The 72089-nt window shown below is 34.3% G+C and overlaps 1 pseudogene; it reads right to left on the bottom strand.

Annotated features, from left to right (window-relative positions):
- Positions 1–25520: 25520 nt before the first annotated feature.
- LOC149529549 (mitochondrial arginine transporter BAC1-like) lies at positions 25521–68700 on the bottom strand (annotated as a pseudogene).
- Positions 68701–72089: the final 3389 nt, after the last annotated feature.

Below are 72089 nucleotides of genomic sequence, written 5' to 3'. Positions count from 1 at the left end.
TCCTTTTGGTATAAACTAATAAACAACTACCAATCAAGAGAACATAACTACTATGAACATGTATGGACAAAGACAAGAGAATGATGGCTTTATAGGCCATCCTAGGGACCACAACACTATGAACATAATTGATAGATTATCTATTGATTACAAACATGATTATAAAGATATTGACATATACATAAATGAAAAGGACTTCCATAATACAATGAGAATCCTCATGAAATAGTAGAAAGAGAAATATTTAATTAACCTTGCTATAGAAGGAGCTAAATTGCCTACTAATTTAACTTAAGCTATCATCACTAAAGAGGAAGAAATATCCTTATCACTTGTTATTAAATAATTGCAAGATTTACAAGCTCAAATACAATAAATAAAAAGGAAAAAGGAAAAATTTCTATGAAGTATTCCCATGACATGAATTGTCCATTTTGTTTTGACAAGAATTTATAGTTACTTCTATTTCCTTATAGTGTTAATATTCCTAAATTTGATAGATATACCAACAACTCTGATCCCCATGATCATATATGAGAGTTATGTTCTTTTGTATGGATTTTATGCATAATCAAACTTATCACATGTGTCTCTTTCCTTAAAATCTTTGTCATTAAGCTATCAAGTGGTTTTCTAAAGTACCTATCAAAATCAAGACTTTTGACAAATTTATCAAGTTATTCTAAAAATAGTACTTGTACAACATTCAACATCTAGTCACAATGACTGGTCTTTGCAATACTAAATAGAAAATAGGAGAACCATTTTCTCCCATTGACCTTAAACTAAAACCAACATTCCTTAATCTAACTAGCATTATCCAAGCCACCAAAGTTGTTGAAGCTATAGTACAAAAAAACTCCTAAGAATTCAAAAAATTCTTCAAAGATAAACCATTGATACCTAGACCTTGTAGGACCAGGAAATAGGATAATATCTAACATACTATGAGAAAATCACAAACTCAATAAATATACATTGATACTCTCTAGTCTACCCTGAAAGCCAAATAAAAAAAGACAACATAAAGTAAACACCCCGTCTTTCATTTGTAGCTCCAATGTCCTTCTTTCTTCTCCATATGATGTAGCTCAAAATGCCAATTAAAAAGAAAAAGCCTATTATATGAAATTATATGAGAATAATAGAAGAATTGATTTTAATCTTGAGAGACCAAAGACCAAGGGAATTGAAGGTTAAGAATCAAGGGAACAAAAATGGGAGAAAAGTGGCTCATTATATAGCCAACACACAAGAGGAGAGCACTGGATTATCACCTTAGATATGAAACTTTTCAATTGATTCCTTTTGGAAATCCATGACACATATGACACAAGATGCTAGATGTAAGATTGTATGATGCATGGAAGTCAACACACCTATAAATGGAAGGGGACCTATAGCACGTCATGTGACATGTCAATTCAACTTGTAGCCAAAGATCTATGATAATGGATGCCAAATATAGATATGCATAAGGAATAAGAATAGATGGATTATGAAAATTCTTAGCCAAGTGTAAGGATATAATACATGATGTAAGATGGCCATGTATCAAGATGACGTCAAGATTATGTGGAATATTTGAATTAAAAACTCATTATTCCACACAAATGAAAATTAGTAATTTGGAAATTAGAGGTGGAAAATGTGACTAAGGAAATTGAGAATTTCCATGGTTTGTGAAGAAAGATAAATTAATTAATTAATGAATATCAATTAATTGAGAATATTATCTAGGAAGAATGATTAGTAATATGAGATAAAAAATGATTGAAATGACATAGGATTAAATTATGTGTTATTTAATCCTATTGAGAAAATTAGTAGATGATTGGCCAAATTTGATTAGATAAATATAGGATGAAACATAATGATTATGCAGATCAACTAGGATGATGTAAGGACCACACTAGTGCCCTAAAATGGATCTTGATGAAATAAATATGATTAGGAGTTAATTAAGTTAGAATTAACATTTTTGTTACCAATTAGAGACTAAAGAGGATTTTGGTTATTATAAGTGTAATACTTGTTCAATAGCATCAAGGATGAATAGACAAGACCACATGAAAAATGAGACTCAATATGTTACAGCTAAGAACTTGGTCACGAGATTCTAGGTGTGACCCACCAAAAAATTAGGAAAAATAAATTAACATTCACTTTAGTAAGAACAAAAAAATCAATGTAGGTTATAATGCCAACAAGACATATGGTTACATTCAAAAATTGGTATGACATAATTATGGAACATTCCAATAGTCTAAGTAATTAACCCTAGAAAATTCACACACAAACCCCTCGTAATGTGATAAAGGGATATTGCTAGGAATGTCGCTATGTTTAACATGATTGAACAGATACTTGTTAAAAAGTTTGCATATTGGTGATTTTCATTTAAGACATATTTATACTGAGATCCATTTAAAACATTTTAATGATTTAGTAGATATGACTTCAGTGTTTCATGATTATAAGTATGGTGATAGAGTTTAGAATAGTAATTTAGTTATGATAAGAAAGGTAAATGTTGATACATATATATGATATTGCAATGTTTTGAATATTTTATGAAAATGATTAGATGAAAATTAATTGTATATGTTAATGAAAATTATGTGATATTGAATTATTTTGCACTTACTTGTATATATTTCTATATTATTTCATTGGACTATTGATGCTTAGGTTTAATGTGCAGGAAGTGGAACCATGGATATTTTTGAGGGGAACAAGTTCCAAACCTATGTGAACACAGTTTAACCAAGGTGAATCTTTGGAAGATTCAAAAGCCTCATTGTAAAAATGTTTTATTTGTAATGTAATGTTTAATCATAAGTTAGATGCATTAGGAGTATGTCATGGTAAGGTGAATTTGTTTTATGTGTCACTTGACATTTGTGAATTTTATGTCTGATTGACATGTCATTTTGGGTTGGATCAGGGTGGCAATTTATCCTAAAACTAATTACCCTATTAATAAGTAAATTAAACCTACTTGACAAGGGAAGGATGGGTCTCAATCATAAGAAATTCGAATTTGGACTTGACTAGGGTTTGGAGGGGTCATTAGGTGGTCCCAAGGTGTCCTATATGTTAAAATAAGTTAGCCATATGATAGTATATCAAGTTAGGAACCTAATTTTGATCATGTGAGTGCCTAGATAGCCTAGGGAGCTCCTTTACCCATGCATTCTTCCATCAATTCGAATTTGGAGTTGTCATATGTGTTTTTCCCATGTTCCCACTAAGTCCAAAATAGAAAAGTTAGAGGAAACAAGTTTGTAAGAGAATGTGGCTTAGTGTTTTTGCTAAAAATATTTAGTGTGAAGGCCTTATTAGAGGGTCTTGGAAAAATTAGGGGGGTGTTCACCCACTCTCTAAGTTTAGAGACAGTTAGACTTTGGAAGGAAAAAAAGAATAAGAAGAAGCTCTACTACAACTACCATTACCTTAGCTTGGACCAAAGTTAGTGTTCCAAACCATGCTTCATTCTCATTCTTGAGTATTGTAAAGTATATTTGCAAGTATGAGGAATGTGTCAATGGAGTATGCATTATAGTGGGAGTCTTTCATCTTGGATTGATACTGTGTTGTGGTATTGTGAGAATATTGACATAGGCAAGAGATGAATAACTAGGGCCAAAGGCTCACCCAACTATCCAAACCACCCTGCAAGAGTTAACACAATGGAAGCAAACACAAGTGGACAACAACCAAAGGAGGAGAAGAGGAAAATACTTCTATTGATTCATCAAAATATCTTCATACATGCCCAACTATGAGGCCTTCTAGGTTTCGGCCAATTACAATACATTCACATTCAAAGATCCAACAAAAAATTCACACTTTCAGTTCTGCTCCCTCAAAACTTTTCTCTTCTAAAACTTCTTCTCTACTAAAAACTTACCTAGCTCTAAGCCCAAACTCTCTATTTATACTTGCCAAAACGGCTTACAAAACATTCTAGAACAGTACATAAGAGGAGGGCTGACCCAAAAATGGTCTAGACTCATCCCAAGAAAAGATCTTAAATTAAATGTCACAAATGAAATAATTCCCACAAGTCAGCTCAAAAAAATCACGTCCAAATATTGGCACTTAGCATACACTGGGTAACTCAGCACTTGAAGGAATGCTACAATAACTCAACACCTGAAGAGTGCTACAATAACTTGGCACCTGAAGAGTGTGACAAGAACTCAACACCTGAAGAGTACAATAGGAACTCATCACTTGAAGAGTGTGATAGGAGCTTGACACTTGAAGAGTGCGATAGGAAATCGACACCTGAAGGGTGCGATAGGAGCTCAGCACTTGAAGAGTGCGATAGGAACTCGACACCTAAAGGGTGCGACAGGAGCTCGACACTTGAAGAGTATGGTAGGAACTCGGCACCTGTGTGACAGGAGCTCGACACTTGAAGAGTGTGACAGGAACTCAGCACCTGAAGGGTGTGATAGGAGCTCGGCACTTGAAGAGTGCGACAGGAGCTCAGCACTAACTACAAAAAGAACAAAAAAATGAGCAGAATAACAAGGCAACCCAGGATGCTCCTGCATCAGACAACTAGGGTTGGAAGAAATGATTCTCCTAAATCATTGAGATGTCCCAACCTGAGCTGAATCCAACTCAAATTGAGAAATCCATGAAGCATCTTCAATAGGTCTATTCTTCCACTTCACCAAATATTCATAGTAATCTTTTCCTCTTGTACTCTTGCCAACTCTCTGATCCAATATCTATTCAACTTCCTCAATCTGTTTCTTAGGATAATCATCTGGTATAACAACTTCATCCTCTGACTCATGATACTTATACAAATCAACAATGTTAAATATAGGAGATATGTCCATGTCATCAGGTAACTCAACTTCATAAGCATTACCACTGTCAAACTTCTTCAGGATCTTACAAGGTCCAAATTTCTTCATCTTCAACTTGCTATATGTTCCAACTGGGAATCTTCCTTTCTTTAGATGAACCATCACCTCATCACCAACCTGAAAATCATGGTGTCTTCTAGACTGATCATCATTCTCCTTATATTTCTGATTACTTTGATCCAACTTCAACTTCACTTCTTTATACAAGGACTCCATAAAGTCAGAATTTTTTTTTCCTGCAACACTTTTCTTTTCTTCACCAACAACATCTCTCAAATCTAATATACCTCTAGGATGCATTCCAGTAACAATCTCAAAAGGTGTCTTCCCTGTACTCCTATTCACAGAATTGTTATATGCAAATTTAGCTTGTGCCAATACCATCTCCCAATTACTTGGCTTATTCCCAACTAAACATCTTAGCAAATTACCCAAGCTTCTATTCACAACCTCTGTCTATCCATCTATTTGTGGATGTTATGTAGAACTAAACTTAAATTCAGTACCCATCTTCTTCCACAAAGTCTTCCAAAAATAACCAACAAACTTACTGTCTCTATCTAAAATAATGCTTCTTGGTAATCCATGCAATCTCACAATCTCTTTAAAGAAAAGTTCAGCAACATGCTCAGCATCTGATGTCTTCTTACATGGTATAAAATGAGCCATCTTAGAAAATCTATCCACTACAACAAATATGGAATCATACCCTTTCACTATTTTAGGCAATCCAAGAACAAAATCCATACTAATATCAGTCCATGGTTTCTCAGGAACAAATTTCTGAATATCCTTATACATTTGTGGCCAATAATATTTCTCTTTCAACAAACTCAATGTCTTATCAATTCCAAAATGTCCAGCTAATCCACCATACTATGCTTTTCCTTAATCAAATTCAACCTCATAGGACTTCTAGGAATACACAACTGAATGCCTTTGAACAACATACCTTCTTGAAGAAATACTCATCATACTTACTTATGTGATCTATTAGATTTGGTGCTCTGCACTCTCTCCACGCCTCAAAAAAATTAGGATCAGCATCATATAATTCTTTCATCTCATCAAAACCAAGAACTTCAACCTTCATTTTAGTTAACAATGAACGTCTTCTACTCAATGCATCAACAACTTTGTTGGTAACTCCACTCTTATGCTTGATCACAAATGTAAAACTTTGCAAATACTCAACCCACTTCATATGTCTTTGATTCAATTTATGTTGACTTCCCAAGTATTGTAAAGCTTTATGATCAGTATACAACACAAACTCCTTAGGCATCAAATAATGTCTCCATTTCTTCAATGCTTGAACAATGGCATAGAATTCTTGATCATACATAGAATATTTTCTTTTAGCATCATTCAATTTTTCACTAAAGAAAGCAATGGGATTACCTTCTTGACTTAATACAACTCCTATTGCATTACCACTTGCATCACATTCAACTTGAAATACTTTGGTGAAATTAGGTAAAGCCAATATAGGTAATTCAGCAACCCTTTGTTTCAAAGTCTCAAAACTCTTATCAGCTCCATGCATCCACTTGAATTCCTTTTTATCTCCCCTCATTGTTTCAGTCATAGCATTACAAACAACACTGAAATTCTTTATAAACTTTCTGTAAAAACTAGCCAAACCATGAAATGATCTTACCTCACTTACATTCTCAGGTGTAGGCCATTCCAAAATTGCTTTAACCTTTTTAGGATCCATCTTCAAACCATCAGCTAAAATCACAAATCCCAAATACACAATCTCTTCTTGCATAAAAGAACACTTTTTTAGATTAATCAATAACTTTTCCTCTTTCAACCTCTACAATGCTTGCCTAATATGCTCAAGATGTTCTTCCTTAGTCTTGCTGAATATCAAAATATCATCCAAATAAACAATCACAAATTTACCCAAAAATCTTTTCAGAACTTCATTCATCAACCTCATGAAAGTACTAGGTGCATTAGTTAGACCAAAAGGCATAACCAACCATTCATACAAACCATCTTTTGTCTTGAAAGCAGTCTTCCATTCATCGCCTTCTCTAATTCAGATCTGATGATAGCCACACTTCAAATCAATCTTGGTAAAATACTTTGCTCCACTCAAACAATCCATTATGTCATCCATTCTTGGCATAGGAAACCTATATTTCACTGCTATCTTGTTAATGGCTTTGGAATTAGTACACATTATCCATTCTCCATTCTTTTTAGGTGCTAATATAGCAGCTACAACACATGGACTTAAGCTTTCTCTGATCAAACCTTTCTGCAATAGTTCATGCACTTGTCTATTAAGTTCTTCATTCTTTGCAGGTGTCAATCTATATGGTGCTTTGTTTGGCAAACTAGCTCCAAGGATCAGGTCCATACAATGACTTATACTTCTTATTGGAGGTAAACCATCAGGAATATCTTCAACAATAATGCCTTTATACTCATTCAACAACTTTACAATTTCTCCTGGCACTTGGTCAATACTACCATCTGTCACTCGGTCAACACTGACTGGCACTCATTTAACATTGTTTTTTGGCACTCGATCTCCATTGACAAAACTTGGTTTTCTTGAAATTATAGCAAAACAAACTTGATTCTTTTTCACTTCTTTTTCAAATTGTTTCCCATTAACCACACAAATTTTTATAGCAGTACAATTAACCTCATCTGGAACTTCAATTAGAGGCAACAATGTTTGTTTCTTCCCATTTACCCAAAGAGTATATTGATTCAATCTTCCATCATGTACTTCATATCTATCATATTTCCAAGGTCTACCCAACAAAATATGACAACAATCCATGGGCATAATATCACACAAAACTTCATCAAAGTAATGTCCAATTTTGAACTTCACAAGGCATTTGTCACTTACCAATATCTTATGCTCATCTTTGATCCATGAAACATGATAAGGTTTGGGATGTTTCAGCCTTTGCAACTAAAACTTTGTAACCAGCTCTTCTGATGCCAAATTTGTAGAACTTCCACTGTCAATGATCACTTTATAGCATTTTCCAGCCATCTTACATCTTGTCTTGAAAAGACTTCTCCTTAAAATAGGTTCCTCATCACTTCCCTTATTGCGTAAGGTTCTTCTCACCATCAAATTTTCTCCAGCCTCAGGTCCACTTGGTGAACCCTCATTATCTTCTTGAATCATAGCATTTCTATTATTCTACCCACCTTCAGAAGATCTACATTCAAAGGATCGATGCCCTTCTTTGCCACATCTAAAACAATTACCATGAAATCCACCTCTAGAATAAGAATTACCTCTTCCTTGATAAGAATTAGTGCCTTCTTGGTAAGAATTACCACTTTTCCATTCAGTCTTTCCTTTGTCATCATTCTTCCATTTAGATCTACCTTTATCTAGCATAGAATTATCAAATCTGCCACTTTCTCCATAAGATCTACCTCTACCTCTCTGGAATCTACCTCCTCTACCTCTCTGTCTTTGTTCATGCTTCTTTGTCAAGATCTTCTAATCTTTCAAGGCATGTTGATATGCTTCTTCTACACTTTCCAACTTCACAAAAATTATTTCATCTTGTATTCCAGATCTCAATCCATTAATGTACCTTGCAATTTTCTCAACATCATCATCCACATGTCCAGATCTGATGTCCAATCTATAGAATTCCTTAGTATAATCTTTCACAGTCATGTCTTTTTGTTTTAGATTTTGCATCTTTCTCAACAAGATAACTTGGTAATCAGCAAGAACGAATTTTTTCTTTACCTTGTTCACCATCTTCGACCACGTTCTAATCTTCTCCTTTCCTCTTCTTTGTCTATCAGTTTGCAAGTGCTCCCACCATAGAGATGCATGACCTTTCAGCCTAGTGACTGCTATCTTCACCTTTCTATTATCAAGAGTGTTTTCATACTCAAAGAACTTCTTCATATCAGAGATCCAATCCAGCACAACATTGGTATCCAATTTTCCATCATAAGGAACAACTTCTATAGTAGGCTTTGAATTTGCTCTAGACAATATTCTCAACAATCTTGCTTCATCTTGGTCTTCTTCAGGTTCTAGATTATGGTTTGGTGCTACTACTTCATCATCACTTACATCATCAAGATGTGCTCCTCTCCTCTGGGTTGTCTCCACAACATCTAATCTGGCTGCAATTTGTCTCAAATGATCCAATATAACATTATCAACATTATTTCCTCTACCATAAACCATCTTTACAAATCAGGTTCCTGCAAGATCGTAACCCTCTTCAAGTTATAGGTCAAATCTGCAGATCTGCCACCCTAAAACCAAATCCAAATTAGAGTTCTACATGATCCAATCTCTACAAGGATGAACCTCAAGCTTTGATACCAACTGATGCAGGTAAGAGATGAATAACCAAGGCCAAAGGCTCACCCAGCTATCCAAACCACCCTGCAAGAGTAAACACAATGGAAGAAAACACAAGTGGACATAAACCAAAGGAGGAGAAGAGGAAAATACTTCTATTGATTCATCAAAATATCTTCATACATGCCTAGCTGTGAGGCTTTCTGGGTTTCAGCCAATTACAATACATTCGCATTCAAAGATCCAACAACAAATTCACACTTTCAGTTTTGCTCCCTCAAATCTTTTCTCTTCTAAAACTTCTTCTCTACTAAAAACATACATAGCTCTAAGCCTAAACTCTCTATTTATACTTGCCAAAATGGCTTACAAAACATCCTAGAACATTATATAAGAGGAGGGCCAACCCAATAATGGCCTGGACTCATCCCAAGAAAAGATCTTAAATTAAATGTCACAAACGAAATAATTCTCGCAAATTAGCTCACAAAAATCACGTCCAAATACTGGCACTCAACATACACTAGGTAACTTGGCACCTAAAGGAATGCTACAGTAACTCAGCACCTGAAGAATGCTACAGTAACTCGGCACTCGGTACTTGAAGAGTGCGATAGGAACTCGGCACCTAAAGGGTGCAATAGGATCTCGACACTTGAAGAGTGCGATAGGAACTTAGCACTTGAAGGGTGTGACAGGAGCTCGACACTTGAAGAGTGCGATAGGAACTCAACACCTATGCGAAAGGAGCTCGACACTTGAAGAGTGCGACAAGAACTCGACATTTGAAGGGTGCGATAGGAGCTTGGTACCTGAAGAGTGAGACATGAGCTTGAAACTAACTACAAAAAGAACAAAAAAATGAGCAGGATAAGAAGGAAACCCAGGATGCTCCTGCATCAAATATGTAGTGTTCTTGTTGCATTATGGATTTTGATATTGTGTTGTGGCATTCAGAGAATGTGATGTGATCTTGGAGATTTCTTCTTCATTTTTTCTTTTCTTGTTTCTTCTCTTTTATTTCTTGTTGAATGTAAGTGTTGAATGTGCTTATGGGTGTGAAGGCTTCACTCACCCTTGGGATGGAAGAGAAGCCTTGGGTTAAGGGCATAAGTTGGGCTTGACATTGTAGTTGAGAAAAATTAATTGTTAATATCATGGAGTATGGGCTCCATTAAGGCCATTAATCTTGTTCGTTTGGGAGGTACAAAAAGGTTTTGGTGAATGAGGAGGAGATGATTTGTTGAATGCCTTGAGAGGAAAATATAATGGCAATATGTTGTTTATGTTTATGGTGGCCTTGAGAGGCAAAATGCATTGGCAATATGTTATTATGTTCTCATAATATCTCCTCTTTCAAGAGCCCACCTTCACCCAACATTTTATGATTCCAATGGGGAATCATTGTACAAGCCATGGGAGGGTGTTGATTGTGTTTTGTGTTGTGTTTTCATGTAGAGTTTGGTGAAGTATGTGTGTAACCTGTTTGGTTCTTGTTTCCCCTACTCGGTGGGTGGCCTCCTTGAGGCCTAGGTTGGGAGGTGAGCCTCCATGGTTCTTGTTATTTGTTGTGTCATGTTGCAAGTTTTGTTCTCAAGGAAGTTATGAAAGGAATTCTTAGGATGACCATCTTGTAGATGTTGCTTGAATGAGAAACTTGTCAATGTGTATCTTAAATGTATTGGAGGATCTTTTTCCACCTTATTCCTATTGTAGCACTATATGATAGTGCAGAGGCAAGAACGAGTTATGTCATTATGTAATGCATTGGAAGGAGAGTTCTTCCTCTATGTCAGTTAGTGTTGTATTTGTAAGGGAAAATTTATCCATTGTTGTTCCTTCTTTGTAATGTTTTGAAAATGAGGGTCTACATTTAAGTATGTATATTATTGTGAATATGGTCTTGTGGTAGAAATGAAGGACTTGGGATAAAATCGTATATTTGCATTATAGTTTCAGTAGCAGGCAACTAGGTGGATAGAAATGGAAAGAATTTATGTATCATAATATTCTTAGGTGGGATGTATAAGAATCTCTCTCTTTAAGGATAATCTATTTGTTTGATTCTTAAGAAATGTACCATGCTTTGTTGGTATCATGTTCTTTCAAAGTTAAGAAACTATTAAGAGACTATATTTAAAATAGGATGTTCATAGCTATACATAAGAGGAATGAGAAATGTCATTCAAGTTTTATCATTAAACTAATAGAATTAGTTCAATTAGTTCATGTTTGACCCTCTTCTAGATACATTTCATGGGTTAAATTTATGCCTCAAGTGATTTTGAATGGATTTTTCATTAGACGTTTACATTGTAATATTGAAGAAGAAAAATAATATTAATAATGATACATCCTTTACCAAACCAATATCCTCAATCTCATAGTTAGAAAGAAACAAATAGATGAGTCTCCATAAGAGAACATGCCAGTACATGCACATTTAGTTGCTAGAATTTGTATGGAAGTAAAAGATGGGACTCTCAACACATACAGTCTAATATTATAATCAAATAATATTCCTAGCATCTGGAGTATAAAATAATAATAAGTGGAATCCCCTTATCTTTTAGAAAAAAGAAAACTCACAATCTAATATATAAAAGGTCTAGTCCTAAATTAATTACAAGAAAGAACCACCCTTAAAAGGACTAGATATAATTAAGTCTATGAGTACATGACCTAGACACCTACCCTATATTTCACCCACCTAGAAAAATTCCATGCAATCTCCCACCAAATAGAATAAAAATAAATAAAATTAAATCCTAACATATAAAACCTTTTTTTTCCTAGTGCCTACCTTACCTTGGGAGAAATCTAGGCACATATCATGAGGAGATTTGGGAAGAAACCACTTCTGACATTTTTGCAGCCCCAAACCCCAACACATCTTCACCTTGGCCAAGGCAACATGCTTCCCTAGGGGTCCTAGGTGCCAAGCAAGAGAGGGATCATAATTGGGTACGTGACATGCTCCCGCCACATGTTAGAAAACCCAAGCCAAAAATTGGTGCCCATGGGGGGAAGGATGTGATGGAAGTTGACTTGACACATAACACCCCCCCGACTAGGCGCCCATTCCTTGGAAGAAGGGAAAATTGTGCTTGGATAGAGGGAGGGGTGTGCATGTATTTAAAAGGTGGACACATGAACATATAATCATTCCTCCTTGGGATTATGGCAGCTACCATTTACCAAGCTAGATGGAACCCTTAACCCACCACTGGATAAAGGACTAAGTGGGCACGTGACCCGAGGTCTAGGAATTCATGCAAGATGAGCAAAAAATCAAGAAATCAACATCTTAAAAGGAGAAATTTAACAAGCACGTGATCCCATGCCTTGCAAGTTGAATTTGGGTAAGGGGAGGTTTAAAACCTATTTAAATAAGATGGGGATGAAGGAACACAAAAAATCCAAGCTTAGGAATTCGCATGGGGTTAAGGAAATAAAGTGCAGATTCAAATTTGTTAATAGTTGACTTAGCTATTAGGTGGTCATTGGGTAGAGGATCTTTAAGTAAATTTATTTAATTAAATTGTTTGCTAGCTCATGTTGAATTTAGGGAGCTAGAAAAGGATAGGTGGTAAATTGTTTCAATTATTTTTTTAAACATTTCATTTTATTTGGATGTGTTTAGATTAATGGGGTATCAATTTTATTTTAGGGGTAAGATCATTTGGGGTAGTTAGTGGTAGAAGACTTAGGAATCTATGGAAGTTGTTTTAAATTATACATAATTAGTGAATAAGATAAATAATAATAATAATAATAAATTAATAAAATAAATTAATAGGGGATGGAATAATTATGTTTAGGATATATGTTCTAGGAATCATTTACATGATGTTAAAATTTCATACACAAATCTAATATTCAAGGGGATGTAATCTTAAATAGGATACATTGAGTAGCACACACGAATTGATACCATTAGTGCCATGATTTTGTAGGGCTGAGATATAGTCATTTTATGTCCTAGGGTTCATCCTATAGAAAAGTGTAAGGATTGTTATGAAAATATATAATAAATATCCAAGTAAAATTAAATGGTATTCTTATATTCATGTAATTTCTTAAGTTGGGTACTTGGAATTTTTGAGAAGGTAATGATATTTTATCATTCTAACAAAATGGATTCATAAGAAAAATTTAAATTACTTACCTCAAAATATTTACATTGACTGACGTTTTCATACAAAAGGTATGTATGTCAATGAAGACACAATTGCACTGTTGCATTTAAATATGTAATTAAAATAATTGGTAGATATTTAAACATGAGACTAGAGACATCATGTTCTTAGGTCATGGGATTGTAAGTCATTTATACTATTCCACAACTAGAATTATAATGTATGATCTTAAACAGAGTAGGGTTAAGAACTTGTTTTGTGAAGTATTGGAAAATAGATGATAAACTGACCTGAAGTTAGCAAAATTAGTAAGATAGTAGAATGATTGTCAATGTATGAAACTTATCCTCTCTAGGAATGGATTCAAAGGTACCATACGAGACTTACTCCATTATCATGATCACATCAGATTATTTGGTAATGTATTGACAAGTTCCTTGCCATCTTAATTAAAATATATGATGATTGTGAATCTCGAAAGGCAATCAATCAATGGCTGATGAGTCCCCAAAAAATTAATATCTGCACTATTAGTTGTAATAGTTAGACTTATAAGAAAACCTTAAACTAATGCTAGTAGGAACATCTTATCTGATTACCTTTTTCATTGAAAATCTTCGATGAATCATTTTATTGTTGTCAAATTTTTTTAAAAAGAAATTTAGTTGTGTTTTTTCCTTGTAACTTTGGGCATGATAGATGATGATGGGTAGACTAGCCATGGTCAAATTGAATGACTGATTCAAACTAATAATATGCCAAGGACACATGACATGGATATATAACATTTAATTGACATTGTAAATGCTATAGGATCAAGATTGATTCTAGGGTTGATCATAATAACATCGATAAACACTATGAATGTTATTAACTTGATTTGATAAAGCCATAATCTGACACTAAGAGACTCAACAATGTCAAAGATTAGATGATATGAATGATAGTTTGACCTAGCATTGAATGCCATGATAGTACTAAGGTCAGATTGATAAGTTTGATACATTTTTGATAGGTTTTCAATTCATTAAGAGACATGATAATTCCTAGGATTGGACAAATGACAATAGATTTGGGATGTTTGACACATTTTGGGTTGATTAGGACTAATTTGGGGTGATTCCAAGTAGATTTGATATGATTCTAGGTTGATTTAATATAATTCTGGGTTGATTTGATGTGGTTTTGAAATGATCTACAATTGACATGAAAGAGGATATGAATGATGATGATCATTGCTAAGATACAATCAAGTTGGCCAAAAGATTAGAATTAGTGAAATGAGAAAATGGTACGAATTAGTATGAAAATGTGATGAAACCGTAGATGTGAGCCATTTTTTAGTGTCTACATTTTGCCCCTCTTTAATACAATGTGATTTAGAGCATTGTGTCAAAGAATAACTGATGAGAAAGCTATGACAACATGCTCCAATAGGGATTATATATAGATATATGTATATATATGTATACATATGTATATATATATACATATGTATATATATATATATACATATGTATATATATATACATACATACATATATATATACATACATACATATATATATATATATACATATACATACATATATATATATATACACATATGTATATATATACATATGTATATATATATATACATATGTATATATATATATACATATGTATATATATATATATACATATGTATATATATATATATACATATATATATATATATACATATGTATATATATATATATACATATGTATATATATATATGGGTACTCCCTCAAGAAATTTATTGAGATATGCATATGATAGGTCAATTTATTGAAAATGAGAGGACAAAGGATAGCAACTGATTGATCACAAATCAAAGCTTAGATGTGAACGTTATGGGGCCCAAATTGCAAAAAAGGGTCAATCAGGAGCCCGAGAGTATTTTCATGGGTTACCACTCAAGAAAGTGACCAAATAATGAAAATGATAGTTCAATTTTTTCACAATGAAGATATGAATCTAACGCAACTAATGGATTGTAAATCAAAGTTGAAACACAAAAGTTATGGGCTCTAGAGTTTAAAATAGGGGATTTGGGAGTAGTTCTGGGTATCTAACTATCGCAAGTGTGCCCAAAATGAACCTAAGTGTACCTAGGGTGTACTTGGTCATGCCAAGTGTGCTATGATAGTTCCAAGTGTGCCCAAAGTGCACTTGGGAAGCTCAACTACACTCTAATAGTGTAGACTACACCCAGAAGGCTTTGGGGGCCCAAAATTAGCCTAACTAGACTTAGAATGACCTCAAACTTTATGTGCATGCCCAAAATGATAGAAAGAAGTTAGAACATGGGTAAAATCAATAAAATATGGTCAAATGTGGTCAAAATTTGTCAAACTTGAGGCTAGACTTTGTGGAAAGTCACTAATGGTTGACATATAGTGTATGATGATGTAGGAATACATGATAAGATGATTTGGTGTATCAGAATAAATGATCATGGTGGTGATGAAGAGATGAATGATAGAAGACCAAGGAGACAAGATGAGGACTAATTAGAATTAGGTGAGGAATTTTTCTTTTAGAAAGTGCACTATATGTTAATGGAGCTTTATTTGATATGGCAAATGGAATGCAATGCATCATGGCATAAAGGACAAGAGTGCAAATACAAACCTTTTATGTAAAGAAGTATGATGTAGACATAAAATGACCTTGTCCTTCTTGAGGCACATATACATTCCCTAGACTATCAAAGGTACATGTTTAATATATAGAAAATAAAAGATGACCACGAACCATCCTGACCACTCTCATAGATCAATTTATGTCAATGAGTGGCATAGGAACATGAGCAAAAAAAAAAAAAGTTAAAATAAATTATTCACTAAAAAACATGAGCCAACAACTATTCATGTTCATTATTACTTGCTTTTAGTTTTTTAGGTCTTTAGAGAGTGTTTGATAGGTTGAACATGTGATAGGTTTGTGTGTTGATTTAGTTGATAGGTTCACAGTGACACATTGGATTGATTGTTGGTTCACATTGCTCAGATAGTGTGATTGTCATTCAAGTCCAGTGCTTTGAGTTTTAGTCTACAAAAGTGCAAGTGTTTAAGCAAAAGGGCTGATTACGCATAGTAACTATGTACAAGGTTTATTACAAGTTTTCAATGGGTTTTATGATTTTTAGGGTTTTTGACGAGGATATTTGAAATTTTTGTGTGACTCATTTCTTCAAGAATTTTATGATTTTTAGGGTTTATTTCAGAACCTTTTATGATTTTTAGTGATTTTCTCAGGACATTTTGTGATTTTTATCAATTTGTTCAAGACATTTTATGATTCTTTTAGTGATTTTTTTAGGATCATATTTTAATTTTTAGGATTTTTTCAAGATTGTATTGGGTCACTATTGTGGTTTCACAACACATTCCCCATTTTACCTAGAAATGGGGACACCCTACTTTATTTTTTGGCTTTTTGGAGCCCTAGTCTAGGGTTCGAGTTTTTCTTAAGTATCTTTGGTTAGAGCTGGGTCCCAGTTTGAAAGCCAAGTTTCTAAAAAACAAAATTCTAAGAGTATAAGTCTTTTTTTGCAAAAAAAAGAGAGGCACACTAGCACACCTCATTAGGTGTGCTAGTGTGCCAAAGGACTAAGCCAAGGGCATCACCCATGGTGATGTGCAATAACCCAATACCAAGGGTTTCTTTGGACCCTGGGCTATGTAATCCAAAAACCCTCCTCACTCCCTCACCCTTGATTTATTTCTTCCAACCTTTGAGCTCTGAGCACACCACTACACCTAGTTAGGTGCACCTCCTCCGCTATTTTCCCTAACACAAAAAAGAAAAAAAATTTAAAACTTTGAGCTAAGGTGTAAAATAGCACACCTAATGAGGTGCGCCTATTGTGGAATTTAATATTCATTTTTTTGGTTTGATTTTATGCACTTAAGTCAACATAGGATGTGCATTAGTGCACCCCATGAGGTGTGCTGCTACACACCCTATGTATTGAAACTTTACAAAGGATAATATGCACTAGGCACACCTCAGAGGTGCACTAGGTGTGCTCTTTTTTGCTTATAAAAGGTTTGAATGAAGTTTTTGTGTGTTTTGCAATGTTTTTGCATTCTTGGTCTTTTTTTGTCATAATTAGGGTTTGTTTAAGGCTTGATTCTCAACTCTTTGGACAAATGTTTGTTTCTTTGTGTAGATAAAAAGGACATCCTCAACTTGTTGGGGTCATAACTTTTGAACTAGAGCTCATAAGTCAAAACCATTTACACCATTGGAAAGAAGAATTGAAGATCTAATTTGAGTCCCTAAAATAGGGAGCCTTTGGCTACCTAGCTTTAGGAACCAATGAAAGTTTCAACTTGAAAATTTGAGCAGAAGGCCTCTGAAAAAGCCATTTAAAAATGCCTAGAAAATCTTATGAAAAATTTGCAAACATTTGATCATTTTGGATAATCTGGATCACCTTGTCTCTCACTAGGAATGATAGGGTAGTTGGAGATAAGGAAATATCAAAGATACAGAGGTTGGACACATAAATCAGAATAGGTTTCTCATCTTATGCAACTATTAATGACAAGATTCAACACAAGTTCCTTGGAATTTTAGATAGAAGAAGCATAAGGAGTTCAAATGTATGAAAGATTTTGGCTATAAAGAGGGTATAAATAATCAAAGGGATCAAAATAAGTACACTAATGTGATCTAAAACCCCATTTGAGAAAAACCCAGAAGCCAAAATTTCATTTTTGACACTTAGTGAAATTTTGCATTTTTGGACCCTTAAGGTGCACAGGTGTGCAAGTGCACTGGTGCACTTTTTGCAACAATGTCTTGGAATTGTTTTGAAGAAGTTAGAGGTGTGTAGGTGCACTAGGTTTTCTTCTTTTGAGGTGCACTTTTCTAGAGGTGCATCGATAATTAATTGCTAGTTTCAAAATTAGAGCTTTTCATGCATCGAAAACACATTCTGACAGTAGTCTAACTTTGACAGACGCCCAATGAAAGTTGAACTTCTATTTTTGGCACTTCTAGACACTCCTACATCAACTAAGGTCTCTCTCTTTCTTATTTTCTCAATTTTTCTTTTCTTTATGACATGTAAAGACTCGTGCATCCAATTAATGATATAAAATGGATGGAGTCCTACTTAGCAAGAGTTAGATAGTCAGTTTGTACATAAATAGATTTGTTTTATTAGTTTAGAAGCATATGATTGCATGAAGATATCTCTCACTCTCAACACAAATTGAGGAGAAGATTTCTTATAAATACAGGAATGTAGTATGTAATCAAGGTTGTCAACATTACTTTGCAATAATATTATGCTTTTGGTACTCGCATTTGGAGTGTAGTGATTCTTACCTAAGTGTGTCATATTTTTGTGAATGTATGTTCATAGAATTGTGATTGAGCCAAAATTTTATTATGTTATTTTTGGTTGTGCAATCTTTTAATTTTGGTGTTTGCTATGATTTTACGAATTCCATTGATGTATCTAGTTTGAGAATAGATCACCCATTTTGTTCCTGCATAACTTTTTGTCTTGCATGAGCACACTTTCCATGGCCTTGCAATTTGATGAAAAGTAAAATATTATATGATTATTAAATTTTCCCATCAATGATTACATTAGTGGAATCAAGGAAACCTTGCTCCTATTTTCATTGGCTACCTGCAGATTTCTTCGAAAGTCTAACTCATAGATGCGTTGTTTTCTATAGCTTATGTCCATTAGGATTTTACTTTCACATTATTTTCTTTAAAAGTTCTTGTTATTTTCTTTACTAAACCCTTGTTAAATTAGGAATTCATATTAGTTGCATCATTAGATTACATTCTTTGGAAAACATAAAAAATACAAAAAGCATAGTTCTTTTTTTTGCATGTTTTATTTTGAAGCAATGAATAGATTCTACATCTCACTTGAAATCTTTCGAACCAAAAAAGCCATCCCATGAACATTCACATTTATCTTCAACTAAGTAGATTCCAGTAGGTCACAAGATCACCTGGAACGTTGGAGTTGATCCTTGGACTAGCTTTTTAAGAGAGGAGTTTGAAAGGATTCCTACCATTAAGCATCATGCAAAATGATAGCTCAATAGAAGTGGGGCTAGAAGGAGGGCCTAAAAAATATTCAGCTTGAAAAACCCAAGTTGTTGTTTAAAAATCTACAATTTTGAAAAAAAAAATTAAGTCTGTGAAATTTTAGGAGGTGCACAAGTGCGTAGGTGCACTATTTTGAGAAAGTGTTCTTTAAAGATGAGCTTTTCTAGAATAAACACAAGTTCCTAGAACTCAGTCACTTTCACAAGCATCACAATGATAAAGGGATACCAAGAACTCCACCCATTCACATTACACATTCCATCATCATCATTCACTTTACATTCTAGTTCACACATTCCCATCATTATGCACCATGCCTTTCTTCAATGCTCAAAGTTCACCTTTAAACCTGACTGGACCATTACATGGCTTGCCAAAAAATCTTGAAATTTTTTGCCTGCAGTTCATCTATGGAGAATCATGAACAACAGAAGATCATATTAAAATCTTCAAGGAGATTTGTGATCAAAACTGAATTTAGCATATGAACATGGTATGCTATCTTTTTCCTTACACTTTGGGAGAAATGGCATTCAATTAGTACCTCAATCTACCACCAACATCAATAAGGGATTGGAACTCTTTTGAGATCAAGTTTCTAGAATAATTTAAGATCTATATTGATCCAATTATTGTAAATCATCAGTTCATCTCAATTAAGAGGGATCCCCATGAGACTATTTCACAGTTTAATGATCACTTCTATATGATGTATCAAAGAATGGAGTTTCCTTACATTATACCACAAGAGGCTATCATCCAAATCTATTTTGGGACAATGGATTCATTAAATTCTATTTTTCTGAGAAGGCTTCCACCTAGAGACATTGATACCATTGAAAAGGTCTTTAAAGAGGCTATTACATTCATGAATTAGGCTACTGCTGCTCCAATGTTAACAATTACATATTTAGGGTATGAGTCCTAAAAGGTAGCTACATTTGCTAAAGTAGAAAATAATATGGTTAGAGAGTTTAAGGCCATGAAGGATCTGATTTCTCTTTTATGTAATGAACTTCTTAGAATAAAGTTGAATTCCTTAAGAAATCAAGGCAATAATCCAAGGAAAATTGCTACCCAAGACAATTATTCTCAAAATCAAAGCATAAAACAATATGGACCCTATGATGACATCAATAATGAGAATAATTGTATTAAAAATATGAGTCCAAGTGAAAATGGATGCAAGTAAAATGATGTTTTAGATCCCCAAAGTCATGGAGGAACAACCTTTGTAGTTTAGTGCAATGGAGTTTGAATCATATGATAAATCTACAGGAGGACAAAGTGATGAAGATGATCGAGAGGAGTTTTTGTTCACATTTAATAAAGAAATTGTTTCAAGTATTGATGTTCCAATAAGTGTGGATATGCCAATAAATTTTGAGGACACAGAAAATCTCGAAGTTCTAAAACTCCATGAAGTTGCAAAAAGTGATGGAAATGCAGAAGATCCCAAGGTTGGTTGAATTAGAAAGTCATCAAGATGAAGATACCAATTCTTCCTAGTGTGATATTTATTTCCCATTGGCTAATGATGAGATACTTCCCTCAAAAAAAGATCTTTCTTTAGAAGAGATGGATAGAGTGCTCAATTTGGTCTCAAGCTTGACTGAGGAAATATCTATTTGTGAGTATTTTACACATATATCAAACCATGCAATAACCTAGTCATGTAGAATCCATCCATTTGGGTTCCATTCAAAAGGAAGTTGTCCTAATTTCTTGTTAGCTTAGGAGATTGTAATGGAGGGAAAGTATGATTTTGAACAAGCTTTTTGGGATATGATGCAGAGAACATCTTGGTTGATGATATTAGTGAATCCTATAATTTGAAAGGAGGATTGATGATTGATTTTTCTACTCTGAAGGAACTTAAAGTGTTTCCAGCTATGCGTGGAGTTGTGTACCATGGGATAAAACCACCAGAAATAGAAATTACAATGTGTGAGTATACCCCTATGGTGGGGGACTCGCTAGATCAGGTGATATTTTCCTATTATCCCTCTAACTTTGATGATTTTTAATTTGAATATGATGCTAAAAATAGGAGAACTTGTTTATGGATTAATCATGGTCATGGAGAGTTACCACAACTTTTGATTTTGTGTGATTTATGCTCAGAATTTGAACCAAGATCATCCATATTTGATTTTTTTGAGTACAAAGATAAATCATCTTTTCTTAGGACTATATGGGGTGTTTCATTAGTATTTCACATCATGAGAAATATATTGACAACCACCCCACATTCTTATTATTCAAGGTTTTTTGTAGATAAGTTTTTGATTTTATTTTTTTGTTTTGATTTTAATTTTTGTTTTTGTTTTTATTTTTCTGTCTTTTAGCCTTTCCAGTTAAGTGTTAGTTTTCTTTGAGTTGAGTCTTTTTGTTTGGGTTTCATTTATTTTTGTTTCTTTTTCCTTTTTTAGTCATGTCAGTCCGGGGGTTTGGTGCACTCAAGATTTTATCTTGACGTATCTCATTAAACCTTGGTTTTGACTTTTGGAAAGAGGTATTTCTTTGTCAAAACATTTTAATGATTTGTTTTCTTGTACCAATTAAGGAATGAATGTTACTTGTAGTAATAGAAGACTTTCAGTCTTGAATTCAAGATTGCAGATTGACAAGTTCTCAACACTTTTGTAGATTTAAAGATCAACTATCTTAGGTGTTTTTGAACTAAGGATGAAAGTAGCAAGGGATAGTCCAAACCCTATTGGTTCAAATGGAAGGATCTTCTCAAAGGAATTGCTAGGATCATTGTTTTGTGAGAGTTTCTAAAAAGTTCTTAAAAGATGAATGCAAGGGATGTTCACTAAAGATCGAATCTAAGAAATGAAACCAATGTCTTGGCCACATAGTCTAAGTGTGGTCAGGTTATAGAGAGAAAATAAAAAAGGAAAAAATGTGTTAAGAATGAAAGATTCTGCAAAGTCTGAGAATGATAATTATAGGGATACACACTCCAAATAAGCTATCTAGTTTCAAAATAATTGCTTCTTCAAAAGAATCAAATGGAGACATTATGAGATATGTGAAGCAAGTATTTAGAAGATTACCCAAGATTTCAAATAAAAAGTGACAACTCATTAAGAGACCTTAGAACTGATCCTCTCATCTAGTCAGATGAAGGATTGATAAACAACTTTTCTGAAGATTCTTGAACAATAGGCTAGATGGGGTGGAAGGTTGTTTCCAAGTTGTCAAATTTTTTGATAGGCTACATCCTGAGATGTCAAAGGAAATGGATACATTGAACACACAATAAAATTGGAGATATGAGATTTTGAGGTTTTGACTATAAAGTGACTCAAAATATGCTTGGAAAGTTTGGGATTCAATTGATGTTTTGTAATGTCCCTACTTGTGAGAGCTTATAATATTGTCCTATTTTTTTCCAAATAATTAGTTTAAATTTTATTATTTTATTATTAATGATTTTATATATATTTATATATTCCTACACAATTTATTACATTTTATGTATAGGCTAGGTCACTCAAGGATTGCAAGGAGACCACATTAAAGGCTTGACAAGACCTTGGTCCTCGCCTTTCAAATGAGTGCTTTCCATCCCTCACCATGCCTAGATGCTATAACATACCTCATTCCTTGAAATTTTTGGTGGGGTCCCATAGCTTGATAAACCTAAGCTCAAGAGTTTGCACTAGTACATTTGAGGTCATTTTTTGACCATTATTGGTCAAAATTTTGACCCAATTTTTGACTAAATGTCGACCAAGTTTGACCAATCCATTGGTTGATAATTTTTTGGTCAAAATTTTGACCAACCTTCTGGTTGGTCAAAATTTCAACCAATACATTGGTTGAAACCTTTCAAACATGTTGGCACAAGTTCTGCCAAGCATTGGTCAAAATTTCGACCAATGCTTGGTCAAAAATTTCCAATTATTTGGTCAAAATTTTGAACAATGATTGGTCAAAAATAGCCAAGCATTGGTCAAAATTTCAACCAATTCTTGGTAGAAAATTGCTAAGCAGTGGTCAAAATTTCAACCATTGCTTGGTCAATTTTTTTTTTAGGCCACACTTGTTGAGGTTCACTTCAACAATGACCCTTCTTGTGAAATTGTTGTCTAAAACCTTTCTAATGAGATAATGTGTTATGAGATCTTCATTAGTGGGATGAAATGTGAATCCAGGAGGCAGGAGGTAGTTGTGCATTACCCATATCATGACTGTAACTAAAGTTAAGAACCTCTATTATTGAATTCTCTTCCCTATTTTGAATATGGGTAATAGGGAAGAGAATTCAATAATAGAGGCTCTTAACTTTAGTTACAGTCATGATATGGGTGATGCACAACTACATTCCATCCCACTGATGAAGAGCTCATAACACATTATCTCATTAGAAAGGTTTTAGACAACAATTTCACAAGAAGGGCCCTTGCTAAAGTGGACCTCAACAAGTGTGAACCTTAGGGAGGGTTCAATTCCCTCCTTTATTATTCACTATGCGTATAATCCCACACATCCATTTGATCTTGAATGATGATATGTACTGAATGCTGAGTGTCTATGCTGATTGCTCCAAAACCATCCATTTCATGCCTTCAACTGTACACAATGTCTTTCTAGTTTCTTTATACTCGCACGCCCATTTCATTTCATATGATCATCTAAAAATTGTGTCACTCTAAGCTCTCAACTATTTCCTCTTGATTGATCATCTCATAATTGTTGAATGAGAGCTTTGGGATAAGATTTAGGCATCCATCAAAGCATAAAGGATTTTGTCAAATGGTGTAGATGAAGTAGTAGCATTTGCCTTGGGAGACTTGCTTGCAAAATGGAAGCATAGATAGGTCATGTGAATTGTTTGATAGGATTCTTGAATGTAATGTGGTCATCAAAAGCCATGGTTGCTAGATATGCACAAAATAGATATATTGAGAGAATATATATTTTTAAGTTGCAACTACCCTAGTAGACATGTATGCAAAATGTGGAATCATAGGTAAGGCATTTGAACTATTTTATTGATTGCCTCCATGAAATGTCATCTAATGGCAAGCCAATATTGTAGGATATGCATATTGATTTGTTGAATATATCCAGATGATGTAGTGATATTCTTGTTACTACAACCAATGCCACATATGTATAAAACTAGGATTCCAACTCTTGTTGAGGTTGTAAATTATGTTGAACATAGTCTTAAGCTATAATAGTTTTCTATCTGCCAAAATTAGAAAGAGAATCATACAAGCTTGTGCGAGCTCTTTGTATTTTCTTTGATATGATATTCAAGAAAAGGATGAGAAACAAAACTCTAAATAAGCAGGCAAGCTCTCCATGTGCTCTACACCCCACAGGTAAATCTACTCTAATAAAAGAGGCAATAAAAAACTAGTTCACATTGCATTTGTGACCTTAGGCAGGCTCTTAGCAACATGCCTGCATTGAACCTTTGACGCAAAGGAGAAATAGACAAGCTCATAACCCTCAGGAAGGCTTTCTTAGATAAGAAGTTTTTGAGCAGACACAAATCCTCAATAATAATGCTGCTGCGATTTTCTTGTTTAAATCCAAAAAAAGTTGTATTATCTTGGGCAGAGGAGACTACTATTTTTTGTGATTAAGGACCCTTTAGGTCAGTAGAATCACAAGCGAACTAGATGTGACATTTTAGTAAGAAAATTGTAATAAGAGCTAGGAGCTTGCCTAGTGATTAGGGCTCGAGACTAGACACTGCATGAATCATTTGTAGGTATTTGAGTCTGAAGTGTCACCAACAAAAAATCAAACTAAAAAGGAAATTTGGAGAATAAAACTAAATAAAAATAGTCCTCTTGAGTAAATATCAACATTGTATGAACAATACTATTACAGTGCACTTTACTTGGTACAAATATATTGTTGGCTAAGTCCCATGACATAATGCCAATTTCTAGGTACGTCAATATGCCTACTTATCTAGGTATATCATTTTCTTATGGATAAAGGACAATCTACTAAAAAAAGAAAATACCACTTTTTACAAATTTGCATAGGTATAAACCCATTCATCTCTGAAGATAATGCTCTTACTACCGTTTCACCCCTAGTAAATTTGTTGTAAGTTCCCAAGTGACGATAGCTGTAGCATTAGTAGGGAAAGCTCTCACCAATGTAGGCCCCAAGCCAACATATAATCCTCTAAAACCAAGTTCTCTATAAATCTGCCAAACATAGAATTGGGAAATGGTTTCATGTTCATTAATATGAGCACTTATTGCTTTTAAATTCATCTATTGGTTATCTAAGACTACTTAGTAGAATAGATCCTAGACAACAAGACAAAACCTAAGTCCCATGGTATTTGAATATTTAAATTTTAATTAGAACATTCTACATACCCACTATAAAATAAGCATGCAAACAATTGGTGTTAGTATCATGAATGATAATTTTTTTATCCAGAACACAAGAAAACATGCAAATAAATGAATTAACCCAATTCAATAATCCAACCATCAATCCTAACATATATCCTAATTGCTGTCATAAGAATCCAACAACTTTGTAAAAGCAAAGTCAAAATATTTATTAAAAATTAATTTAAAAACATTTTTTCTAGAGTAGAGTCCATGTAAAGATTAAATTTTATGTCCTACCGTTCTGATTGTGTGTATAGGATTTATGCTAGCATTAATATTTGGAGCTGTTTGAATATGGGATTTTGCAACATCGAGAGGCAAAATAGTTGACCAAAACTGCAAAGCAAATTAAAAGTTTTGTTGCACACATTTGATCTGCAAAAAATGAGTTTAAATCCTTAAATTGGAATTCCAACATTAAGGTTACATACTTCAATTCCTACAAGCCCAGCAGAGAGAACTCCAACTCCTGCTTCTATAAAAACTTTAGAAGAATAGTTGACAAATTGAGAAGACTGGGAATTCATTTTGGGATTCACCTTATCATGTGTACTAATAAGTGAAAGCATATGATAATGATTCAATTCATAAGTACTGAAGAAAACTACATTTCCAATAGACTCCCTAAAAAATGTAGTTAGGCCACCACGAAACAAACCTTGTACCTGGAAAATTATGCACCAATGAAACAATCAAACAGTATCTTGTATAATGAAGGATACCATGTGATGCATTTATATTGCATGTCTACAACTACATACCAAATAGTAACAACAATTTAACACCTTACCCTTTCATTTCTAAGAGTTTGCAGTGCACAGTCCAGAGGCCCAACATATATCTACTGATGCTTTTTTAGTTGCGTATTGTCATTCTCCTGAACTTGCAATCTACATTGCAAAAGAAAAAATAGTCAATGGTATGGAGTCTAGAGTTCAACTTATATACATACAATAGATACAAAGTCTAGTTCTTGTTACCTTTATCAACTCTACTGGGCAAGGTACAAAACTTATTAATGCTCCACCAAAAGCCATAGAAGGAACAACAATCTGAAGTTTGGGATGGCCACTGCCGGGATCTCCTCCCTTTGCAAAGAACCACCATGCCAAATATGATTGCATCAGGACCACATACATAAACTACACACTATAAAGAGGAAAAAGTACATCAAATAGTTGCCAATATGCCTATGAAGATAAATCAATATGCCTACTTATCTAGGTATATCATTTTCTTACGGATAAAGGACAATCTATTGAAAAAGGAAAAGACCACTTTTTACAAATTCACATAGGTATAAACCCATTCATTGTGGGAAAGTAGAAAGAAAATCTAAAGTACTAGTGACGCAAACAAAAGTATTAGTATCCAATTAGGCAATTCACCTTGAACATCCATCCAAGTTGCTCAACACACTCCATAACAAGTTGTTGGTGTGCTAAAACTTTTCTACTCTTCATAATTCTTACAATTGATGCATCAATTGCAAAATGTCTATCTTTATCCACATCCTTAATCACCTTTTTTCCCTCATCCACTGGTTAAGCATTGGCCCTACATTAGAGATTTTGGTGCTTGATCACACGATTGAGAAGAATGAAGACAAGAACAATGAGACCTCAAGGTTCTCAAGGTTAAGCACTCACCACTTGCTGAATAAAGGAAGCACCTTGTAGTCTAGCAACCCACGTGAAGTACCCAATTAAGAGGAGCCTACTAGAGAGTTGGTCAGCACATTCTTTTTCATTGTTGAGATATTTTAGAAACCCAGAACCCCAAATAGAAAAAGCAAACAAAAAAATTCAAGATCGTTTAAGCTTTACCCAATAATAATATCCCAAGAGTCCAAGAACAACATTTGACTACAAGGGTGGTAACGAGAAGTGTGGGGCAACATCCCTTCATACCATATAAATTCTTCTACAGTTCATGTTTTGAATGCCATAAAAACCTAGAATTAACATTAGAATCCATGGTTGAATAATATAAAGTCTTAGAATCAATACAAAATCCATGGTTTGATTTCTATGAAAACATAGGACCAGTACTAAATTTCATGCTTTGAATGCAATAAAGACTCAGAGTAGTCATATAATGTTTTGTAACTCAATAGATTAAATGCATTGCAGTAATTACTAGTTGTAATGTAGCAAGATGTGCATGAACCTACAATGTTCATCATACCAATGGAAATCATCTCTTTATTGCCATCAATATTGTAGTTCTTAAACAGTGCAAAAGTTCTATCAACTGCTATTCCTTCCTATACAAGACTCATTTAAATCAGCCAGAGGTAATAAATTACCAGCCAATGAACATAATTCAAGGGATTAGCTCTTATTGTGAGTGTGATGATGCCAATTATCAGTCCTGCCTTCACAAGGGTCTTTAAATATTTGGCCTCAAAAACAAAGAATTTAGCGGTCAATGGGTTCAAACCACTTTTTAAGTGACCAACCTATTTCAAGCCACCCACAAAAACATTAGCAAAAGAAACATACATTTTAGGACCAGAAAATCATGTTTAGAATAGCAATTAGACATAATATCAAACAAATTGTTCCATACCCATCGTGTTTCAAACTCACTAAATAACTAGTATCTTTTGGGTAGTGATACTGAACATGTATAGATCATAATAATAAGTGATTCAGTCTACCATACTTACATTTGAGTGAATTGAACACATTGTGTAGAAATGAATACAAGACAGTATAAAATAGTTGGTGATAGAAACTCATACAATCTCAACCATGTGTTTATCAGCATGTAGCGAACACTAGCACGCTACTAAGAATTACAAATGTTAGAGGAGCAGCTGCTGATATCCAAAAGAGCTTAGGATTTTTCTTACTCCATCAGATCAACCCACAAGAATGAAAAAATAGATCAACACCATATTAGATATCAGTCATTCCATGTTGTTTCTTCTTGTCATTATGAAGGCTAGGTATTATATGGATAGAAAAATGAAAGAGAATCATGAATTTATGTTATAATACTGACAATTTGATGAGTGATGAGTAGAAAAGAGAGAAAGCATATTCCAAGCACTATGGTCTCCCACCTCCACTGCACATCGATACAATTACAAGAAGACAATAACAATAAGTTGGCAATAACATACCTTGTGAGTTTGTCCCCATACCGATCCCATGGTAGATGCTATGTCTGTCTCTGTAGTAAAATGTTGAAGACCAAGAATGCCTTTTAGCTGTTGGAGAGAAACAATAGTGGCTACTCCAACCATGAAACCCACGATAGTTGCATGCGATAGAAAGTCTATAATGAATCCCAACCTGTAGTAGAATCATAAATGATGTGACACATACTATTAGTAACCAAAACTAGCTGTTTGGCTCCACTAAAAAAGATTCTAGTGTTTTCCATGAACTTTAAATAGTTATATAAATCAGTATGACTTTCTCATGCCATCCCAAATAAGTAGAATTACATAACTAAAAATAGAAATATGGGACTTGTTAAAACCATTGAATTACATGAGTTTTTAGTGCAAGCCTCCCACTCAATTATGTATAGTCACATGTATCTCTATAAAAGAAGAATCCTATGAAGGATAGACATTGAGAGGCTTGCATAGAGACATTATTGCATTATTAGACATGTAAATCATCAACCTGAAAATGCCCAAGCTTGCTTGAAAAATCCCAGCAAAGAATGTTGCAGTCAGGGCCAAGTGCAAAGCTAGTTGAGGATTTTGTGTTGGGGAGACCTCCTTGACAATCAATGATCCTATAAGAAGTGACACAATCACCAACGATCTGTAAGATGGTTTATAGCCTCTTCCAAATCACCTGAGAAACTTTGACATTAGAACAAATGCAAAAGGCAATCTATGTGACACCCTTCCAGAAATAATATATGATAGCCACTCTATGGATTCTATTAGCAAAGAGTTATACCATTTGACATTGCCTCCAATTATTTTCCCTTGGCGGCTTGTGTAGAATCTCATTGCTCTTCAATTACTTCAATAGAAGGATTTCCCATCTGTCAGTAACTACATATGTTAATTAAGGAGTTGATGTTAATAGCATCAATCATGTAGAAGCTCCAAAAGTAATACTAACTCAGACTCATAATGTACTATGACATACATATTTTAGTTTTCAATAGAAAATATTATCAATCGAAGCCTTACTTTCTATGGGGGGTCATTGTCTGGTTCAACAAATCCTTCATTGTCAAGTTCAATGTCTGATTCAACAATCTCATCATCACTCACATTTTCTTCTAGCACTTGAAGTATCAAATTGTTCATCCAGATCTATATCATCATCACTTTCATCCTTGAAAGTACTTTTTTGGAGCACATTTTACAGAAATTCAGTTAAAAAAACTATAAATATTTTGGATTCTCATGAACGTTATAATTTAGATCAGTATAAAACTCCATAGAAACTGATAAAATTGATTCAACACATGCTTTCTTTGTTACAATTCCTACCTAAAACTCCTTGGAATAACACTAGTGAGTTCTCCAGTGAGAATAAAGTTAAATATGGGAACCAATTTTTATTTGGAAAACCAACTAATATAGCACAAAATGTACACAAAAGAAAACTTCAAAAGCACAAATACCAACAAAAATGTTTGGGACTCAACTTTGGAGTACAAACGTATGATATTAAGATATTTTATAAACTGTAATTCTAATATAAACCTACCTACTAAATCATAATATGCTTGTTTGTCAATTCCCTTCAAAAGAAATATTTTGCATGCAACTTACTTGCTGAAGATGTTTCAAGTTCAGCAACTCTTTAATCATAGGATCCACAATAGTTGGAAGCTTTGACCTGTCTGTCAGTTGTGGCTTGGCCTGCAGCAACCAAAAATTCATTAGTATATGCATCTCAACATTTGAAAAATACATCAAGCAGTTCAGGTCAGTTCCAGTCTATAAATTAACTGGCATTTGTTTCTTCTTTAACATATTCAACAATCAAGTACAAGGTTTTTTAGTTTGGACTCTGCCTTGATGAGCATTTCTAATCAAAGTTATAAACTTCTTAAGGCTTCTAATGAGCATGTCAAGATCCTTCTTGGTAAATTGGAGAATTCTAATGAGGATAGAGCCATTATCCAGATCAATAATGATATTGCTCGTTATGCGACAAAGAATCCTATTGGACTACGTAGAAGGACTAGAGCTAGCTATAAAAGGAAATAGTCTTCTATGGCCTCTAAGGTTAAAGAGCTAAATAAAGTGGCAGAGAATATGAACAAGCTCACATTGGAAGCAATTGAGCTACTAAAAAATCTTGGGTAGCTATTTGTCTGTGATTCTTCTTTGTGTTTTGTTGTCTTGGGTCTTTGTGTTGGGGAGCCTGGCCCTTGCTTTGTTGTCATCATCTCTGGTTGGTTGGCCTATTTTTTTTTGTTATGTTTCTCAGTTAGTACTATAATTTTGCCTATCTTTAGCACTATTTTGTAAAAGGTTTCAAGATCCCTTCAACAACCTATTTTCAAGTAATCAAAAACATATTCAACAATCAACTCACTCCCTATAAACTACAGTATATTTTATAACTTTTTAATTTTATTGGTAACACCACTATGACATGTGCCTTGGTATCACATGGACTGAGAGAGACTAGTCCTTGTGACTTCATGCTTTGCCATTGAAAGCACTCACATTTATAACAATAGTCTTAAGACCAATGACACCAATCTCCTTCCAAAATATGTTAGTACTCTTTCTTGGCAACTAATACATTGAATTTTCTAAGCTAAAACATAAAATGATAAAGCATACCTAGGTAACAAGAGATAGGCCTCCTTCTAGCATTGATTTGTCTATAGGCTTTCTTCTAGTAGTTAGTTCCAATAGAACTACTCCAAATGCATAGACATCACTTTTTTTCGTCAACTTCCTTGTCATTGGTTACACAAAGATAATTTTGTCATTGGTTGTACAAAGAAAATTTTCTAGGTAGAGGTGAATCAATGTCATTGGGGCATTCGTAGCATAGAAAATTAATATTAGTTATATCTATTTTCCTAGGATGTGATTTTTTTGAGAAGCGGATATGCCATAAACATAATTTGAAAGCTCAATCTAGTATTTGAGGCATTCCATCTACAAGGTATTCTGGAGCTACATATCCCAAGGTTCCCAAAACTTGAAAAAAGTTTTTGTCCACTACTCCTCGAATTGTTATAGCAAGACCAAAATCTGAAAGTTGCATGCCATATTAAACAGGCAAGACTATTATGAAACATACTTTCTATGTGAGAATATTCCCTTAAAATCAAATTTACTTACTTTGGCATTGTATTTTGCATCAAGGAGAACATTTGATGATTTCAAATCACAGTGAATGATAGATGGATCACAGTGCTCGTGCAAATGCTTCAACACTCTGTAATATTTAGGGCATAATGACTTTAGATTCTATTGCATTGTCTTTATTTTTACAAAAGAAAAACACGAAGAATCTTCTCTTGGCTCAAATCATTATCACTATTGGCTCAAACCATTTTCACTAAAACTAAATGAATAGGCATCAGAAAAGAGATAAAATGATGCCAAAACAAAGGATGGTCTATTTAGAAGTTTTAACAACCCATAACTGCTTTAGGAGGCTTATTGAACCTATTTAGAATTGAAAGTGAATAAAAATGGGATAAGGTTAAGAATTGAAAGAGAATAATAAATGAGTATAGAATCTCACTTGAAAACAAATATAACTAAAGATTTAATGTGATGAAGAAGATTAGAAAAGAAAATGCCAATGAATAGAGCAGATCAAGATGTAATGATCATGTGGACAAAAATACAATCAACCCATTACTCTTCCCATCAGAATAAATTATGAACAAACCCTTGTAACCACTTCTCACTATTTTTGTTAACACCACAATGAACAAGAAAATTGACTATGTGGAAAACAAGAAAAATCTTTTACAGGAATTTGTCTCAAGACAAAAAAAACCAAAGCTATTATGATTTTTCCATAGCTGCATATATTTGTTATAAGTATTTGTTGTTGCATCAAAAAATTGAACTATTAATGTCAGATAGAAATGGTAGATTTATTCCGATCCATGGCATGAATCTCAAAAGAGGCATTGACTACTAAATCGACAATTTCAACAGTAATTTATTGACAAAAGATGCAGGGATGTAAGGTTTCACGGATGAGAATGAGGGTTTAAATTTGGAGATGGCAGAAGGTTTTAATTTATTGACAAAATTTAATGCTATGAATCCTAAGGTTGAATGCAGATGGTAGAATGAAGAGTTTAGCTTGAAGCTTTGAGCTAAATATATTGACCAAATATATGGCATATATATAATATACACTCAGGGTCCTTAGTCTTGTCATATTAGGGCCTACACTTGACATACTGGGGACATGGTCTTTGGTATTAATGAAGCCCTCTAATTTAGTAGATTTGCAGAATATTCACAAAAAATTCACAATTTGATCTACTCTGTATTATGCTATAACTTATTGACCTAAATATTACCATAAATTCTTAAACTTTGACAAAGCTATTATCATATTCTAAATAAATACTATTGTTGATGTCAAGGGTAGTTCAAACACAAGAAGTTCATGATCAACTCATTTAACAAATGAGTTAAAACAAACTCTCTACATTGCATCCACAATAGTTTAACATTTTTGACTTACCTATCTAGATTGCTAAAACTCAAAGCTCCTAACCCATTGTAAACAGTTACCCATTCCTAACTTAGAGCTTGTAACTTGAAGTTCATCCATACATTCTAATTCTACCAAATGATGTTAAGACACTAATAAGGCCAAATACATTATAAACAAATTAAGCACTAATTTTTATTGTGAGAGAAAATACCTAGGATGGATCATGGAAGTAGTCGGACAACCACTGACCCAATACTCATCAACCATAAAGATCCAAAAAGTAAGCTGAATTTAAAAACTAGGATGATAGGAAAACCTATCAATCAAGAGAGAGGTAACAACATTAGTTTTTTGCATCAATGATTTACATGTAAGTTTTAGGAAAAGCTTAAGTGAAGTATATTAGACATTCATAAATTAGATTTTGAAGGATGTTTCTTGAATAATTACTATACGTAGGAAAGTTAAATTGCTATCAACATGCAAAATGGGCTGTAGATGCTTGATGGATTTCAAACTATAGGATTCAAATTATAGCTACGGATAATCATCAATGCATCTACTATCACTACCACGAATACACACCATTGACTATATTTTACATTCAAGCTTTTCCTTGTGTGAGAAAGCCAATCTATAGTACGGATCTACCGATAAAATGTAATAGTAAGAGTTCTAAAGTAACTGACACAATCTCGATCGAACATAAATTTTGCCTTGTAGTTGCTATTAATGTTGTTCGGTAACATCAAAATCATTCTGTTTCCTTCTAAAGATACATACAGCTATCTAAATTTAAAAATAGCCACAACTAAAAACCTACTAATTAAAACTAACTTGATAAATTTAAGACTCAACTTTTCAACGTATCTATAGTTCATATGAATATTAGGATTTAACTGTGTAATTTTAGATGTAGTCAAAAAGTCCCTAGATTTGGAATTTTTAGAGCCAAGGAACAAATTCATTTTTGGAGCACCTCGTTTGAATCAATAAAATGTTAATTTTAAAAAGAAGTGTAGAATCTAATGCTATAATAAAAGGGTATGTGAATTTCATGGTTGAATTGAGAAGTAAGTCTATTGTTCTTCGATTTCTAGGAGTTATGGGAACCCAGTTATTAAATCCATATTATATTGAGGCTGCCTATGATGATGAGGCTAAGACAGAAGAGCTAAAGCTCATAAAGAAGAATAGGAACCTGAAATAGTGAGAGGAGGAACTAACTACAGCATCTAGGCTGTACTTTGAAGACCACCCAAGGGACAAGTTCCATACTCTCTCAAAGTTCGCAGAGTCTTGCTGGGACAGGGCATCACTATTCTTATAGACAATGGGGCCACATATAGCTTTCTTTATTAAGGATTGGTGTCTAAGAGGGGCCTTGCATATTTTGTAAACCCACAATAATTATGTTTCAATACTAAGCTTTTTTCAGAATATGGTGGTAGTTGTAAGTTTTTACATATATGAAATGTGTAACTTTGATTTTACAAATATTACTATCTGAGGGCATCAGGTTGGGGATGTCCTAATCATTTTACAAGCTAGGCACAATGGGAAGGGGACTTTTCATTCTCACCCCCATTAGTAAAATAATATTTCAATTTTACTTATAAATTTATAATGGTCAACTAAGTTGTTACGATAGACTTTAGGAATATTCTTTATTCTTTTAGTTGTCATCTTTTCTTAGTTTTCAATCTTATCCTTATTGGAGAACACAGAGTTGATAGAAATGCTTTTATTACAATTTCCTTCCACAAGCATTTTCTAGTAATTTTTAAATTTTCAAATCCTCCATACAATATACTACTGTAGTTATGCATCTCTTGCTTGTGTTTTGCTCTATGGAGAGAGATTTAATTCTGAATGACCATGAATAGTAAAATGATAACACTTTTACAAAAAATAGAAATAATATCCAAGCCACTTACCTTGGGATTGTACTCAACATTCCTAGCCTAAAGAGCTATAGCCTTGAGATTCAATTTGCAATCCAAATTTATAGTTGACACAATGTTTATGTGTATTTGTCCATTGAAGGAACGTGCATCTAACAAGAAAGATACAATTAAATTTTGAAAGAAACACAAGGAAGGGTATCTTTGAAATTAGAGCATTCCATTGATTAATGCAAACAACAATATGGCCTTATTAAATTAAAAAAGATTATCCTCTACATATGTACATAAAATTTTACAATGTAAATTGACATAACATTATCCTCTAAGTGATAGTTTGCAAGTTATTAGTTAAGGCATTCACAGTGGTATCAGAGTTGTGATCTCATCAACCAGTGAATAATGCAGAAAAGTTTAAGACATCTGAAAAAAAAAATAGGGTGGATCTTTTTTAGAAGCTGATTGAAATACCAAGGAGCCAACATAAAATGATCAAACTATTTAAAATAATATTGCAGCTTCAAAATAATGAAAAATTCAAATCCAGATAGAACATCATAGAAAGAGGGAAGCTCATCTTCAAACAATAAACAAATTGTTAGTCCCACGCCAAAACCTAGCAAACCCAGGTTCTCAAAAAAGGATGAAGAAAAAGCCTAAGAAAACCATTAGCACATGAGTTTGTGTATGCAGCTTTCAAATCAGAACAAGGGTAGGTAAATTTCCAGCATTGCTACAGATTAAATATGCTTCTTGCTTCTCGATAACCCTTCTCATATTCTTTTGTATTTTTACCTACAACAACTAGGTATACACTTCTAATATTCTTTTGTATTGCTGCCTACAACAACTAGGTATAAAATAGTAGAGGCAGATAGTAGTGGGTTGGAGAAATCTCAGAATCTATGACAATGGTTGTGCTCAACCATTTTGGTTTGTATTTTCCCATTTAGAGAATGTTTATTTCTTTTCTTGAAATGGTTTATCTATTAAAAGTGAATCATTCAAATTTCCTTAGTTAAAAAGATGCTAAGTGAGTGTGTAAATTGGCTTTACACCTGCATTCTACCACCATTTTTTATATGCACTCACTGAGAATATGCAACTTCTTTGCAATCGCATCCATGATTCTTGACCTAACTCTAACATTTCTTAAGGGAAAAATTATAGTACTTTCTAATGTTTTGTTTATGAAACTATCTTGTTTGTATCTACTTGCTGACCATGGTAATCCAAATGAAACTAAAAATTGACAATTTGTGTTACTCCATTATGTTACTGTATTACTTAATAAACCCATTTCTAGCAAAGATGTCAAATGTATACTTTAAACCAACATATGTAGAATGAAATTTAACCCAAGTGAAATTGATTTTCAAATGTATAATTTAAACCAACATATGTAGAATGAAATTTAACTCAAGTGAAATTGATTTTCGTGGCTATAAGCTACTTTCATCTAAAAGAATTGGACTCATTGCATTGCCAATTGTGAATATATCCTAAAAATATCCATTTGTGTCAATAGGCAAGTGTGTTGCAATGGCTTCAAACTTCAATCTGTTTGTCTCTATTGAGGTCTTTTTGGGTAATTTTGTGATAAGAACATTTTTGTATCCATTTTGACTAATTTCTAAGGAAAAGAACAAGACATCACTTTTTGAAATGAATGCCTGAGCATTAAGGTATGAGCATTACAGTATGAGACAAATGCGCTAATTTTTGTGACATGTGCAGGCTATTGTAGAACAATGAAATATCAAGTCCACTTCCTAAAGAATTTTTGTAAGGCTCTACTCTTTATCAATATTTTATTTTCCATTTGGGTTCATCTTATGCTAGGTTTTGTTTTAGTATTTAACTCATATGACCCATTTTTAGAGATTTGTCCCACAACAATTTGACTGGGTTGATACCCATGACTCATGCTTGAACCGTCATGTACAAAAAATCTTCCCTCTTATACTATGTGGGAATTATGTTTCACATGTGAATGCATTTTTGCATTAAAATATAACTGATATTTAGATTGAAGTGCTGATTTTGGGGTTTGGGTGTTTGGAATTTTCCAGTATCAAAGGAAATCCTCTACTATTTGGAGGTACTATGCAGAATTGTCTTGGGGAGTCTCCAACACCCATGGCTTTTACAGTGAATTCATGATAAAGTGAGGTTATTTTTGCTTCTTCAATCTTTATTTGATTTCCTTAGCTAAATAGCTCTTTTATAGGTATGGTATGAGCTAGAGACTCTAGAAGACATAAAGTGGAAGTCTCATTCAATGTAAGTCTGGGCCTCTTATGTTTAATGGGTTTTGGAGTTCAAATTTTCTTGTGGTGGAGACAAAGACAAAATCAACAGGTTTTCTTACTCGGGAAAGATCTTATAGGAGACAAATGCTCATGCCTTAACTTTGGTCCCAATGAATTTTCCTTTAACACTTTGAGGTTATCATTTCCATAACAATCCACCACGCTGGACTAATCCTTCCCACAACTAAAAGATTTTTTTTAGGTTGCCCTTTACCTCTCTTGATAGTCTCAAAGCTTGACTATGGCACTTGAGAATTGCTTGGGGTAGACTTTAGTTACCGCAATCCTCTGAATTAGTACTAATGAATCTGTATAGAGGAAATTCCCATATTTTCTCTGATTAATAAATACAATGTAAAAAAACTTTTACAAAATCAAATACTTTCTCTCCTAATGCAATAATGTTTGAATTTTCTCTTGGTAAACATGCTAAACAAAAATTTGTGATAGAATCAAAATATTGAGCACTAATTTCAGAATTTCTTCATAATGAACCCTCAAATATGATTTGATTTAAAAAATATAGACACTCAATTAGGTAATTTCACGAGAGCTTAGGAGTTCAAGAGAGGAACAAGAACAAAAGCTTCATGAGGCTATGGTGAAAAATACTAGAGAATGGGAAAAATCAAAATGTGAGCTTGATTCTAGAATAGTAGAACTAGAGTAGCTGCTAAATGAGGCAGAAGCAAGAAGTAATGCAACATCCACATCTCTTCAAGAAAATTCAAAAGCATTATCTGATTTGCAAGAAGCCAGAAACTAAGTTGAGTCTGAGGCTAAAGTTCTTCAAACTAAACTTGAGATGTTAGAGAGTGAGAATGTTGGCCTCAAATATAAACTTTATGCACTTAACAAAGAATTGGGTATGATAATTGATGAAAGGGATATTAGTAAGAAATCTGCCTAGGCTGATAGCAAGTAGCAAAATAGAAATAATTAAGAAAGTTACCAAGTTAGAGGCTGAGTGTCAAAGGCTAAGAGGTCTACTTAAAAACTGATTACTAGGGCCTACTACACTGGCTCAAATAAAACTTGAAGTAGATACTACTGGAAGGGAGTCTAGGGATATCAAATTGAAGAAGTCACTTAGTAAGGGTGCTGGTTCACCACATTCTTTAGTAGAGACATTAAATGATAGACACAAAGAACATTCTCAGAAAGGAACTGAATACCATACAGGAAAAGTGTTGGCAATAGAAGAAGAGAAAAAGATGCTAAAAGATGCTCTCTCAAAGCAAAACAATGAGCTTAAGGCTTCTAGAGTCATGTGTGCTAGAACAGCTTCCAAACTCTCCACTATTAAACATTAGTTGGAATATTTGAGGTGAAGGCAAGGAAAACTTGCACTTGAGTTGCATTTGGAAGGATCAAGAAATGAAAGCACAAGCAATCCACCAAGCTTGTCTTCCATTTTTGAGGACATGAATGATGGTGACCCTAGTGCAGAGTCACGGGCTTCAACACTGATTGCAAAGCTGGATCATATCAAAATAGAAAAGGTCATTGGAAAAGCTAAGAAGCTCAATGATGTGTCCAAGGTAGATTTGATGGATGATTTCCTTGAGATGGAGAGATTTGCTTCCATGGATTTAACTGGATTGGATCAGACAGAAGTAGGAAATTTAGATAAAATAACTAACAAGAATGTTTTAGGAAGTTTTGATATTTCATCTAATCAAGAAGATAGAGCTTTCTTAGAAGAAGCTCTTGCACAAAAAGAATCAAAGCTTCAAACTGTCAATTAGGAATGCTCTAAGTTGTTAAAAAAAATGAACCATTTACAAGAAAATCTAATTGTTCTGCAAGCTACAAACACTTGGAATGAATTTTCCCTAGTTAGTCTCAAAGAAAAGCATGATATGATCCTTGCTGTTGATGTTGAGGGTGCAGAACTACACAAAATACTAGATGAGGTCAAATATACCATGGCAATAGATGCTAAAAGTACTAGAGATTTTCAGACACATATCCGGTCTTCTGTGAAAGCTAACTTCACTTCTCATTCTGATACTGGGATTAGAATTAGTTCTATTGATGTAGAGTTTGCAACTGCTATTTTCAGCGTTATTAATTTCTTACAATCTATAGCCCAAGACCCTAAAAGACTCAAAAATTTAAATCATCAGATACTGATAAACTAGTTTTTAGAATTCAAGAGTTTTCTCAGTTAGTGGATTACTTTTTGTAGTGCAAAGAAAACATTACAGAGTTAATTGTTGAACTGATATCTTTGTTATCTTAATTTAGGAAAATGTTTGCTCTTGGTTTCAGTGAAACCTTCCAAAATGAAGCCACAAATTTTGGCAACCAATTGCCCAACCTGATGCAGTCCAATTTTCTTCATAATTCAATTAGTATAGATAATTTCACAAGACAAGAAAGTGCTCAGGATCTTTTAGGAGAAGAAAAGGCTAATAGCCTACACTTTCAACTAGCTGGTGGCAATTTATACACAATTAGGAAGGTTAACAACATTCAAGTAGAAAAAACATCTTTGGAATTTGAGTTGAAGGCCCTAGTTAGCATAATTGGAGAGTTAGAAGAGGAGCTTGTGTGCTTCAAGAGTGAGAATGAAAATCTAGAAATAGTCTTGGCTGCAACCAAAAAGGATCTTGGACACACACAGTATCAAATTATTGATTTAAAAGAGGAGTTCATACATCTCAAAAGTGAGGATGCTAATTTGGAAGGAGTCTTCACTATAACAAAAGAGAAGCTTGATCACACCTAGCATCAAGTTACAGAGTTGGAGGAACAACTTACACATTTGAAGAGTGACAATGCTAATCTAAAAGGTAGTCCTAGCTGCAACTAAAGAGAAAGTTGAACACACAGAAAGTCAACTTACTAAATTAGAACATATGTTGGAAAACTTGCAAATGCACTTGAATCTGCTAAGGAATATAAGCAGTTATTAGAGAATGAACTAGCAGCCATGATTTCACATAAATCAGATATTAAATCTCAATTCAAGGCAAAAAAAATTGAGATGAAAGGGTTGTCTAAAAAAGTGGATGCTTTGGAGCTAGAGCTTCAGGAGGAGCGCATGCAATGCAAAGATGCCATTACCAAGTGTGAGGTTCTAGAGGAGCAGTTACAAAGGTTTTTGAAATGCTTCAATCCTATTTCAAATATACTAGATTGATGTATATTTTAATTTCCTAAGATATGTTGAGTTCTATCTAATTTTTTTTATAACTTCTTCAGCATGCATGTATTCAGTTTCAGACCTAGGGTTTTTGAACTAATGTGAAGATGTTTAATTGGATACCAGGAAGGAACAATTTTTTGAGTATTCCTAAAGTTTTGTATCAAAGGAATAAATTAGAAAGAGACTAGTATTAACTAGCCTGCTTGGAACCCCTCATATTTAATCTATGTTCTTTTCTTATTTGCTAAATATACAAATCAGAAGTATGCATATATTACTAATTTGTGCTTGCTTTCTATTTATTCTCCATGCTAACCAATGCAAAGTTCATGGTTGAAGTACACTAAAATTTTCTATTTTATCATCACAATGAGATTTAAACTATAAGATTTAGCATTAAGATCTGCTTGGCATGAAGCCATGTTTTCCTATCTTGTTTATGTAGAAGTAGATTCCACGATAATAAATGTCCAAGAATGTATCATGAATAATTGATATGATTTAAATATAGGTAAGTCTACCAGATCTTCACAATCCATGTTAAATGCTGATTTGTTTCTGGGATAAATTGTGTGATAGTTTTTAGCATCAACGTTCCGGATCATACTACATGATCCATCATCAGGATATGGGAGAGTAATGTTGATAGATCACGTAGGATGATCCAAAACATTGATGCTAAAAAATATCACAAAATTGATCCAAGAGACAAATTAACATTTGAGTATAGTCACCTCGAAATGAGGCAGAACTATCCAAAATGGACTATATACACTAAGAAAAATATGTTAGTTTTGTGATATGGATATTTAATACAAACAACTTTCTCTCCTTTTAATATAGAGAGATAGATGTATAAGGGAAACCACATGCTTCAATTGAGCATGAAGGATTCCACACACTTAAATTAACCTAAAGGATTTGGATGTTGGTGATTTCATTTAGTTCATGGTTATCTTGGAGATTAGAAACTAAAAATCATTTATAGACTAGTGAAGAAATGAGCACGAATATGCATACTGATTTGAATTGAGACCTTTTTGGCTCATGAAGAGGTTCCTGATCCTTCATCCTCTTTTTTTGCTTAAGAATGTTTTTGGTTAGAGTAAATTAGATGTGCAAATGCATTTTTAATCATAGCTTTTTCCTATCACTTATTCTACCAAAATGTTTCCTTGGAACAGTATTTTTTGATGAGCCACAAGAAAATTTGAGGTGCCATATAGCCATTACAAATCAAATTCTTAGGATACAATAAATTCATCACATATTCGTGGCTTAAACAAGCATTTTTGAAATGAGTTGTATTAGAATATATGGTAATTCCTGAAACAACTACATTTGGAGAGTGTCTAAAAATGCAGGCAACTGCACATAAGCTGAAACCCTAGTAAAAGGAGAATGGAGAAATACCAATTTGGCACTAGCTAAGAAATGTCACAAATTTAGACCTCTTCTCCAATCCATCATTTTCTGCTTCTTGTGACATTTTTAGCCAACAATGCAAGCATTATCATAAAGGGCATTGCGGTGCATGACTTGACCAAACAAAATAGAAAGCAATGACTCGTTGCTTGCTGCCTGGCTACGAACCAACTTACACTTCACCTAGGTGCTCAGTCATGCGGTAAGTAGGTCTGTGGCAAGCCCTTGCCAATGGAAAAGCTCAAGGAATCCCTGCAGTCGGCATAAATCGGTGCATGAGGAAATGCATTACCCGTGAATGAATGAAATTTTTTCTTTTTAACCTATGAATGAATGAAACTTTTTTTTTTTTTGATATAACATTGAGTTGGTCAAAAATTTGACCAAATTGGACACAGAATTTTTATTTTCAACCAACGTGGGAATGAAAAGAAAAAAGAAGAAGGAATTATAGCTTTGGTCAAAAATTTTGGTAGAAAAACAAGTGCAAATGTACTAGTGTTTTACAAAGGGTAAAGAGATTTTTTAAAAATTTAGCCACCGCCATGGATTGTAGCTATGGTTTAGTTTAATGGTAAATTGTAATTTGATAGATTAATCATCAAAATCACTAAGGTTCAAACCTAGATGCATGACATTATGACAATTTAATAACAATATGTAGTCTAGGATTTAATCAAAAAACATAATCTGGATGACTCGATTTCAAACCTTAGATGATCATAAGCAATTCAGTGTCCTCTTCAAATGATTCATAAGAGTAATTTGTCAATTTAAAGGGGGAAAGAATTCTTCAAATGATCCAACTCCCTAACCTTGTATTACATCTTTCAGATACACACATCTATGTACAAAAAGAAAAGAATAAAATGAGGATACATATTGATGTATCTAAGATCACATTGGGATAACAAATTATAATGCATTGCAATGGAGCTTAATGTTAGAGTTTGAGGAATAACTATTCTAAATATCTAAATTATGAGGATCAATCAACCCTCATAAGAATATTTTGGAAAAAGAAATTAGAAAGAATCAAAATAAGCATACCTTTAAATAGCTTGTTTTGCAAATTAGAGGTTTCTCTCTGGAGATTCTCTTGCAAATTTCAATGGAACTCTTATTCCATAGTTTTCAATGCGTGAATGTAGAGGGAGCAGTGAGTTACAAATTGAGTTCAATAGTCAAGGGTATGTGGGGCAGATTCAACTATGTTGGCCCAGTTCTTTTCTACCCCTACTATTCTTTGCCCTAGGCTTGCATGTAGGGAGTCGAAGCATAAGGATGAAGAAGTAGGAAGCAGTGATATCCTAAATCTATTTTGATGGAAAATGTTAGGATGAGTGATGACAATTTGTAGGGTTAGAAGAATGTAATGCTGCAAATTCAAAGTAATAATTCTATAAATTGTTTGGAAACGCCCGAAAGAAAAGATAAAATTAAAAGCAAAGGATGTATGATATGGATGATCACAAAAGTCATCTTGAATCTCTCGCATTGAATGTTAATGATTATTAGTGAAATGAAAGAAATACAAGGAAAAATGTTGAATTGGTTGCAACAGGAGCTCCACAAGATAGGGTTGTGGAAGTTGTGGTGTGTAGATAAGAAATGACTCTAGGCCTAATGCTTATACTAATTCTATAGGAATAATGAAACAAAAAAATGAATGATGAAATTGTTGTTGTAAGTAAAGACCCTATGATCGCTATTAATAATGCCTATGCATGATGTGTGTAAGAACACTTAGTTACTAGTAGTTGTGCAATGAGTTCGGCTTGTTGAAGTAATGATGAGAGTTATGCTATATGGATTTATTTCAAAACAAGGAGATGCGCTATCAAAGCTACCAATGTTTTGTAGATTACAAAATGTTGAACCATTTCTAAAGAATTCAAAGGTGTGTCTTCTAAACAAAAATGAATTTGAGAGAGTAAGATTATTATATGACAATTTTTCCATAACCCAAATTCTTGAGAAGTTGTAATGCTCCTACAGTTGTTAGGTCGAGTACCACAAATGTCCTGCCTGCAGGGGAAATGTAATTTGGGGCAAAGGAAAGTAGTTGTGGCAAAGGACTAAACTAGGAAAATAATCACATTATTCCTTATTTATAATCTGTATATGCTAATTTAAATTTGAAGAAAAGGGCTTTCATATTTATCACTTCTCCAAATATAAATGAAAGTAAAAGGCTGCTATGGTTGACATTTTAGATTGTATGGACAACTACATTTGGAAATTTCAATAATGCTACATTTTTAGTGGACAAAATATTTGTAAATAAAATTGAAATATGTTTTTGACATTCTTGATTATGTGAATTTGAGGATTTTACATTGTAAGTACAACCAAATTGTTATATGAAATCCAATGAAATAAAGGCTTAAACTAGTAGCTAATTATAGAATCAAATGTGTAATGAATTTTCTTGCCAGTAAGGCCAATGGCTCTTTAAAAAGTGAACTACTGATGGCCTAATCCTGATTAGCTAGATTGTGGTCCACTTCATATTGGTTAAGAGTTCCATAGCACAATTTATGCATGTGAGTTCCTAAAACAATTTGGGCTACCATGTTTTTGGTTGTAAGGTAGAGTTATTAGCCTTTAGGTGATACTATTGTTGTAATTAGAAATGTCATTCCCTAACACAAAACATACAAATGACAGCTCCCAAAACATTTTGGAGTGTCATGTTTCTGGTTGCAAGATGGAAGTTAGATAATCTAGCTATAAGTGGAAATGCCATTCCATGACATAAAATCTATGCCTGAGATCTACCAAAATAGTTTGGAGTACCATGTTTCTGGGTGCAAAATTGAACCATTAGGTAATTCTCTTGCTATGATTGTAAATGTCATTCCATAACACAATTTATGCTCTATAGCTCCCAAATCAATTTGGATTATCATTTTTTTGGTTACAAGACAGAACCATTAGGCGATATGCTAATTGCATTAAAAAATATCATTCCATAGCACAATATATATTAGAGGTTGGATTCATACATGAATTTTGAATAAAACCCAAAATGAGGGTTTACTTCAAAAACAAAAATACTGTAAAGTCTAGATTTTCCTTAATCTGAAGAGCTTTGCACATAGTAGATAAATAAAATGAAAGATGTGGACTGAAAGAAAATGAAAGGGCATATTCAAAATGTCATTTGACATACTATACATGATCTGGTTATTGTACGAATATGAAGGAATTTAATATATTTGAAAAATGATATTAATAAGCACTATAAAAAATCATAAAGAAAATTTAACAAGAATAATAATGAACCAATCTTGAATGTAGCAATCCATATGCTTAGGCTCCCAAAATATGGCTGCCTCCAAGATTTAAGTGGAGACACACAAGCAGCGTCAAGCCAGGGACAAGAAATCTTGTTACCTGCCAATCATATCATTGTCTCCCTCCTTCCTTGATTGATCTTCTCATCGACAGCAAGCACTAGCAAGGGATTGAAATGGTTTGTCAAGTAGGAAAGGAGGAATGAGAAGTAGGGGAAACTCTTTCTTAAACTATTGGATGGGACTCAGGATCTAAAAAGATGGACTGCCACTTCATATCTTTTCCTGCCACAATGCAGAAGAAAAACCTTACACAGCTCCAGCTCCTTCACGTGCTCAAACATCAATGAAATCAAAAATATTTTTTCATGTTGAAGTTAAGCCCGTGTTGGTAAAAAAATTTAAAAAAAGAATTTCGACCAACACGGGCTTATATTTTTTTAAAAAGGATTTTTTCCTTCTCTAATCCAACCAACGTAAACCTTTTTAATTGATGGTCAATAATTTTGTTCGAAAAATAAGGTCAAATGTAGTAGTGTTGGTATATTCCTCTTTTGCCTTAGGGCTCAGCCCTACCCTCTTATCCACCTAGTTCTTATTGATTAATGTAATTCTTGGGATTGTTTTCAAGTCCTTGTCATCTCTTAATCAAAACATCAATTAGATGTTTATTTCTTTTATTTAATTATGTCAAATGAAATAAAATGTTCATTCTTATACCTTGGTATTTTTATATAATTATGTTAACTCATTATTATCATTATTAATATTAAACAACATTTAAATTAATAAATTTTTACCTTATTACCATTTTTCTTTTCCAAGAGTCACAACCTTTCATTATACAAATCCTTTGAAAAGTCACAACACTTCATAACTAAAATCTTTTGAAAAAATCCCAATACTTTATAATCACAATATTTTTGAAGAGTCACAACCATTCATAATTATGACCCTTTCAAAGGTTCACATCCTTTAAATATCATTCATACCTTTTCAAAAAAGTCACTTATTTTCTTCATGATATAACTTTCCTCTTCTATTTTTCCTTGTTGAACTCCTCTTTTCTCATCTTCCTTTCTTCCTCTCTAAAATAAAGTCTGCTCCCTTTTATATCTTAATTTTAAGGAGTCATGTCTATTTGTTAAATCTCTCTTGACTTTTCATTAGATTTAATTAATTTATATTATTCTATGTTATATTATTTATTTACTTACTTACTTGTATTTATTATAAAATTCTATTTAGAAATTTAATATACTTTCTACAATATTGTCTCTTATATTTAATTTAATTTATTTCTTTACTCATTGAAATTTTATTATTATTATTAATTATTTAAAATATCATACTAAATATTATTTTAATAATAATATAGATTAGATAATTATTATTTTCTTGTTTTATATTTTAGTATTAGTCTTAATATAGTTTATTATTTATTTAATAGTATTGTATTATCTAATAATTATTAAAATTCTATCTTAAAATGGGGATATGACATGTTTGACACATATCAAAGGAATGTTTTTTGATGAAGAAATACCTTTGTCATTTCTTCTTTTTTGTCAGGGCTATCTATTGTGGTTTCACAATGCATGCCCCATTTTGCCTAGAAATGGGGACCTCCTACTTTATTTTTTGGCTTTTTGGAGCCCTAGTCTAGGGTCTAAGTTTTTCTTAAGTGTCTTTGGTTAGATCTGGGTCCCGATTTGAAAGCCTAGTTTCTAAAAATTAAAATTCTAAGAGTACAAGTCATTTTTTGCAAAAAAAGAGAGGCACACCAGTGCATCTCATTAGGTGCACTAGTGTGCCAAAGGACTAAGCCTAGGGCATCACTTGTAGTGATGCATAGTAGTGTAGTACCAAGGGTTTCCTTGTACCCTAGGCTATGTAATCCGAAGACCCTCCTTAATCCCTCACCCTTGATTTATTTCTTACAGCCTTTGAGCTCTTAGTACACCACCACACCGAGTTAGGTGCACCTCTTCCACTATTCACCCTAACGCAAAAAAGAAAACAATGTTAAAAGTTTGAGTTAGGGTGCACCGTAATGCACCTAATGAGGTGCGCCTACTGTGCACTTTAGTATTCATATTTTTGGTTTGGTTTTATTGTTTAAGTCAACATTTTGTGCACGTTAGTGCACCCCATGAGGTGCGCTGTTGCACACCATATGTATTGAAACTTTTCAAAGGATAATGCGCACTAGGTGCACCGGGTGCACTCATTTTTGCTTATCAGAGGTTTGAATGAAGTTTTTATGTATTTCGTAATGTTTTTGTATTCTCAATCTTTTTTTGTCATAATTAGGGTTTGTTTAAGGTTTGATTTTCAACTCTCTAGACTAATGTTTGTTTCTTTGTGTAGATAAAAAGGGCATCCTCAACTTGTTGGGATCATAACTTTCGACGTAGAGCTCATAATTCATAATTGTTGGAAAGAATAACTAAAGATTTAATTTTAGTACCTAAAATAGGGAGCCTTTGACTATCCAATTTTAGGGACCAATAAAAGTTTCAACTTGAAATTTTGAGCAGAAGACCTCTGAAAAAGCCATTTAAAAATGCCTAGAAAATCTTGTGAAAATTTTTCAAACATTTGATCATTCTAGATAATCTAGATCACCTAGTCTCTTACCAAGAAGGATAGGGTAGTTGGAGAGAAGAAAAGATCGAAGATACTGAGGTTGAACACATAAACCAAAACAGGTTTCTCATCTTATGCAACTAGTAATGACAAGATTCAACATGGGTTCCTTGGAATTTCATATAGAAGAAGCAAAAGGAGTTCAAATGTATGAAAGTTTTTGGTTATAAAGATGGTATAAATCATCAAAGGGATCAAAATAAGTAAAATAAACTAATCTAAAACCCCATTTGAGAAAAAATCAGAAGGTAGAATTTCATCTTTGATAATCAGTGAAATTTTGCATTTTTGGACCCTTGAGGTGCACTATTGCGTTGGTGCATAGCTCTGCTACTATGCTAGTGTGCTTTTTGCAACAATGTGTTGGAATTTTTTTGAAGAAGTCAGAGGTGCATAGGTGTGCTAGGTGCACTTCTTTCAAGGTGCAATTTCTAGAGGTGCGTTGATAGTTAACTGCTAGTTCAAAAAGTAGAGCTTTCCATGCACCAAAAATGCATTCTGACAGTAGTTTAACTTTGACAGATGCCCAGTGAAGGTTGAACTTCTACTTTTGGCACTTCCAAACACTCCTACATCAACTAAGTATTTATCTTTTTTATTTTGTCATGTTTTCTTTGCTTTATGAAATGTGAAGGTTCATGCATCCAATTAATGATATAAAATGGATGGAGTCCTACTTAGCAAGAGTTAGATAGTTAGTTTGTACATAGATAGATTTGTTTTATTAGTTTAGAAGCATATGATTGCATGGAGATATATCTCACTCTCAAGACAAATTAAGGAGAAGATTTATTATAAATATAGGAATGTAATATGTAATCAAGGTTGTCATCATTATTTTGCAATAATATTATGCTTTTGGTGCTCGCATTTGGAGTGTAGTGATTCTTTCCTAAGTGTGTCATATTTTTGTGAATGTATATTCATAGAATTGTGATTGAGCCAAAATTTTATTGCATTATTTTTTGTTGTGCAATCTTTTAATTCTAGTGTTTGCTACGGTTCTACAAATTCTGTTGAAGTATCTAGTTCAAGAAGAGATCACCCATTTTGTTCCTGCATAATGTTTTGTCTCGTATGAGCACACTTTTTGTGGCCTTGAAATTTGATAAAGAGTGAAACATCATAGGATTATTAAAGTTTCCCATCAATGATTGCATTAGTGGAATCAAGGAAGTGCTGCTCCTATTTTCATTGGTTACCTACTGATTTCTTCAAAAGTTTAACTCACAGACATGTTGTTTTCTATAGCTTATGTCTATTAGGATTTCACTTTCATGTTGTTTTCTTTAAAAGTTCTTATTATTTGCTTTACTAACCCCTTCTTAAATTAGGAATTCATATTAGTTGTATCATTAGATTGCATTTTGTTGGTGTTTGAAAATGTTGTAGGTTTCCAATTACCCTGATGTGAACCCGACATATCTAGGGGCAGCTAATTCCCATTTTCAACATGCAATTTTAGACACTAGGCCAACTATAAGGCATGACCCTTCTTCTACTTTAGGCTCTACAAAACCTAGGCAGGTGGACCTTAGATTCAGTCGATTGTACCAGTACAAAAATGTATCCCTGAATCTATTAAGTAGATGAAAACCCCTTAATCTTCTAATACTTATGTAGTAAAAAAGAAGTGCAATAGTTAATTACAACTCTATGAAATGCACAAGCTGAGTGAGGGTTAGAAATTTAGGTTCTTCAACCTAAAAGGGAAATACAATTGATTGTTGATGTTGATTATCAACATAACCCCAAATATGCAGCAATATAACAACTAATCCTATAACTGATCAATGCCTAATCCATTGGGCAATTCCATGAATTCAAAACATACATCTGTGACATCAGGACATATTTTGTATTCCCAAATATCAGATCTATCTAATCACCTTGTGATTTAGACATCAGTGTTCATTCAGATCCTTCTCAAAATGACCAGTAACCCTATCAAACACATCAGGCATTTACTTGGCCCTTTGTTCCAATAGCAAAATACATCAGACATACAACCTAAAGGGGATGCAAATGGATCTCAGATCTTTGTTCCAAGACCACATAAGACTATAGATTACTAAGATAGGAGAGGAGAATAAGAATGAAACTAATGAAATGCTTGCTCATTTGTATTGATTTCCTTGAAACTATACATTTAGATGCATAAAATCAAAATATGAAAACACCTAACATATCAGAACTTGCTGTATTATCTGCACTACTACTGTTCACATGAGAAAATTATGCTAAAGAATGATGTCACAGTAAAACACTGGAACCCTACTGGTATTACCCAGAGAAAATTGTCAACCCCTACAATGAAAGAAAGATAGAAAGATATAGGAGAAGATGAATTCCCAAATTTGATCTATGCCTGACATGTGTCCACTTGGAATTCTACCTCCTGCAACTAAAAACTTCTTTCCTCTTTCTACCATTTTGATCTAATTTTTTTTCATCATTACTTTGTAACAAACTTGTAAATGTCTCTGCTCAATGATGAAAACCATTCTACAACCAAAATATCTGAAAACTTTATGAAACTCTGGTGAAATTTGAGTTTTTACTGAGTGAATGTGATCAGAATTTGACCCAAACTGCATTTTCACTATCTTTTACTGATATTCAGGTCATTACTATGTCAAAAATCAGTTTTGAACTTCCTCACCTAAATACAATTGCAAAATAGGAATCTGGAAGAAAACCTCTTATAGCTCAAACAGATTGCTTCCTATACAGAAACTAACTACATAAGTAAAAAAATTAGATTCTCTCGATTTCGATGATATATAATATTGCATATTTAGCCTAATGAAAATGCCTAGAAAGTCAATTTGAAAATTTCCCCCTCTGCTAGAAAACTCAAGTCTACATATCTTGAAATTTAAATTTTTAAAAATTTAAATCAATCTAAAGTTCAGACTTTATATTAAATGCCCTTTTTGATTTAAAACTTGCATGTATGCCCATTTGAGAAGGGATTTAAAATAATAAAATTTTATGACTTTAAATCTTTCCCCTTAAATCTCAAGGTCAACCCTCTATTGACCAAGCCACATGGTGTTTCCTAATTGGCTACTCAATTTGCATCATCTACCACATCACCATCTACTCTAGGCCTGATGCCATGTGTCACACGCCCACTTTATTGCATTGTTTATTCAGCTTGCATCTTTGAAATGCAAAATTGCACCATTCATTGGAATTACCACATGGTAGCATCTCGTGCTCCTAAATGCCATGCCATTGTGCACGAGACCCACTAACACATGTCAGCATCCCGCAATCTTGCATTCCTTAAACATCGATCAATTTGCTTTTGCTTTTGCAGGCATGTGCCCATCATCCATCTTGACACATGTCATGATCTTGGTGAATCTCCATTTTGAGCACCACATCATCTCACTTGTCAGTTCATTCAAAATTGCACATTATTTCCTCTAGCTTAGCACAGGCCCACAATGCATGCTTGAGTGGCTTGCAAAAGCCCAATTCCTTAATACATGTTATAGTGTATGTGTTGATGTATTTATTGGCTTGGAAAACCCACCCATGATGAATGTGGGATCAAATAATTTCAATGCTTTCCTTCTATTCATGCATGGACCTTCTAATAGCCGCTTGGATTCTCCTGTTGCGTGTGGAGGCTTTTTGCTGCGGGTTTCTTTCTTTCAACATCTTCTTAGACTTCATTCCCCATAAGCTCCCCTACCTACTTGCGTGAAGCTACCTTCATACATTGCGTTGGATATTTTTTGTAGGCATTGCTTGTTAAGAGGCATGAGCTTTTCTCACTGCTAGATGGCTTCAAACTCTGTCACCTTCCTCCTTGAACCGGTGGCTTCTACATGTGTTGGCAGCTTGCGTTCTTTTTCTTACATGTAGTCTTTTCCCCTTTTAATTGCATTGACTTGCTTTGAATCTTCTAGGCTATGAGCACTACAAGGGATCTCTGCTGTGGGATAGCCTTCCTCCAGTTCAGGCATGGATTCTTTGCTTGCAGTAGCTAATGTTTAACACTGAGCATCCCTTGCTTTATGGCATGAGGGTCTGATCTTCAATTGCATTTCAAACTATGACATTTTATCAATGTGAGCTCCCTATTCTTTTCACTTGTGGCTTCCATTGCCCCCTGCCACTTTTCTTTTCTATGGATTCCTCTACTCTTCAAGCACTGAGCCTTCTTCATCATTCGGCGTGAGTATTTGTCTCTTCTCTGCACATTGAATGTGGGAATCCCTTTATTGCTTGGGATGAGTTCTTTTCTAAGATGCCTCTTCCTTGTGCATAAGCCATGACTATTCCTTTTCTTAACCAAGATGAGTCTAATGCAACAAAGGACATCATTTGATTGTGTGAATGTGTCTTTCAACATGTGATTTCATGGTCTGTTGCCATAGGTTTGATCTTGATGCGTGGAGCTTCCCTTACCTATGTGTTTTCTCCAATGTGTTGACTAGCTTCATCTTTTGCTATGGGATGGTTTGTTATGTTCTTTGTATGGGCCAACTATTCACTGGAGAACCTTTTGTCTATAGCTTGGATCTCCTTTTATTGGCTTGGAGTTTTAATCTTATAACATAGCATATTCCTCTTAGCAGACTGTGGCTTTGCCTTTGCTATGTGTGGAGTCATTTTTACATGTGTGGGTAGAGCTTTTTCTCCTAGCTAGTTTTTCTTTAAGCCATGGACTGCTCTTTTAGATTTGGCATAGGATTTCTTTTTATTCCATACGTGTATTGATTCTTGCCTTTGACCATGCATTATTTTCTTTATCATGCGTAGGAGCTCTTCTAGAATCCTCCCCTATTTTGTAGATTTCTCCAAGATAGCTTTGACTTTATTTATTTTTTAAATTTCCTTTCCTCCTTGATTAAAATAATGATTTAGCCAATTCTATAATTTGTAATCCCGAACATGCATCTCTCTTTCGATCTCCAAAGCTCCAAGGTGTTTATTCATATTCTCAATCTCTAATAGACTCTTTCCATCGTATATAGGGTATCCACTAAAATACTCATATCATCCTTAGTAGTATTTAATGAGACAATGGTTTTGATTTCTTACATGTCATCATTCAACATGGGCAACACATTTTACCATTAACCTCATTACCTTTGGGAAATTGAATTGTACTTTCCTCTTGTGTATCCTCTGATTCATCTTATATTGGATGTGCCTATTTTACCCTTTTTTATAACCTTAATTCTTCTTGTACTCAGTTCCCCATTTCTATGTTATCAAGAAACCCTCAGGATTCTATGAAGCTCAGGCTCATCTAATGGAATCAATTGGGCCCCAAAGTGGGTCCAGCTAATTTTTTTTCATTTTCAGACAACTGAACCTTCAAATTGATCTATTGATCATCCTGAATTGATTAGAATCAAGTTGAATCACTGAACCATCATTAAAACCTCATTTTTACCCTTTACTGCAAATTGTCAGCTTTGCATCAGGAGGTCCTTTGACTACCCTAAAAAAATGATCCAAATAGATAACCGGGCTTTGAAATTTGAGATACTGATTCTTTGCTCTGCACTCTTGCACCCTGTCAAATCTCGTCTCATGAAAAATTTGGGGTCAAAAGATATTGACCATCAAAGTTGAATCCTCAGAACTACTTGCACAAAAACATGTTAGAAATTAATAAAGTAGGTTCAGATTTGGCTTTGAAAATTGGGCAAATGGACACTTGGAGGAATGAAACTTGGGGTGTTGGTTCTCTATCATGAGGAGAGTAGAAATCTATGATTTGGGCTCATGATGAATAACTGGGCATAAATGGTGAGCAGTCAAAGTAGGCTATTTGGATTTTACAGATTGAGATAATGATAGAAAAGTGATTTTTACAAATGGTATTGATCTGGAAAAGTGTGCAAATGGGTTTGTCATGACTTACAAATTGGCACACTTAAAGTATTTCTAGAGGAAAATATAGTGGTATAATCCATTTGATCCTACCAATCATGGATCAGGAGTTATAATGTCACAAACAGGGTACCAAACAATCTAGAAATACTGACACCAATAAAAGATAGAAATTCCATTTGGAATTGCGTTTGAAAAGTGACCAAATGGATTTGTCATAACTTGAAACTTGGAACATAACAAGTCTCTAATGTCTATAATGCAATGCAAAAGGAATTTCAACATTTTTGTCAACTAGTCAAAAGTTATAACACATCAAATAGGGCTTCCTAGAATTAGAACAAAGTGCATCAGCATGACAACATTACATGACCAACTTTGAGTGATTCAAAATCTAGTCAAATAGACTCGAAACAACTCAAAATCTGAAACATGGGTTCTCAAGTATGGACACCAGATACTCCCAAAGTGGAAAATTACAAAACATTTTTGGGTGCGAGATATCTAGATGCAAACATGGCCTCTTGTCACTGTTTGACACTTGGGTGAAAATGTAGATTTGACACTAGCTCAAAACAGGACTTCACGAACTAGCTCGGAATAGAAATTTGACTTCATGGAACACATAGATGAACTAAATGAAAGGTGTTAGAAACATTAAACACCTCACAGGACTCAAAGGTATAGCCAGGTACATATGCATTTAGGGGGCTTGATTTTCTCAATGGTACTCAAAATTGCCGCCCATGCAATTTTTACTCCCAACACATTCATTGGAAAACATAAAAAATACAAAAACATAGTTATTTTTTTTGCATGTTTTATTTTGAAGCAATGAATAGATTCTACATCTTACTTGAAATAATTCAAACCAACAAAGGCCTCCTCCTAAGCATTCACATTTATCTTCAACTGAGAAGATTCTAGTAGGTTGCAAGATCACCTAGAACCTTGGATTTGATCCTCATATTAGCTTTTCAAGAGAGGAGTTTGAAAGGATTCCTGCCATTAAGCATCATGCAAAATGATAGCTCAATAGAGGTGGCACTAGAAGGAGGGCCTCAAAACCATTCAGCTTGAAAAACCCAAGTTGGTATTTGAAAAATCTACAATTTTGAAAAAAAAGACCAAGTCTGTGAAATTTTAGGAGGTGCATAGGTGCAAAGGTCCGCAGGTGTGCTATTTTGAGAAAGTATTCTTCTTTAGTGGTGCACTTTTCTAGAATAAAAATAGTTCCTAGAACTCAGTCACTTTCACAAGAATCACAATGATAAAGAGATACCAAGAACTCCACCCATTCACATTACACATTCCATCATCATTGTTCACTTTACATTCTACTTCACACATTTCCATCATTATGTACCATGTCTTTCTTCAATGCTCAAAGTTCACCTTTGAACCTAACTGGACCATTACATGACTTGTCAAAAAATCCTAATTTTTTGTTCCCAAGGTTAATCTATAGAGAATCATGAACAACAAAAGATCATATTAAAATCTTCAAAGAGATTTGTAATCAAAACTAGATTCAACATATGGACATGGTATACCACCTTTTTCCTTACACTTTGGGCAAAATGGCATTCAATTGGTACCTCAATCTACCACTAGCATCAATAAGGGATTAGAATTATTTTGAGATCAAGTTTTTGGAACAATTTAAGATCTATTTAAAATCTGAATCATTCTGTGAAGTCCTGTTTTGAGCTAGTGCCATATTTTGCAATTCTGCCTAAGTGTCAAACAACAATAGAGGGCCCAATTTTATTTTGAATATCTTTTACCCGGTTAAGATTAAAAATTCACCACTTTGAAGATATTTATTATTCATATCAAAGAACTTATGTTCCAAGTTTCAAGTCATTTTGACTTATTTTGACTAGGTTTTGAATGTCTCAAAGTTTGTCAATTGCCTATGTTGTAAATCTGCATATTGTTCATAATTCTAGGTAGCCTTGTTTGACAAGTTATAAATTTTGAACAATTGACCCAAATAAGAAAATTCCTTTTACATAATTTTATAGGGCTTAGAGACTTGCTACATTATTTATTTTAGCTTATGATGACTCCATTTGATCATTTTTCAAATGTGATTCTGTTTGCAATTTATAAAGTTTCACTGGTAATCAGAAATGTAGATTGATCCATACCCCTGGTTGTGATATTATAAATTTAAGTTTTTGATTGGTGGGACCAAATGGATTATACCACTATGTTCTATACTAAAAATACTACAAGTGTGCCAATTTTCAAACCTTGAAAAATTTGTCTGCACACTATCCCATGGTCATTCCATTTGCAAAAAATACTTTTCTACTGATGTTTCCAGTCCTACAAATCTTGGTAGCCAACTTCAGACCTTAGCCCAAATGCGTCCTGTTATTTGTCATGAGCCCAAATCATAGAATTATATTCCCCTCATGGCAAAGAACAAATTCCCCAGTTTTCATCACCTCAAACATCTGTTTTCCCAATTTTCAAAGCCAAAACCAAACACACTTTGTGGCTTTCTAATATGTTTATTTGCAAGTGATTTTAAGTGGGCATGTTCGAAGGTCAATATCTTTTAACCCCTATGTCATCATGTGACAAGATTTGGCTGGCCTATTAAGTATTTCAAAAAGAATAGAAGTTTAGAGTTTTAGAGCTCGGTTAGGTGTTTATGTTAGTTTTTAAAGCCAGGCAACAGGCCTCGTGACACAAATTTCATAGTGGTGAGGAAATGATTTAAAATGAGTTTTAATGATGATTCACTACCCAAATTTGATTTTAGATAGTTCGAGATGATCATTGGATCATTGTGCAATGTTAGTTACCTAAAAATGAATTTTTTTTTAGATGGACCCATTTTGGGGCCCAACTGATTATCATTAAATTACTAAGATAGTATTATGGGAATAATGTGCTAATAGGATGAAATGGGTAGGATATATGATTCTCAGACTGGGGCATTTCAAGTTTTAAATTCATTACCAAATGTGTGAGGAAGAATTAATCAAAGTTAAGGATTTTTTCTTTACATCTCGGTTGTAGCCAATTGAGGCTTAAATGTACTTAATGCCCAATTTATTTTTAAAAAAATTGTTCTTCACATTTAAGAGAAAGATATTGTCATAAGGAAATAAATGCTTGTGAGAAGCATGATAAATGGTGAGCATTGAATGACTTCCACATTGGTAAGCCACTAGGAAGGGGAAATTTTGGTAATGTGTCTCTTGAAAGAGAGAAAAAGAGAAAATTTGTTGTGGTTTCAAAAGTTCTATACAAGAACTAGCCTCAGTAGTCATAGGTAAAGCAGTTAGTTAGTTACATTGCATCTCTTGTAGAAGTTTTGATATACATTTCTATGAAAGCATGTCTTAATTGGCATACTGGAGAGCTTTCATGGCTAGTAGAAAACTAATGGAATGAGCTCACCAGTAGATGTGGCTTGTAACTCCCTCCCACGTTAGGAAGGCCTATAGTTTGCAAGGGAGCTCCACAATGTTAAAGGAAGAAATCCATGCCGCATGAGAGGAAGTCACCCATGTGTGGCAGGGGAGCCGACAATAATAAATGTGAAGGAGGAGACCATAGAAACACCCCATGCCAAGATGAAGCAGCTGCACTTAACGCATCAATAGGGATCCGCATGATTTGTAGGGGAACAATCAACAATAGCAAAGAGGAAATAAACCATCATTCTAGGCATCAAGAGGCAGAGCGGCCCATGTTTTGAAGCACCCACAGCCTGCACCTCACGTGAGAAGGAGTAGCCCATAACAAAGTTTCCATTTGCAGAGAGATAAAGGGAGATTGGCAATGTTTTTGATGGTAGAGGAAGAAGGCAAGAGGCCATACATGGTAGAAATCCATGTGCAGGAATAAGAATAAGCCGTAGCATTAGACATGGCACCACCTATAGGTAGGGTCTCCATGACATTGAAGGAAAAATGGAGAAGCAATTTATGTCTAGTACGAAAAGTTTGAAGACCACACATGCAAAGAGATCCACAAAAAATAAAAATGACCAATAGAGAGGGAGCTCCACACATTGGAGAAAGCAACAATGTGCCTCAAAATATCCATAGACGACAAGAATATTAGCTATAGGAGTGTGCAGGTCCATGATTCTTTGAATCCAGTTTGTCCCACATTGGATGGGTGGAGGTAAACATTTAATTTTATAACCCCAAAAGCACAATTGTCAAATAACTAAAGCAACCCACTTTAGGACGATGTGGATGCATGCTCACAGGGGCCCATTGGGCTAGTTGGCATGTAAAGTCAAAAAAAGTTTTGACTTTGGTTTCCAAGTGTTTATCATGAGATTGTGGAGGATAAAATGGGAGGCCCTGATGCTACGATGGGAAATAGACATCATATGATCACTAGGTGGATTGTGGAAGCTTATGATCCTACAAATTTCGTAGGATCATGGAATAATTTTAAAATCTCTACAATGCTCCAAAATGGGACTTTGTCATATGGTCGAAGGGTCAAGAATGGAGATATAAGATGCTACGATAGGTAAGATGGAGAAATAAAATCTCATGAGTTCATGAGATTGTAAAAACAAGTTTTTAAAGGTAAGATATTATGAGGTTATCATAGCATCAGAAGGGTAAAAAATTCATGCAGAGATGTTACGAATATATCATGGGATTGAGAGTAAGAAATATGAGGCCTATGATATTACAATTTCATGGTGCATAAATTTCAAATTAAAATATTTCAAATGCTTATGTAAAGCAGGACTCGCTAGGTGATGATGGTCAAATGAAAATCTGACAAATTGCACTAGATGATTGGGGGCAAATAGAAAATGATAAAAAAAGGATTTTAAATAAAATTCTTCTAATATGAAAGCACCATATTTTTAGAGATTGAAACATTTTGAATTAAATGTTTTTATATAGTTCATACTATATAAACAGTTTAAAATTTTCATTTTTTTAATGCTGATCATAGTCTGGGAGCCAAAATTTTGAATGCACCTCAGGGACACAAATTTTGTGTGAAATAGGCAGAATAATATATTAAGGGAATTGACAAGAAAGAAACTCTCCATTTTTGCGGTCAAATTTTGGGTAGGTTTTAACTAGAAACAACTATAGGAGGATTTGTAATTTTGGGGGCTTCTTAGTGAAAAGTGCAAATTTGATGTTGCAGATGAAATTACAATTAGATATAGCCATGATTTCATCATGTGTGACTTTATCAACAATTTTGAGGGTGATATAATGGTTTTAAATGTAGTTGGTTGCAAATTATGTTTTTTGGCAACAACACAAGTTGAGCTTCACAGCAAAAGCAGATGTGACCAGCTAAATCAAATTTTGAGCCTCCAGCAAATTTGATTTGTACCTGATGTGTTCTCAAGAGGATTTTTTGCTAATTGTTTTTAAGTGAGATATATAGGATATTTCTACATCATTTATGGTTTTTGGTTGCAGGCAATTGAAGATCAGTTTCAACAACTTCAAATTGAAGACATTTCCAATAGGACATATGTCAAATTCAACTTCTAGAGCTTGAAAATATCTTCTCTTCTATATATGCTTCCTCTCTACTCTTTGTATAGGTTCCCATTTTTATGACTTGTGAGACCATAAGGTTGGCTCCAATTTTCAGAGTTGTGATACCATTTTCTCAGTGTTCTTTTTTTATGAACAACAGTAGTGTATTTCTTTTGGAAGTATTCATATTATACAGTCATTCATTTATTATTTACTAAATTTTGGCATACAGATGATGTATTGTTTTCAAGGAAATTAATACAAGAGCTTCATCTCTTTTAGTTTCATTCTGATTCTCATCTCTTATTTTTGTTATTTGTAATGTTTTGTGTTTGAGAACAAAGAGCTTAAACTCAGTTGCAATCCCTTAAGGTTGTATGTCAGGATGAATTTATTGTTGGAACAAAGATCCATTTAAATGCTTGTTTACATTGACAAGGTTGTAGGTTACACCAAAAGGATTTCACCATAAGTATGAGATTTTTTATGAAGATTGATATCTATTTGCAAATCAAATAGATAGATCAGATGTTTGAATGTATGAGTATATTAGGATTTTAATTTTTGTGTTAAGGTTTAGTTGATGCCCAATGGATAAGGGACTGGTTAGCTTAGAGATTACATGTCCTCTATTGTTACATACCTAGGTTATGCTGAGATCCAAATTATCAATTGAATATCTCTCATAGAAGATTAAAGGATTTTATCTATTATTTAGATTCAGTTGTATGCCTTTACACTAGTACCATATAAAGAATTTGAGGTCCACCTACCTAGGTCTTACAAATCCTGAAGAAGAAGGAATTATCCTTATAGTTGGCCCAAGACTGTAGTCAAGTGCATCCATTATAGGAATTTTCTAACCTTAGATGTATTGGTCTGGTCTCTTGGTTATTTTCAAAACTATTAAATCAAGAGCCAACAAAACCTAAAGTGTTTCTAGGTACGTGTGAAGTTGTGTACCATGGGATAAGACCACTAGAAATAGAAATTACAATGTTTGAGTATACCCCTATGGTGGGGGACTCACTAGATCAGGTGATATTTTCTCATTATCCCTTTGAGTTTGATGATTTCCAATTTGAATATGATGCTAAAGGTAAGAGAACTTGTTTTTAGATTAATCATGGTCATGGAGAGTTATCGCAACTTCTGATTTTGTGTGATTTATACTTAGAATTTGAACCAAGATCATCCAAATTTTATTTTTTTGAGTACAAAGAAAAATCAGCTTTTCTTAGTACTATATGGGTTATTTCATTAGTATTGGACATCATGAGAAATACACATTCTTATTATTCAAGGTTTTCTATAGATAAGTTTTTGTTTTTTTTTTTTTTTGTTTTCTTAGTCTTTTAGCCTTTAGGTGTTAGTTTTCTTTGAGTCGAGTCTTTTTGTTTGTGTTTCATTTCTTTTTGTTTCTTTTTCCTTTTTTAGTCATATTAGTCTGGGGGTTTGGTGCACTCAAGATTTTATCTTGACGTATATCATTAAACCACTTTTTGGTTTCAACTTTTGGGAAGAGGTATTTCTTTGTCAAAACATTTTAATGATTTTGTTTCTTGTACGAACTGAGGAATGAATGTTACTTGCAATAATAGAGGACTTTTAGTCTTGAATTTAGGATTGCAGATTGACAAGTTCTCAACACTTTTACAAATTTAAAGATCGACTATCTTAGGTGTTTTCAAACCAAGGATGAAAGAAACAAGGGATAGTCTAGACCCTACTAGTTCAAACAGAAGGATCTTCTTGAAGGAATTGCTAAGATCATTGTTTGGCGTGAGAGTTTCTAAAAAGTTCTTAAAAGAGGAACCCAAGGGATGTTCACTAAAGATTGAATCTAAGAAATGACACCAATGTATTGGCCACACAGTCTAAGAATGATTAGGATACATAAAGAAAATAAAAAAGAATAAAAGGTGTTAAGAATGAAAGATTCTGCAAATTCTGAGAATGGTAATCTAGTGATATGGATACACACTATAAATAAGCTATCTAGTTTCAAAAAAATTACTTCTTCAAAAGAATCAAATGGAGACATTATGAGCTACGTGAAACAAGTATTCAGAAGATTACCTAGGACTTCAAATAAAAAGTGCAAACTCATTAAGAGCCCTAATAACTGATTCTCTCATTTGGTCAAACAAAGGATTGATAAACAACTTTCATGAAGATTCCCAAACAATGGGCCAGATGGGGTGGAAGGTTGTTTCCAAGTTGTCAAAAATTTTGATAGACTACATCCTAAGATGTCAAAGGAAATGGATACACTTAACATACACTAAACTTGGAGATTTGAGATTCTGAGGTTTTGACTATAAAATGACTCAAAATATGCTTGGAAAGTTCAAAATTTAGTTGATGTTTAGCACATATCAAATGAATGTTTGTTGATGAAGAAATGCCTTTGTCATTTCTTCCTTTTTGTTAGGGCTATCTGTTGTGATTTCACAACACATGCCCCATTTTGCCTTGAAATGGGGACCCCCTACTTTATTTTTTGGCTTTTTGGAGCCCTAGTCCAAGGTTTGAGTTTTTTTTAAGTGTCTTTGGTCAGATCTAGGTCCCAGTTTGAAATCCCATTTTCTAAAATTCAAAATACTAGGAGTACAAGTCTTTTTTTTTGCAAAAAAAGAGAGGCACACCAGCACACCTATTAGGTGACACCTATTAGGTGTGCTAGTGTGCCAAAGGAGTAAGTGAAGGGCATCACCTATGGTGATGCATAGTAGCATAGCACCAAGGGTTTCTTTGGACCTTGGGTTATGTAATCTGAAGACCCTCCTCACTCCATCACCCTTGATTTATTTCTTCCAACCTTTGAGCTCTAAGCACACCACCACACCTAGTTAGGTGTGCCCCCTCTGTTGTTCACCCTAACACAAAAAAGAAAATGATGTTAAAACTTCAAGTTAAGGTGTGCAGTAGTGCACCTAATGAGGTGTGCCTACTATGTACTTTAGTATTCATTTTTCTAGTTTGGTTTTATGTGATTAAGTCAACATAGGGTGTGCATCAGCACACCCCATGAGGTGTGTTTTTGTGCACCCTATGTGTTGAAAATTTGCAAAGGATAATGTGCACCAGGTGCACCTTACAGATGCGCAAGGTGTGCTCTTTTTTTCTTATCAGAGGTTTGAATGAAGTTTTTGCATGTTTTGGATTATTTTTACATTTTCAATCCTGGGTTTGTTTGAGGTTTTATTGTCAACTCTCCGGACTAATGTTTGCTTCTTTGTGTAGATAAAAAGGGTATTCTCAACTTGTCAAGGTCATAACTTTTGATGTAGAGCTCAGAATTTAGAACCATTTACATCAATGGAAAGAAGAACTAAAGGTATAATTTGAGCCCTTAAAACAAGGAGCCTTTGGCTACCCAATTTTAGGGACCAATGAGAGTGTCAACTTGAAATTTTCAGCAAAAGATCTCCAAAAAAGCCATTTAAAAATGCCTAGAAAATCTTGTGAAAAAATTTCAAACATTTGATCATTCTGGATAATCTAGATCACCTAGTCTCTCATCAGGAAGGATAGTGTAGTTGGAGAGAAGAAAAAATAAAAAACACAGAGGTTGAACACATAAACTAGGACAAGTTTCTTGTCTTATGCAACTATTAATGACAAGATTCAACACGGGTTCCTTGGAATTTCAGATAGAAGAAGCAGAAGGAGTTCAAATGTATGAAAGTTTTTGGCTATAAAGAGGGTATAAATCATTGAAGGGATCAAAATAAGTACACCAAATTGATCTAAAACCCCATTTCAGCAAAACCCAAAAGGCATAATTTCATTTTTGACACTGAGTGAAATTTTGCATTTTTGGACCCTTGAGGTGCGTTGTTGCACTAGTGCACTTTTTGCAACAACATGTTGGAATTTTTTTGAAGAAGTTAGAGATGCACAAGTGCATTAGGTGTGCTTCTTCTAAGATGCACTTTTCTAGAGGTGCACTAATAATTAACTGCTAGTTCCAAAATTAGAGCTTTCCATACATCAAAAAGGCATTTTGATAGCAGTTTAACTCCAACAAATGCCCAATGAAGGTAGAACTTCTATTTTTGGCACTTCCAAACACTCCTACATCAACTAAAGTCTCTCTCTGTCTTATTTTCTCATTCTTTCTTTGCTTTATGGCATGTAAAGGCTCATGCATTCAATTAATGGTATAAAATGGATGGAGTCCTACTTAGGAAGAGTTAGAGAGTTAGTTTGTACATAAATAGATTTTTTTTCTTAAATTGAGGAGAATTTTTCTTATAAATACAGGGATGTAATATGTAATCAAGGTCATCGCCATTATTTTGCAATAATACTATGCTTTTGGTGCTCGCATTTGGAGTGTAGTGATTCTTTCCTAAGTGTGTCATATTTTTGTGAATGTATGTTCATAGAATTGTGATTGAGCCAAAAGTTTATTGCATTATTTGTGGTTGTGTGATCTTTTAATTTTGGTGTTTGTTACGGTTTTATGAATTCCACTGACGTATCTAGTTCAAGAAGAGATCACCCATTTTTTTCTACATAACTTTTTTCTTGCATGAGCGCCCTTTCCATGACCTTGCAATTTGATGAAAAGTGAAACATCATATGATTATTAAGGTTTCCCATCAATGATTGCATCAGTGGAATCAAGGAAGTGCTACTTCTATTTTCATTGGTTACCTACTGATTTCTTCAAAAGTTTAACTCGCAGATGTGTTGTTTCTATAGCTTATGTCCATTAGGATTTTACTTTCATGTTTTTTCTCTAAAAGTTCTTGTTATTTGCTTTACTAACCCTTGTTAAATTAGGAATTCATATTAGTTTCATCAGTAGATTACATTCATTAGAAAACATAAAAAAATACAAAAACATAGTTCTTTTTTTTGCATGTTTTATTTTGAAGTAGCTAACAGATTCTACATCTCACTCGAAATCATTTGAACCAGAAAAGGCCTCCTCATGAACATTCACATTTATCTTCAAGTGAGTAGATTCTAGTAGGTTCCAAGATCACCTGGAACCTTGGAGTTGATCCTCAAATTAGTTTTTTAGGAGAGGAGTTTGAAAGGATTCCTATCGTTAAGTATCGTGAAAAATGATAGCTCAACAATCATAAGGGTTAGCTCCAATCTAATATGTGATAAGTCCAATGGATCATGTGTGCCTAAGGAGATTCCCCCAGTTCAAGTTCAAACTCACACACTATGTAGGTGAAATGTCCCTAGACGAGACATAGACTATGTACAGAGACCAAAGACAGAGTATCTACAGACTGGTGACACCTGGGTAAGATAACAATGGGCATTAACCAGTTAATGGGCCATTATAAGTGACTAAGGATATCTTTCAATATGAAGGATATGATCAAGGAATGGCAAAAGGGGTAAAAGCCAGATGGAATCTCGATAGATGGAGGAGTAGTAACTGATTACACATGGTGCCTCTTGGCCAGGTTTTCACTTTTGGATGAAATTTTTCTCTTGACTCAAATTTTCATGCCAAGGAACCTCTTTACTAGGTCTTCACCAAAGAATCCATTTTTTCACTTTTTTTCCACTTTTTTCTCTTTTCAAAGCTTTTTGCTATTTTTTTGATATTTTTTCAGGACTTTCAAATAGAATCATGAATTTTGCTGATACATGCTAAGAACAAATCTATTGTTGGTGCTACTAGCTGATAATCTTTGGATCCATGACTAACCATAACTACATAGGATAATTCTTGAGTCTATAGTTAAAATGAAACCACTAGAAAGGCCTCAAGATATACCATAGTGTATTGTATGTAAGATAGTGTCTCCCTCTCATGAATCAAGGCATTTGAGGATGAATGGGTCAACTAATTCTTTCTATGGGATGTCATTGATGATGAAATATACAAAGGCTTGTTGGATAGAGGTTTTATTTTAGATGTTATATAAGTTGGGTAGCTAGATTTAGGTATAAGTAGTTGCACATAAAGAAGAACTAGGAGGATTGAGACCGGTGACTTCCCGCATGACCACTGATCGAGAGAGCTCAAAAATACTTCATGGCATATTGAATATTGGAAAACTTATATTCATGGTGTCAAGTTGTTCATTTTGTATCCTTGGGAGATATTTAGCTTTTTCTCTTTCACAATTTAATGGTTCCTTTCACTTTTCACCAAGAGACCTATGCTTGTTATTTTTTTCTTTGTTTGTAGTTTGTAACTAGAAGATGGAGTTGACTCTTGAAAATATGCCAATGTGTTCACTTCAGGAGAAATTGATTCTTTATGGTTGTCAATTGTACTACCTTTATAGACTTCCAATACATTTATAAGAGCATCATCATTATTAAATTGATCGAAGATTGGTGGTCCACATTGGTCCCAATCCAATAGTTCAGGATAACTTGAGGGGATGTCATCATTGGGATCAATAAAGATATGGTCAAGTGCATAAGGATTATTTATTTTAGGTTGGGTGTCCTTAGATGCTTTTTCATCATTTGAAATATTCACACTCTCATACATGGATTTCATAGTACTAGGAGGAAAAATTCATAATGGTTCGAATCCAAGCCCCAAACTAGGAGGTCATTCTTTTGTAGTGATAGGTTCAATTAATCCCTTTTTTTGAGATCCAAGACCACTGTGTCCATCATAGCCTTGCTTCTACATGATAGTAAACCCAGGTCCATAGTTGTTAGGATATATAAAAGTGGGTTCTTCTTCTACTTTTTCTTTCTCAATATAGACAAATTTATTCACATAGACATGTTCTTGATGTAGGCCACCTCCACTAATGAAATTGATAGAAGTGAAATGTGTTTTACTGATCTTAGAACGTTGTGCTTGCAATAGGTGTGATTTACCATAAGATTGGGGAGAAAGTGGTGACTCCCTAATATGGAATACTTGAGACATAAAATACTATCCATATCCTTTATCTTCAATCTTCATCTTTTTCTTGGCCTTATTGAGGAGTATATCAGCATCCACATATTTAGAGGAATCTATGGGTTTTGCTTCATTTTTTGTTGGGATTTTGTATGCAGTAGCATATTTAAGACTGCTACAAAATTGGAATAGGTTTGGATCACTAGCAATGGTAACTTCCACACTATTGTGGGCAAAATTTAGATATTGATGATATGTAGAAGGAATTTCTTGCATAACATGGATCCAAGGGCATTCTAGTATCATGTTGTAATTCATTTTGATATCTAAGACCTAGAATAATGTATTTTTAGTAGCTAGACTAACTCTGATGGATAAGATGATGATGCCCTTGGAGAAGCATTCACTATCATCATATGCCTTTATTGTGATTCTGCAAGAGGGATCCACATCTTCTTTAGAATAACCTATATCCTTGACAACTTTAAGGGTACAAATGTATAGTCCTACTCCTCCATCTATCAAGACACATCCAACCTTCGCGTTATGGATAAATACTTCAAGATGAAGGAGGTCATTGTGGTTAGGTCTATCTTTAGGAATATCTCAAGGGGAAAAGGTGATATGCTATGATACAAATAGGTTCTCAACCATGAATTGGAACTAGGAAACATCAATGTTATCTAGGACTAGTAACTCTTTTAAAGCTTGTTCAAGGATCTTTTGATGTTGGGGTGATGCACACAGTAGGTCCAAGATGGGTATTTGTGTAGTGGTTTTTGTTAGATTAGGTGAAAAACTAATCTCCCAAGAACACCTGCATGCATAACCCTATCACATGGATGAAGCAAAGAACAGAGGCAAGGAAAAATCAAGGAGGCCAAAAAGCCAGATCCATCTTATGGACATGCAAAGAGCAATATCACATATAATCCAATAAGTGAATCAATAAAATACAAAGAGGTGAATCCTTATAAAGGAATCACGAAACCCAAAAAGGGAAACTAAAGCCTAAAAAAGCTAGGGTTGCACAATATAATTAATAGAATATTAATTATATGCACCTACAAGATAGCTTAAGAAAACTAGAGTAATAGGCAACTTAATTAATTAAATCAAAGTGATTTAATTAATAAGTTAGAACAAATAATTACTCTAACACCCCCCCTTAAGCGAAGCTTGCGAGGAAGCTAACCTAGCACAGCTATGAAAGAGAATTGGGTCGCGGCAACAAGGCCAGATCAGGTACCCAATCACAACAAAATTATTTATATTTAATTATTTATTCTATTGCTTAAGCTTACTTAGGTCATGCATTTATTTAATACTTTTGTATTTAATGCATGTAGTGGTTAGTTGTTGACAACTCGGAAGTTTTCTCCTTTTTTAGCATATTCCACTTTTTGTGGATGTGTGCTGAGTTGTCAATCTTATCTTCTACCTCCTTCCAGCTTGTTCTACAAGCTTCCATGAGCTCTTTATATTCGGGCTCTCTCTCATTGTAAAAAAATCAGATCATAACATCATTTCTTATTGTAAATACATTTTCTTCTTGTGTTTGCATTCATGGTGTCTCTCATGTCCGTTTAGGGTTTTTTTGCCCGTGCTCCATGCTCTTCCCTTCTATGGCTTCTCTTTGACAGGTTCGCATGCAGGTGATCTTGGCGTCTTCGGAGTAGGCTTTCCTCAACTCCAACATGGTATCAGAGCCTTCCTGCTGCTGCTTCGTTGAAGAAATTTTGAAGCCATGATTTGAAGTCACAAACCGTAGTTTGTTTGTGCATTTTTTCTTCAAATCAGGGGATCAGCAATTTTTGAAGCACTTTGGGCCCGAACGGACATCACCATTGGATCCGAAAGGCCGTTTGTAGTCAGGATTCATATAAAACTTTTCGATTTCGGACACAGGGCAATTTTGGCAAATTTTTGAGGCCTCCAGGAGTCTGCCGTACGGTTGTACGGACGCAGCGACAATTTTTTTATAAAAAAAAAATACATTTTCGGGCGCCACCGCCGGGCCACCACCGCGCCACCTGCGTGCCACCCGCAGCGGCCGCTGCAGGTAGCGCCGCCCGCGCTCCGCCGCTGCCCGGCCTCCTCCCGGCCGCTGCCCATCCGCTGCCCTCCGCCGGCGGCTCCTCCTGGCTCCGCCGCCCTGCGGCCGCCTCCGCCCGTCAGCGCCGCTCAGCCAACTCTGCAGCACAGTCAGCACCAGTTTGTGCGTGACATGTGGCAGGCGTGCCACGTGGCACATTGCCACGTGGCCCCTGCCACGTCATCGTTCGTACTGCCACGTGGCACTCTTTTTTGTGACGACGGCCTCCAAGCCGTCAAATTTAATTGCGTGACTTGATGACGTCAGCACTGCATCAGCCCTTGCATGCACCTCTCCCGATTGTTTTTGGACCTACCTTTGGTTTTTTGGCCATAACTCTTGCATACGGAGGTATTTTTCTGATCCGAAAGAAGTGCCGGAAAGCTGGTTCTGAGACAAAGATTTTGGTGCAGGTATTTTTAGGTTTTGATGCTTTTTTATTGCCTATTTTTTCAGTTAAAGTCTGAAGTCTTCTTTTTGACTCCGGCATGCATATCTTTTGCGTCCCATGTCTGTTTTTGGAAAACTTTATATTTTTGGAAAGCTGGTTTTCTCATCTTTTTAGAACTGTCATCTTTTTTCCTCACTTTTGGCCTCTTCTCTTTCTATCATAGTTTTGGCGTTTTTGCTCTATGGTGGATATTTTGAGTGTTTTAGGCCCGAGGATCATTTTCCTGGCATGGTTTGCTTTCTTTTCAGCTGTACTTTCTTTTGTTGCAGCCCTTTTTCAGTTATGATCATTGTAGCTATCTTTTTGAAGCACTTTTTCATTTCGCACTGCGATAAATTGTCACTTTTGTATTCTGGGAGTCATGAACGTTGTTTTGAGTCAGGTGTACTTGCACTATTTTCATAAAGCACCATGGGGGGGATTATTTGTTTGCTGTTTTAGGCATTCTCCCTTTGTCAAGTGAGTTTCCCTTCCACGACATTAGCCCCATGCAGAGTCAGTTAGACCATGTCTTTATCGGTGTCTGTACTTCTTTTCCTCTCTCCTCATTCTTGGTTCGTTTGCAGAAGATTTTGGCTCACCTTCTTAGTTGCCTGTCATCACACCCCGTCTGCATTAAGGGGGGATTATGCTATGTTCTAATGCATCCATGGTTCGATGGTTCGATAGTGTGAACTATGTATTCAGTGGTTGATCCTACATACAAGGCGATTGCAGTGGCTGGCTACCTATGCATTTCGGTGAGATGGATCATCTACCATATAGACATGCTCGGCTCATGCCTTCTTCTTCCATGGAGGTTTCTTCAGATCAGCAGTTTGACAGATTTGCGACTTCTTCATGCTTCAGTGATGCTTCTTCTTCATGATCATTCCTTGTTCCTGTTTTAGGGGACAATTTCTCTAGTTGGAGACTTCTTCAGCTCTTCACTGGGTTCTTACCTCTTTTTGGGGGAGGGTTTTTCCCATGTGGTTTTCTCTCTTTCCTCGCTTACAGAGGTTGCATTTCTTCTTGCATTGTACTTGGGTACCTAAAATGGCCTTGTTGCCGGGACCCATTATGCATTCATCTTAGCTTTGTGAGCTTAAGGCATTTCCCTAAGTTGCATTTAAGGGGGGGTGTTAGAGTAAATAATTAATATTTAATTATTTATTCTATTGCTTAAGCTTACTTAGATCATGCATTTATTTAATACTTTTGTTAGATTAGGTGAAAAACTAATCTCCCAAGAACACCTGCATGCATAACCCTATCACATGGATGAAGCAAAGAACAGAGGCAAGGAAAAATCAAGGAGGCCAAAAAGCCAAATCCATCTTATGGACATGCAAAGAGCAATATCATATATAATCCAATAAGTGAATCAATAAAATACAAAGAGGTGAATCCTTATAAAGGAATCACGAAACCCAAAAAGGGAAACTAAAGCCTAAAAAAGCTAGGGTTGCACAATATAATTAATAGAATATTAATTATATGCACCTACAAGATAGCTTAAGAAAACTAGAGTAATAGGCAACTTAATTAATTAAATCAAAGTGATTTAATTAATAAGTTAGAACAAATAATTACTCTAACAGTTTTATCGAGTTGCTCAACAAGGCTATTATCAGATGAAATAAGAGCATTCAGTCTACTAGTGGGTATAGGTCTAGTAGAGGTAGTGGATCTAGAAGGAGCTCCAGGTAGGGTGATCTTGGTACGACGTGTAGTGATAGTGCAATAAGGGTCTTCAACCTTTAAAGTGAATGTAAATATGTGGGAGTCAAACTCATTAAATTAATTTATGGTGTAGTCATATATAATGCATGTGTAATTCACATTGGCTTGTAAGTTTGAGTTTGAATTGTAGGCCTTTTCTTTGTCATGATTACCTAAAGGATCTTTAAAGATGGTATGATCAAAATTGGATGCTAGTAAGGAAGGATCAATAGTAATTATTCCATCATTAATAAGGTCTTGTATTTCACATTTTAGTTGAAAGCATGACAAGGTCTTGTGATATTTGGTATGCTAGTAATCATAGAATTTTTTGTTATCCCACCAAGATGCCTTAGTTAATGGTTTGTCTTTGATTGGGAGTAACTATAGAAAGTCATTACTAAGTAATTTTTGAAGTGCAGTCTCAAGAGTTATCCCAAAGGGTGTGAATTTTCTATCTTTGGTTCTAGGATGTCTTTGAGGTTTGTCCTACATGGAAGTCTTAGTTTTCTATTGTTGAGGTTATATTTTATTAGGATTTTGTGAATTTGTAGGGTTTTCACCTTTTAGAGTTAGTTAAGGTTGTGTTGTGCTGATTGTTCATGCATTCACAATGCCATCATTAGTTACATTCTTTTTTCTGAATATGTTTTGCATTGTCATTAGATGAGTTGGTGCTTTTTTTTTCCTTTTTTTTTAAAGGATTCCCTTATGAATAAGGGTGTCTTTAATACTAGCCCCCTTTTTCATCAATTTAGAAATGGTGCTTGGAATTTTGATCTTGATTTCATATATTAAATTTGGGACTAGATTTTCAATGTATAGGTTAACTTATTGTTCTTCAAGAATGTTTAGTGAGCATTGACTGACTAAGTTTCTCCATCATAATAAGAATGTGATGAATGGCTCTCTCATCTTTTGTTTAGTTGAGCACAAATTAGAAAGTGTCACCTCATTTTTAATGTTGAAGGCAAAGTGGAAGATGAATTTTTTTGCTAGTTTTGATCAAGATTTTATGGTATCGAGAAGTTTGGAATACCATTCGAGTGTAGGATCACCTGGAGAGTAAGGGAATAGTCTCATGAGGTAGGTGGGCTCATCACTTAGTTTCACACAAGAGGTGCATAATTCCCTAATGTGATCAATGGGTTTTCCTTTTCCTTGATATTTTTTGAATCTTGGTGCCTCAAAATATTGTGGGAATGGAGGCATGTACAAACTTTTATCAAAGGGATTAGGAAATAAGTCCATTTTTGTATATAGAGTCTACTTCTTCTATACTCCTAATGCCTTGACTTGTTTAGAAAGTTATTTGAATTGTTATAGTAGCTCTTCATTAGGGTTTTGAATGATAGTCTTCTCTTCGAGTCTTTTGTGTTTGCAAGTAGATTATTTT

This window comes from Cupressus sempervirens, chromosome 11 (assembly GCF_028749045.1).
Source record: "Cupressus sempervirens isolate cs-2001-9-10 chromosome 11, ASM2874904v1, whole genome shotgun sequence".
Taxonomy (NCBI): Eukaryota; Viridiplantae; Streptophyta; class Pinopsida; order Cupressales; family Cupressaceae; genus Cupressus; species Cupressus sempervirens.
Note: the sequence above shows the minus strand (reverse complement) of the source record. Positions and strands in the feature narration are given on the sequence as shown.